We start from the raw sequence: 72,089 nt of genomic DNA, 5'->3' as shown, positions 1-72,089 counted from the left end.
CAAAAAAAATCCTAAAATAATTCTGATTTTAAAAAAAATCTCAATCTACCCCGTTTTTAAGAGGAGGCGCCAGACCAATTTGTGTCTCCTCTTAAACTTAGAGAGGAGGCACCAATTGCATTGGCTAGGACTCCTTGTGTTGTCAATCCAATTGGCGCTTATATGTTAAGCTTTAAGGGAGGCGCCAATTGGATTGACACCTCTATGTATTTTGTATTTTTTTTTAAACATTCTACATGATAGATAAAGTCGAAACTGGACCAATTCATATTAATATTAATACCCTTTTGCACAAAAAAGACTAATGTTGATGACCGAGATCACTTAATCGACCTCCGGTCCCACATCCCCTAGCTACCCGAACTCATGGCCCTAATCCACGTTGATGATTCACCCCAGATGTTTGAGTATCTGAGGGCTTAGGAACACCACCACCAACTGTAGGAGATTGCCTGAGATAGTCAGACAAATCAGCGTAGTCTTGTGTATGCATCGAAGGGGTACCGCCATAGCTGAGTTCATGACCCATGACAAAGTAGTTGGGTTGTGTTTTAGTTGCTGGAGGGCGACCGAGACGATTAAAGGGAGACATTTGTGTGAATGATGCGTCGAGGAAAAGTTGAAATGATTGTTGTGGTATTTGGTAGACATGTGGTTGTTGAAGGTTTTGGTTTTGAGATGTTTGGGCTTCTTGGCTATGGTAGGAGGAGGGACGGTTGGTGTTAAATGATCGTTGAGTGTTTTGGCTAAGGCGACTTTGGTAGGGTGATGTGTTGGGTGCATAGCGATGTTGGGTCTCTTGATGATGATCTAGTTGTTGGTGGTGGTACTGGGTGTGCTCTTGGTATTGCTGTTGGGTGTATGACATGTTAGGGTTATATGTTTATGTGTTTGTGGAACAGAAAGTTTGACGGATAGGGGGTTGTGAGTAGTAGGTCTGACAATGTTGTTAGGGGTTAGATGTTGAGCCTTCTGATGTGTAAGTTGCCTGGCGTGGGTTGTATGGGTACATATCCTCGGCGATAAACTGAAATCCAATTGATCTATACCAAGCCATATAATTACGACTTGGTTTTTCTTCAGTTGGCATCACAGCGTCAGTTAAGACATGGTCATGACATTGCTTCCATTTGCGACACTCAGATCTAGTAAAGCTTTGCCATGGGTTAAAGTTCCATTGGTCGTTAAATTTGCGTAGATTTCATTCTCCTAGGTTTGCTGGGGGATCTGGGATGTATTGAAGCATATCGAACTACAATTTAACACGATCACTATTGTGCATCTCCACAGTGGTGAATCTTATGATCGGTGTGCATGCAGTCCAAACGGTTGCGCCTTGTTCGTTGATTTCATGGTCATGATCCAAATTTAGATATGGACGTCAAATGAACTGAAATGTGAACATATGTTAGATTATAAATTTGGTAGAATAAATTAACAAATTATTACAAAATAATTAGGTTAATGGCCATACATCTGTCGGTCGAAGGTGATCCAAAAGATTGCAATATTGGGTAATACAGTGTCTAGGATATCTGTTATAACTCATACCACGTGCCGACCATCTGCACCATAAAGGTAAAAATATTATTTAGAGATAATAATCGGTATAGTAAGTAAATATAGTCCATTTTTAAGAACTTACTTTTGTGCATACGGGAATGTCAAAGGATTGTTGTTGACGGGCGCTATGGACGGTAGTCTGAACCAACCACATGCTTGGAGCAAAACAGCACATCTAGAAAAGGTATATGTGTCTTTGTGTGAATTTTTACACAAAGAGCTATAAAGATAAGCTAGAAAAGCGGATCCCTAACTGTAACTTCCTATTCTATGTACATGTCTTAGTAAAGGTAAATACATAACATGCATACTAGAACCACTACCTTCGGGAAATAAAAATGAACCAATTAAAAGCATAATGTAACACCTAGTTTTTATTATTCAAGCCTCTTTAGTAGAATTCTCATCTAACTGTAAGATGTTATAATATGCCTTAAGGCGTGAAAGGAATATACCTTGACCTCTCGAGTTACCATCTAACAAATCAGCATCCAAGAGGTCCATGCAAATTGAATTTGCATAGTTGGTTTTACCATTTACCGTCGTACCTTCGATAGGCAGTCCCAATAGCATGTAGACATCTTCTAATGTCATGGTACATTCACCGGTTGGAAACCAGAATGTGTGTATCTCGGAACGCCATATTTCACATAACGCAAGAATGAATTTATTATCCATCGACGAAGACATTATTTTGCTTATATATCCAAACCGGCGAGTTCGACATTCGGTTGAATCATCGGGTCCATGTGTACATATTCGTGGACCCGAGTTCGAAACCTTGAAACATCATATAAAAGAAACAACAAAATACATTACTTTATAAAATATAAATAACAAATTAAGCATCCTTATTAAAAGGTATTCTAGACAAATAATAGAAGAATTAAACGCTTACATAAGTTGTTATGTTAGCAGCTGTGCCTCTCTGCGATTCACCCATTGTGAGGAGAGACATCTTGTCGGAGTAAATATTGGAAAAGTGTTTGTTGCAGATGAAAGAGGTTATTGTAGATGAAAGAGTTTATATAGTTAAGGAAGATGTGAGTGTTAGTGTGGAAAACTGTGAGAGTTTCTTGGTTATTTATAAGGTGTGACATGCAAAAGTATGGATGCATGGAAATGGTGAATGCATGTGCAAGCCAAATGGTTTGGCGTCCATGTGCAATTGTCACATGCTAGCGCCAATCAAAGAGGCGTCTCCCCTAGGCTCATGCATGCTACATATTTACCTAGCCTGGCGCATGTATGGCTCTGCATGCTTGGTTACGAGGTTTGCATACAAGACATGGTGGCGCCAATTGAACTGGCGCCCATGTACAAGCATTACAAGCTAGCGCCAATTGGACTAGCGCTAGAGCTTACCTGATTGACACATGGCTTCCCTCTGGCTTGCATGTTTGACACATCGCTTATGTCTTGCTTGCATGTTTGACACATCACTTCTGACTTGCTTGCATGTTTGACACATCACTTCTAACTTGCTTACATGTTTGACACATCACTTCTGTCTAGCTTTGCATGTTTGACATACCACTTACCTACTTAAGTGCCTTACTATCTACATCCAACAATCAACATTGTTGGTTCTATGTGTTGGCAGCAATTTTGGTAAAATCTAGAATGTTCACAAGTTGTCACAAGTGTTGTCTTGACATAAGATAACATGTACCTGCAGGATGTTTAAAATGTAATTATGCAGGATTTTTACTGAGATGTCAGACCCAGTGTCATGACATTTGTATACAGAATATTCAGTCTGAATGTTATGTATTATGTGATTGCGTTTTTAATGCTAATCTATGTATGATTGATGAGATGATTGAATGCGCTATCAATCATTAATTACAACTAGATTGACTTATTTTCCAAGGAGATATAATCAGCTGTCATGAGAAGATATGAATGGAAAATAGTTTTAGGGTTTTATGATGTCCAAGCCCAACCAATTGCTTTTACATAAAGGACATGGAAAACCTAGTTTTAGACACAAGAAATAACGAACGAAATATTGAGAGAGAATAAGGGTTTGAGTCTTGCGTGGTCGTGTGTACTGTAAGCCATTCATTCATCCATAGATGATTGAATTGGACTGATTTTTGAGTTGTAATTTGTCCACTCTAAGCTTTAAAGCATGAGTGTGTGTTTACTTGATTGAAGCTTTTAAGCAAGATCAAGTATGTGTCTTTGAAAAGTGTCTTCTTTTCATTGTAATTCTTGTTTTATATCACTGTTGTGATTGAGGGGGAGTGAGTAGGATCTCATATCTAAGAGTTCTTAGGTAGAAGTCACACGGGTAGAGATTAGGTGAAAAGACTGTAACTTGAAGTTGTTTACTGAGAGTCTTTGAACTAATTCTGTTTAGTGGATTTCCTTCCTGGCTTGGTAGGCCCCAGACGTAGATGAGTTTGCACCGAACTGGGTTAACAATTGCTTGTGTCTCTTGCATTACTGTTCTTTATCTTTTATCCTGTTTGTATTGTTCAGATATTAGTGTCGTGACATTACCTTCGACATCTCATATCTGATACCAGAATTTCAAACACAAATTCATTTGCACCAAAAAATTAATTTTCGTCTGCACAAGAAATATTACAATGTCATATTCACCAAAATATACTATTAATGTTCACTATAATGGTGAGACATATGAGTATGGGTTATACGGGTTTTGTTTTCGAAACATCGATACTATCCGATATACGATCAAGAGAAATTCAAATTTCTTGCATTTGAAAAAATGAATTGAATCCTGCATAGGATCTGGTATTAGGTCAAAGATCACGTATCAAAATCCAATTTTTTTATAACTGTTAATGCAAATTTTTCCCGCTTAAGGTACAAGATGATGAAGATGTTGAATATATGTTTGTTAGTCACGGACATTCTGGTTGCAACTCTATTGAGTTGTATATTACTCTTCAACCAAGTATACCATCTCAGCAATCTCAAATAACTAATCAAGTTGAAATTGATGAATTTAATTCTGAAAATCAGATGACGCCGACCCAGAAGCAGAAGTCGATCATATGTTGAACAACAACATTGAAGATGATGATCAACCAGCGACATTACCTCCAAGTCATGTATACAATCCGCCTAAATATATGACAAACATGGATCTGCATGACTATGAAACATCCAACAGTGTTTTTTATAACCCGTATCCATGATCAGAGGGTGAGTTAAAAGTGGGAGACATGTTCCGCACTAAAGAAGAATGTGTGCGAGTTATCAAAAAAATTCACGTGAATAACTTTGCTGATTTCATTGTGAAACACATTAATTCAAGAAGGTATGTCATTGAATGTCGTAACATCCTTTGTAAGTTTCGGTTGGCTACGTATCACAAAAAGAGAAGCGAATCTTGAGAGATAGCTTCTATAGATCTACCTCACAGTTGCATTGAAACTAACGTTGAACAAGATCACCGTAAATTAAGTGTTGCATTGATATGTCAAGACATTTTGTCGTTGGTTAATAAAGACCCATAAGTGAAGGTGAGCATAATTATATCCCATATCAGAACAAGATATAATTATACTCCATCTTACAAGAAAGCCTGGATCGCGAGGATAAAGGTTATTGAACAGGTATTCGACAACTGGGAGGATTCATACAAAGAATTGTCATGACTTTTATGGGCCCTAAAAACATATGTACCAGGAACTATTGCAATTATGGAGACATTAACAGCAGTTATGCCAGACGGAATCTGTATTGCTAGAAATAGAATCTTTCACCGCCTCTTTTGGGCGTTTGAACCGTGCATCAAAGGTTTTGCCTTCTGCAAACCTATTATTCAAATTGATGGAACATGGTTATACGGCAAATACAAGGGTACTTTGCTTATGGTTGTTGCACAAGACTGCAACAACAATGTCTTTCCCATTGCCTTTGCTCTGGTTGAAGGTGAAACTGCTGGTGGTTGGGGTTTCTTTCTTTGACATTTGAGAACACGTGTCGCTCCACAAGTCAATAGACATGCCGCCATTGAGAGTGCTTATGACGCACCTCAAAAATGAGAATACGACTTAAGCGAAGCGCAATCGCACGCTCGCAATGATGGAGTAAATAGAGTCGCCATCGAACATATATTTATTCCTAAAAAGGAAAGGGGAAATATCGATAAAACCCAAGAAAGAACGACAATGATTATGGTCGTCGCAACCAATATCAGGGTTCGGGAGTCGATTACGCAAGGGGTAGGTATTAGCACCCCCCACGTCTGTTGTACTCAACCGGAAGCATTAGGCTAATTGTGCGCGTCAGTGTTAGCTTGGAATGTTTGACTTCTCAAGTTATTAGGTGTGAAAGAAAGAATGGAAGAGAGGAGAATGTTTTTGGATTTTTGACGAAGGACTAAACCTAAGTTTTTTATTAGTGGGCCTGACAAGATTTACAAATCCTGCTCCTACGTATCTCAATAGAGAATTCAAGGCTTACGTAGTTCTGGGTAGAAAATGTTTGTTTGTTGGTCGATTTTAGCGAAAGCTATATTATACTAATCGAAGAAAACATTATTTTACCCAAAACAGGTGAGGAGCGGACGTATACCACACATCAAATGGATTTACAAATCAACATTCGGAAAAACGTCACTTATCTCAACTCATCAATTATGGCCGAACCATTGCTTTGCATCATCTCAAGACAAGATGTCTTTCGTTTATGAAAAGGGTTTTCTGATCGATCGCACGACAGCGAAAAAAAGAGTTTGATTGGTTGAATGTATTTTTGGGCTCTTACAACTTGGGTCTAATACTCGGGACTACGTCTGGATATTTCACCCAGGTAATCTTTTTCTTCCAATTTTATTAAGAAAATGGTTTGAATATTTACAAGTGTTTTGGAGGGAAGACGAACACTTATGGCTTACAAGCTCTTACAACTTGGGCCTAGCATTCGGGATTACGATTTGATATTTCATCCAGGTAATCTTTTTCTTCATATTCACTTATGAAAATGATTTGAATATATTTAAGGGTAATTGAAATAAAGACAAGTAAATGCGAGCACGCAAAAAGAAAAGAGCTCATTGTAAGAATGCCCAAGAGTAAGTCATGTAAAGAAAATAAATAACACAATAAATTATATTTACAAAACACAAAAAAATTAAATCGGAAAAAAGTAAAATCAGGATTTGCACTTATGAAAATTGAGGGACACACAACCTAAATAATGTGCTCAAAGCCGGTTTGCACATATTGACAGTAATTGAAATATCGTATGTGATTAATCAAAACACGGCGAAATACTATCGATGTATCAATAAAAATAATCATGGATAAACAACATAGGAATTGCCCAAATCCATAGATTAAAAATCAATGTTTAAACAATAAAATAAATTAAGGACAAACATTAAAATCAACAAGTGTCGGAGAAGTGAGAATAAAAATATAAAAAAAAAAGCAACAGCAATACAAAGCTTATTTTTCTCACTACGACCACACAAAAAACGATTCAGTGTGCATCATATACTTTATCCACCCAACGACCCTTTCCGTCGATGCAAAGTGCAACCAAAGCACCCTCGGTTTCGGTTCACGCTTGATTTTTGCAGCAGGATCAGATCTACAACAAGAGCATTCAGAAATCAGTTTTGATAAACTCATAAACATTACCGGTTGAGCAGTAGCCCATGCACTTTAACAAACAGAACGAATCCAACTCGGTTCGGTAACATTTTTCTATCCTATAGCTTCACTTTTTTCTTACTCTTTGTTCTGAGTTTTATGAGTCATTTCATTTGTTGATGTATAACTTGTATGTTTGAGGATTTATGTCGGTTTTACGGTTTTTGATTGTGAAACATTTTGAGTTAATTGTTTTTGAACTAATGAGATTAAGTCGTATTCTCATTTTTGAGGTGCGACAGATGGCGACTCTGCTGGGGAATATTCCTCCCTAAGTGAGTCAAGCCTAGTTAGGTCGTTTGTGTGCCTTTGTTTGTTAACTTGTGTGGATTTTCTTTCTTGCTTTTGCTATCTTTATTGTCATATTGATATAAATCTGTTGTATTGGTTCCATTATGTTGTGGTACTTGGATACTCTGATTGCAAACCTTGTGGGAAAGACTTGTTACCCGAGTCTCGAGTAAAAACATAAGATAGGACGATGTTGAGTAGCGCGGGTCCGCGAGATGAATTTCTCGTTGGGTCAGTGCGAGAACCTTACTTAGAGTAGATTCTTGAGAGGATGTTGTTGCTCGGCAAGTAAGTTGCCGTAAGCTTCGATATTTTCTTTAGGATCCATGACTCTGAGAACCATTTGTAGAACCTTAATTCTTTGTCCATCTAGGAAAGATGGTTGCGTAGTATGGGTCTGCAAGTTGAATTTCTCGTTGGATCGATGCGGGAACCTCACTTAGAGTAGATTCTTTAGATGGAGTTGATGCCCGGCAAGTAAGTTGCCGCAGGTAGCAAACAGTCTAATGGATCCATGACTCTAGGAACTTTTTTTGAAACCCTAGATCTTACCCGATGAGAACCTATTCTTGGAAAACAATCAGATTCATTAGTACCTCAGACTTTTGAACCTGTGTATTGAGGAAAAAACAAATATGCATGGTTTGCATTGCATTCATTTGCATTCCATTGCATCTGCATCTCATCATAATGCATGTCATTTTCCAGACAAAATACAAAAAAAAACTCATCCATCCTTTGTCCATGATATTACAAAATGATTCCTGACACGCGTTTAGAACAAGGAACCATGTCTCAAGAGATGATGGACGAGCTAAGGAAAAGTCAAGAAGCATTAAAGGAGGAACTCAATATTTTGAAGAGCCAAATGGGATGGGTTGTGGAAACCCTACAAGTCTTATTGAGAAAAGAGGGTCATCCCATACCCATTGCTGCAACGGATGGAGCTACTGCTCCACATCCATCCGGTGTTACCCCAAGTCAGGGGCAATTCTATGTGAAAACTCCTCATATACCGGCATATGGCCCTCCCTCAGGATGTCATCATCAACATCCTCTGGATATTCCTCCTCAAAATCACCGAAGTCAGGTTCGAAACAAAAATCAGAATCAAAACAAGGGGAACAAAAGTCACAATGACCCGATTCCGGTGCCATATAGCAAGCTCTACCCGTAACTGATCCAAAATGATTTGGTGACCCCTCGAGCTCTCACACCTACGTCACCATACCTGCCATGGTACAATCCAAATGCAACATGTGAATTCCATAAAAGGGCAGTGGAACATGACCTAGATTCTTGCTTAGCGCTGAAAGCCTTGGTACGAGAACTGATTAACAAAAAAAGCTTAGCCTTTAAAGAAGATCACCCAAAGGTCAAGTGCGGATACCATACTAGAACAATGGGGAACTCCATAGAGGAATGCAAGAGTTTTAAGTTCAAGATGCAAAGATTGATTGACATAAGGCCACTAACACTCAAGGAGGAAATTTCATGTACATATATCTTAATTTCTGGGCCAACTGAGAAAGGAAAAAGAGCCCTGAAACCCCTCAAGTTTTTGTACCACAAGGAAGAGGTCAGTGATATGGCTAAGGAGATATCATCATTTCCTGGTAAGAGCATTGAGATATCGCCTTGGATTTCCAATGTCACGACCCATACCAACGAAAGAAAAAGAGAAATGAGTAGTAGTTCCAAGAGGGTTGCATTCAACGATGAGATTGAAGGAAAAGAATTTGAAGATCATCATGCCAATGTCAAAAAGCTTGTTAGTCCCAACCTTCAAGTGGCTGAAAATGAGCAGTTAGCAATGCCTAAAGTGCCATACCAGCAAACACTACCTTTTGGTCTTCATTATAAACAATCCTGATTTGCTCCTCATCCAAATCAACAAGCCCAAGGCCCGAGATATCGAAATCAACGTTAAAATCAACTTAGGCCCCAAACTAACTTGGAAAGAAGAAATGCCCCTCGTCATCCAAGTGTCATGACATATAGCCAACTTCTGCAGCCTCTGATTCAAAACTCGTTGGTGGTTCCCAAGTCTCTTAAGTCGGTTCCATAACCTTACCCACCCGGGTATGACCCAAATGTGCAATGTGGATATCATGCCGGATCATAAGGGCATTCAACCGAAGACTGCAACGCTTTCAAAGCCAAAGTACAACAATTGATTGACAACAGGTACATAGCCTTTCAAGAAGGAAGCTTGGTGGTAAACTTTAACCCATCGACCGGATAAGTGCGAAGATCTCAAGGGGTGTCCCCATAAGTTAATGAATCAAGTTTGAAGAAGTCATTCCCTAAAGCTGGCAATCATTTGGTTGTTTCAGCATTTCTTTTGTAGTTTCCTCGCATGTTGATTGTTAATTGCTTTTAAGCATTCTTTGAATTGGTAATATTAATGAAATGTTTATGCATCTTTTGAATTAATCCATTCGTATTCACTCGTTTTTCATTCATGTTAAAAACAAAAATACTCCTCTCATGCACTTTTGTTTATCAAACCGTTGTGTTAACAAAGATTGGAAGGAGGATGATGAAAACGAAACACCTGAAATTATTGTGGTATGCTTTTGAGTAAAACCTTGTCGATGATGTAAGGCATTGTTTCAAATCCCCAAACACTGAAGAGATAAGGAGTTAATCCCTAGTCAACCACTTTGAGCCTAGAAGTTAGTGTTTATTTCAGATCTAAAACCCTTAATCTTAACCTGGGGCAGGGTAGTTGTGTTCAGATAGTTTGACCGTGCATTTAATCTTTCAAAAAAATCGTCCATATGTACACCCTCCAATAAGGTTCAACCACATGTTATCCTTCGCGCACATGTTGAAGTGTCGAAGGAGTTAAGAAAAGCTAAAATTAGTGTTGGTTGATCCTCATCCACCAATAATGTGGCAGTCAACACGTTTAAAAAACAGAAAAAAGTCCGTTAAGTCAAACACCTCAAAAGATGGCTTAGGGCATCCCCATGGACCGAAAGCTTCAAAGAAGCAGTCCAGGCAAAATTAGGGATAAAATAAACAAATCAAAAAAGGTCATTAAATCCTCAACAAAAACAAAATAAGGTGACTGCTGTAACACCTCAAAATTTGCCCTCCTCTCTTGGGACTAGCTTAGCATATTGCATTTCATCTTGTAGGACATTAGTCATTGCATATTTGCATATCATGTGGAAACACTGAGCAAGTCATCCTCCTAAGTCTTTATCAGAAGATAGAAAGGTTAAAAGATTCAAGCTTAAGGGTTTCATGAATTGATCACTAATCATCTGAGGGTTTGTGCTTCAATTAGGGTTTCTTGGTTCCTCAAGGAGATTGATCATTATCTTGGTTGCAATGGTACATCACCATCATCATGGTCTTATCATCACCAAGAGGTTCATTATTCCTGATCATGTGCCTTGGGATTAGGGTTTTGACCTCTGGTCAGCCCTAATCAGTTGAATTATACCAATCAGGGTTTTTCAAGGAGATGAGGGTTTGCATTGATATGGGGACTATCATATGGTTTTATTGAGCTTGTATAAGCTACGGTTTCATTTTGGAGCCATTTCATCAGGAGATTGAGGCTCAAATTCATTTGTGCATGGCCAAAGTCACATATCAACTGAAAAAGTCAACCAAAAGTCAACTGATGGATTTGGAGGTGGGAGATGGTTAGAAATACTTCATTCATGTTCAAACAAGTCTCATTTGACATTTCAAACATCAACATTGAAGAAAATAAAGTCAGGACAAAACTTTCCAAAAATAGAAAGTGACTTATAATTCAAAATTGCCAAAAATGGAAAGGTTTTCTCCTTAAGATTACATCATCAAGAATGCTTAAAATGAAATTTTGTTGAACATGAAAGTTGAAGATCTTGTTCTCCCATTTCCAAAAAGTCCAAGAACATGAATTTCTCATGTATGGTTGAAGAGATATGGGTCAATCTTTGCCAAGCAAATTTGAACTTCACAAGTGCATAACTTTTGAACCATAAGGCCAAATGAAGTGGTTCTTTTTGCAACATTTCTCTCTTGACATGTACTATCCAATTCATGCATCATAAACCATGCATTTCCATTACAAAAAATTTGGACTTTTCATTTGAATTTTGGAGGGAAAGTGGTCATTTGAAAATTATGCATTGCATTCACCTTTTACCAATTACACTTGGCTCCAAACAGCATTTGAAATGATTCTAAGGGCAAATTCGTGTATTGTAGCATTGGCATGCATGCATAAGGGGTGAATTGCACATTTGCATAAAAACTTGGTTTTCACTAATCCACTTGCATTAGCCTAATTGTGATTAACATACATCATTAACAGACCATATATATAGCATAATCATAACAGAAATGGGATTAACACATCAAAATTCTCAGATATAGATCCATTTGCACAATTTTCTTCATTTGGTTCTCTCACTTTTTCATCAAATTTCTTCATAAACCTTGCCTTGTTCTTGATCAATCCTTGATCCACAAGCATAATTGGACATTTTGGAAGCAAGATCCATCAATTTTCGGGCTGATTTGGAACTGTTGAAGCTCACCTCCATCAATGGCAGTTGGAGATTCCGGCAATATCAAGCACGATTAGCATTCAAACTTTCCTCCATTCATTCACCCAAGAGCTGAGGAGCATCTGTTTGTGCCTTACCAAGCCTGAAAGCATCGACTCCACTTCTGCACTTCCATTAAGGTCAGAATTCGAATCTCATGATTCTTGAAATTGTGATATGCATGTTGTAGATCTTTCGTTGGTGATTATGCTGAGCTTTGTTTCATTAAATTTCATGGAGAAACGAGTGAGTTATGCTGGATCTAAGTTTGATGGATAAAACTTCTTTTGATCGAATCTTTTGATATAGTTTGAATTAGGTTAAAATAATCATTGATTGTTGATGTATGATGAAAGACGAGTCCATTGGTGTGCTCATTGTGAATTTCTGGACAAATGTGTTCTTGAGCTCAAGAAAACGTTGAAGATTGTATGAACACCCTAGGGTTTCTGTTCCAGAAATTGTTTGATCCATGTCCAGCGTGCTTTGCATGCGTTTTGGTGTTTAAGGCCATGCATTGGTCCAGCATAGTGTTCACGTGGCTAATCGATTGTTCCACACTATTTTGCCTTGCCACGTAATGTTAATGAAACGACGCGTTTCATTGTTAAGCGCCTTAATTCAAATTCCTCTTCGGTTCGACTCCAGCCTTAGGACATTTCCAAATGTGCATTTGCATTTTATTCCATCTTATGCCATGCTATTCATGCTATGCCTTGTTCATGTTTTTTTAATTTTTCATCCACTTAAAAAATTCATAACTCCATGAATAATCATCCAAATGGCATGAGATTTTTTGCACTTTGTTCCTCATGATGTCTACTATTTTATGAGTATTTTTCCAGAATTTGTGCTCGGTTGGAATTTAATTTTGCCTAGGGATTGTTCACATGTGTGCTATCTTGTACCTTGCTTGCCATTTGCTTTGTGAAATGGTGATATTTTATCCAATGCTCTTGAAACTTTGCATGCTTAAACTAGACACCCTAATGGACATTTTGGTGTTGAGTTTGCATTTTTAGCATTTCTGGTTGTTGAGTTATGATCTGGTTAATGTAGGTGTGACAATGTGTGTCACACCATTGCTTGCTCAACTTGTTGATTTTCTTTGCCATGCCAAATAAATGCCAAATGATGTGATTTTTTGCATGATGCTTCTTTTGGATGTTAGGATTGCTCATGAATTTTTGTGGATGTTTGGATTCATTTCTGTTTTGTTTGGTATTTTTCTTGCTGGATGACCATTTATGGACTTTTGGATAGTCATGAACTTCAATGATTTGTGAAATGATGGTTGTTTATCATATGGATTTGAAATTTTGCACATTGCTTCTAGACACATTGAAGTTTATGGTGGCTTTGGTTTGAGGTATTTATCATTTGTCAATTCTGTTTTAGGCTTGTGTTAAGTTGATGTAGCATTTTGTGCCCTATTTGAGCTTGTTTGTGCTTGCTTTGCCTTATGGAATTTATTTGCCATGCTTAGACTTGTCCAAATGCCTTGATTTTTGGTGTGTTGATCATGTAGTGTGTGCTGTTTAGCCATGATTTTTCTTGAGATTTCTTGATTCATTTTTGAATTGATGTGGATTTGTTCATTCTGTTGCCACAATGTGGTTCCAACTTGCATGCCTTGCCATGATTGCTTTGTGAAATGAATTTGGTTGATGCTATTGACATGAGACCTTTTGGATTGTGTTCTTAATTTATTGAGCTTGATTCATGTCAATTTTCATGTTCTGTTTTGAATTATTTCTCCCTCTTTGACCCTAGGCCTTGTCCTAGTGGTTGGTGCTTATGTTTGAGCTTTGTTTTCAGGATAAGAAGCATATGGCCATGAGGATTGATTCACATTGCTTGAGTTGGATTATTTGAGCTTTGTTGACTAATCTTGACTTGTTTTGTAGGTTGCTTTAGCTCATTTGAGTTGAGCTTGTGCTTTGCACATTGTTGCCTTGCTTGTTTGACTGTGTACAGTTAACTGTTGAATAATAACTGTCTGTTTGACTTTTTGAGTTATGTACTGATTAAGTTAGATTGTTTTCAGGTACATTAGTTGCTTAAGTTCTTTGAACTTGCTTTTGCTGTTGCTTGGTTGCTTAACCATTTGAGGTATAACTCACTGACTTCATGTAGTCTGGAAGACCTGTCCTGTTACTTGGGCAGGCACCTGTCTGAAGTCCTCCTTAAGAGGCAACGCTTGTGTTTGTTTATGTTTGTGCCAAGCAGGGAAAGACCTCTATGAGGCAATTGGCAGATAAAAGAGATGTGCAATCCATCTCCTGCTATTCAGTTGAGTCATCCCTTTGCTCACACACCTTGCGTTGATGCATTATGGATATTAACCCAAGATCTATGTTGAGTCAGTCATATGTGGAGAAGAGTTCCAACTTTCTGAACTCCCACACCTTCTATTTGAGTCAAGCTCTCCCAGGCCAGGGATAAGAGTTGTGAGGCACACCCCTCACTTCCCATTTCATCTGCTTCACCCTAACTCTCAATGTTAGGGTTAAGAGCTAACTACATCCGGTTCCAGTTGGCTTGTGTTTCACAGCCTAACCTTGTGTGAGCCCACTTTGTTTGTATATAGTGTGTGCTAATTGTGTGTATGTTTGCTTTGCTTGTCCTGTTTAGGATAGCTTGTTGCCTGTGCAAGTTAGATAGAAAACTCAACCTAGGACCATTGTGGAATACATGCTAACTATTAGGCTCGAGTCAGTCTCCCTTCCAGTTTGTCATTTCCCAGTCTCTGGTTAGGAGAAAGTTTCTCCCCTATTAAGGGGAACTACGTTGCCCTGATCCTCATACCAGATGAGGTACGTAGGCAGGAGATCGTACGAGATCTCTCCGGGCACCCTTTTTCTTTTTTGTGTGTGTTTGCTTGGCAGTTACTAGGCTCGAGTGCCAGACTCCTTAGTAACTCGTTTGTGTGTTAACCTTCTTGTGTGTGTTAGGAGATGGATATAAGACCAGCGATTGGCATTCCGTATCCTATTGGTGTTTGTGGTGTGTGGAGTCTGATGTAAGTCCAGCGATTGGCAGTTGGTTTCCTGTGGGTGTTTGTTGGTTCGGAGTCTGATGTAAGTCCAGCGATTGGCATTCGATTTCCATGTTTGCGTGTGTTTTGTTTCGGCGTGCGTGAGCCGAACTATGGTAGCTCTGATTCTCATTCTAGATGAGATACGTAGGCATAGGATGCGATATCCTAGCGAGCCCGTTCCTCTCTTTCCCCACCTGTGTTATTTCTTGTGTGTGATGTTTGTTTTGAGCAGTTTTAGCAACCTTATTCTTTCCTTTTGAGCGTGGATCCCGTCGAGTACGACGGATGCGTAGGGGTGTTAATACCTTCCCTTCGCATAACCGACTCCCGATCCCATCTCTCTTTGGTCGCGAGACCATGTCTTTTCCAGGTTTACTTCGAGCGTTTCCTTTCCCTCTTTGGGATAAATAACGCACGGTGGCGGCTCTGTTTGTTTTGTTTTAGCCCGCCGGTTGTTTTTCGCGGATGCGATAACTGCCATTTCAAGAAAATCTCATCTTGAATCCTCATTTTCACTTTCGCACCTTCGAAGTCAAATGCGTGTATTGAATTAACTGAACATAGGAACTGGAGATCATCAAGAAGAAGGGGTGGGTAAAAAAAATTAGCCTTATATCCTTTTGTTTCAAAAAACCGTGAACCAGACCACGTTACAATCCTTAAAAGACCTAATTGAGGCAGAGTCTATTTTGAAAGCATATAACAACAAAGTTGCGTTAACTTAACTCCAAACGGTCTTTGTTAATCATTTGATCACATCATCTTGCACATTGTGAGTGATTAGATCATCATTGTGTTCTTATCATTGACCCGCTCACTATATTTCACCCATTCATATCAATAAATTTTGATTTCAAATTTTTGCATAAGAACTACATTAAAATTACCATTTTTTGAATGAACAATCTTATTTGCAAGTCAGCACTTAACATCAAAGAAATTCCAACAATATACAGTTGAGGAAATTGATAAAGTGAAATAAATCCAGTCAGGGGAAATCACTTTGAGTATCAGTCGATCCGAGCCAATCACCCAAAGGGTCATTTAGTTAAGAGTAATTTGCTTCAAGACTCAGACTGGGGCAAGCCACCTCAGAAGCTCATTGAGTCCAACTATCTAAGGACATAAAATCAGAAGTCTACCATTACAGGTCTTGGTTAGTTAGGGTTAGATCATTGCGGTATTCAAACATTGGGGCAAGCCATCTCGAGATCGTCTTATATTAAGTTGCTTTAAACTCACTTTCAAGGTGAACATTTTTAAAGACCCAACAGACTGGGGCAAGATGAGCCACAAAGGATAAGACCCCCTTCATGCTTTCAAACTACTCAAACAAATTCGGCCATACGTTAACAACTATTAGGTCTAAGACGGGTTACTGAAAATTATGCTAGCACGATTCATTAATCCTCCAAAAGGATCCCATTGGCTAAGTTGTCGCTGTCAAACTTGATACAATTCTCCTTTGACAACATCTATCACAAACGATTTGGTTGAGTTATCGGTGTTAAGGAATCATGACCTCCATAAAAGCCTTTACAAACTCCGAGTTCACTCAAGTGTCAGCATTTTCATATTATGATCATTCATATATCATGCATAAAAACAAATTTAAATCATGCATAACCGAAATGTACTTCGGGCTCATTTTGCATTGACCCAGGTCTTGTTGTTGATCCTATATCCTTTGACCTCTAATTCCAGTTTGTCATTGGTGCCCTTAAACCATCGTCCGATTTTCGTAGTCATTTTCAAGTCCAACTCAGTTGGCAATTTTGTCCATGAGGCTCATTTCCTTTTGGGGATTATTCGATGAATTTCCGGATTACTCCTTTGATTATTGATGTATTTCCATAACTTATCTGATGTATTTCCAAATATTTCCTCATATATCTGATGTATTCTCGATTATGTCTGTCTTGTATTCTGATGCATTTCCAGAATTTCCTTGATGTATTACCAGATGTGTCTGTATTCTGCTATATTTCCGGAATATCACTTGTAATTCTGATGCATTTCCTGAATTTGTTTCTTTTACTCTCCGATGAATTCTCGAACATGTCATTTTTGTTCTGACGCACTTCTAGAACCCCTATACCACTCCCTAGAATTATTTAAAGACTCATTGGTGTCTCCTAAAATTCAGGTGTTACTAGGCATTATTCCAAGCTCAGTGGTCACTAGAACTCATTTTAAACCCAATTTTTGTTGGCATCACTATCACTCCACTTGTAAATGCAATCGTGATTGGTATCTAGAGTTTGGTCGTTGCCAACATCATTTAAAGTCCAGTTGTTGCTGGCAAACTCCGTTGTAGCCAGTAATTATTTTACTATTACCCTCGATCAAGTCCAATTGTTGTTGGCAAAATCTGTTAAAAGCTGGTTGTAATCCATTGCTTACGGTCAAAAGTCCAATTGTTGTTGGCAAAATCCGTTAAAAGTTGGTTGTAATCCATTGCTTACAGTCAAAAGTCCAATTGTCATTAGCAAAATTCGTTAAAAGCTGGTTGTAATCCATTGCTTACGGTCAAAGTCCAATTGTTATTGGCACATACAGATAGTTTGATTACCCTGTCTTTCCTGATGGTTCCGTGAAAGTCATGTATGACTCATCATCTTGAGGAATTCCCAGAAGCTTGGAGGTTTTTTTTTCGTGTTAGAAAACTCCAATGATGTTGGTTTTGTTTGATTTCTTTGTAAAGAATCATTGTAGCCTTTTGCGTGGATGATCTACTTTTAAGAAGACTCCTGCTTATCTTTGTTTTGCATAAATTCCCTATTAGAAATCTCCAAAATCTTTGATCAGATGAATTTCTTGTGAGAAATCTCCAAAACTGTCAGATGTATTTTAAAGTGTCAGGTCATGTATGAATCTATTGATGAAACTTGCTTTGTATGTTTTCCAATATTCTCAGGTCATGTATGAACTTGTTGTTGAAGTTTTCTTTGGGTTTTCTGGTGTTGTCAGGTCACGTATGAACCTATGGTTAAAATATCTTTGAAACCTCTAAAATTGTCAGGTCATGCATGAACCTATGGATATACTTTCTTTGAATTTCCCAGTGTCGTCAGGTCATGTATGAACTTGTTGATAAAACTCCCTTTTATTTTTCCCAAGTGTTGTCAGGTCATGTATGAACCTATGGGTGAAAATTTCTTTGAATATCCAAACGTTGAGGTCACGTATGAATCTATTGATTAAAATTTCCTTGATTTTCTAGTATTGTCAGGTCATGTATGAACCTGCTGTTTAAACGCTTTGAATTTTCCAAGTATTGACAGGTCATGTCAGAACCTGTTGTTATAATGCTTTGTATATTCCAACGATGTCAGGTCATATATGAGCCTCCTGATGGAACTTTCTCTGTATGTTTTCCAGTATTGTTAGGTCATGTTTGAACCTGTTGATGGAACCTTTTGATATTCCACAACATTGCCAGGTCATGTTTGAACCTGTTATTGAAACCTTTTAAATATTCCAATGGTCAAGTCATGTATAAACCTATTGATGGAATTCTTTGATTTTTTTCGGTGTTGTCAGATCATGTATGAATCTGTTGACTAAAATTTCCTTGATATTCAGGTTGTCATTAGGTCAATGTCTGAACCTGTTGCTCAAACCTTTTTTGTATGTTCCATAATACTATCAAGTAATGCATGAGCCTGTTGATTGAGCACTCTTTGAATATTCAAGTGTTGTCAGGTCATGTTTGAATCCGTTGTTGAAAATTCTTTGAATAATCTGGTGTTGTCAGGTCACGTATGAACCTATTGTCAAATTCTCTTTGCATATTCCCAGTTGCCTTTCCTCCAGCAGGATTGTTATCCCCAATAAATTTTACCCTTATTTTTTGGTTTTTTGTTTTTTGTGGGTCACCTTTACCATGTGTCTCCACCATTCCCCACAGATCTGTGTTTCATTCTGCATTCATCATAAAACATCATACTATGGTTTATCTTATGTCTGATCACATATCCCTAGCAAATCAAAAACAAAAAAATGGTCATTCATACATTCATAACATCTCATATCATTTGCATTTCAGGAACAAAATTCGGGTCTTCTTAGTATTTAACTATCTCCCACTATAATCATATGAAGAGTGTACTGCTTCATATTCTCAAGTTGAAGATACTTAAATAGGGACAACTGTCACACCCTAATTTTGACCTTGAATCATCGTGTCAATACATCCATCATAGTTGTTTCATCTTTGCATAGCATAACATGCATTCCATGTCGCATAATGCCTAGAGTGTCAGCCAGAATAAGTTTTCGGATCTACAGGCAGACCGGTTGAATTAATTGTCAAATGTGTGCCAAAACAGCAGGCGAAAAATTTCAAGATCAAGCTTGCAGACATCAATTTTATTAATCTACATTTCGTGTAGTTTAACCTGGTGTGCTCGATTTATTTTTCGGCTAATTTTTCGGTCACGTTTTGGTCCGTCTGAGCATTTTAACCGGGCGTTTTCCATTTCAAAATTGGCTCAAACGCTGTATATTTTCGAGAGGTTTATTTTGCACTGATCATTTTTGTGCATTCATTTTATAATTTCAAACAATTTTACGTCTGATTTTTATTCATTTTGGAATCATTTTTTTTTGTATTTTATCAATATGTTCATAAAAAAAATATGATTAGTTATGTTTTCATTTCAATTTTATTATGTTGATTTAATTAATTTATTTTTAATTTATTTGTTTTGAATAATTTAAACTCTTTTTAATTCACAAAAAATATTCACAAGGACATTTATGATATTTGCATTGCATGAGTAACCCTAAGTTTTGGTATAAATAAGATTGTGGAAGAGGCTAATAGGAGGAGGGAGCGGCGCCCCTATCCAATTGCTACAACTCTATCTCATATTTCAATTTGAAATCCCAAAAAGAGAAAAGAAAGATTGAGATAAGTTGGTCAGTTGGTGAGAAAAGAAGAATCTTCCTTCTCCATGTAACATTTTGTCTCGTGACACACCATAGCCATGCTATACAACAAAACACCTTTGAGACAACACTTGATCTTCCTTCCTTATCATAAAATGAGATACTACAATAGCTACCACGACAAAAGATCCTTGAAAAAAAAACGAGGCTCTTCACTATCACCCTGAATAACCTTAGCCATTCTACAAATACCACTGACCACTGAAGCTTTATGGAGGAAATAGCTTGAAAACATGAGTTTAATGAACAACATTTTTGAAGCCCTGTAATAATCTCTTTTACACACTGTAACACATGGATTGTCCACACTTCTCTTTCAAAACCTCTCAAGCTACATACTTCTTCATTTTTCAAGTCAAGACCTTGGACTCACTTCACCTTCTTTCTCAAAACAACCATAACATTTATATCCATAACCTTCAAAACTCACACCATAAGCCTCTATCGATATCTCCACCTTTGACACATATACACCGCCAACATACGTACACCTTGCATCCTTAACACAACATAAATCCATACTCCTCCACCACACCTCACAGTGACACATCAAAGTTGGCATGCGACAACCTCTGTTACGAGTTTCTGCTGCTGTTTCAATCAAGTTGGTATGCAACAACAACATCACTTACATCTCAGCAATTACCACCGTGCCAAAGTTGTTAGAAAGTGTGCTACCTCCGTGTTTCCTGTCCGTTTGTGTCTCCATCGCCTACAACAAACGACATCACTACACCAAACTCCACCACGGTAACACAACTCAGGTCTTCTCACTGCGAAACACAACAACAAGTTCCAGCGAAACTCATTTCCATATGAACCGCATTGTACCATAACTCTCCAACAATCCAACAACTCGCACTACACAGCCACAACCATGAAAACATCGGAGAATCGATCCAATCAATACGCCGCATATGGACCTTCCTCTGAAACTTTCTAAACCGTGCAACGCAGTACCGCTGCATCAGTTTTAACCAGTCTTATAAAAGGTTTCTTCCCAAGAGACGTTATAAGATACATTTGGTATAGTAAGATATTTTGAAGCTTACTTGTGGGATGGTGTGAAAATGGATAGATCAGATACATCAGGCTTTGTAAGCGGCTGATGCTTTATGCTTAAATTTCTTTTTCTAGTCTGGTAGATATGTGGATCTTGTAGTAGTATGTGGTGAACTGTTCTGCTACTTCAACCTCCTGTAGCTGTAGTGCACAACATCTGGATAATGGATTTGAACGAGAAAGTTGTATTGTTTCCTCATGATGCTGAGCTTAGGATCGGTAATACTACTTTGAGCTTGAACGGTATTGGCTTTGGAGAAACCAATAATACTAATTATGGATGTACTGAGAGCAGTCTTGGGATGAAGTTTTCCGTTGTTGTTGATGATGGCTGCAACCGGAAAAATAAAAGAGAAGAAACAAGGGAATCCACCGTTTTTTCGTCGTTGGAAGGTGTGCCTCCGATCACATAGTTTCCACACCAGAACTCCTGTACCTCACCGGCGAGGAACCGAAAACACCCACAAACCACTGATTCAAACCATACTACCTGCCACTGCTGCAACCTTCTGAAATAGAACTTAAACATACACGTCGGTGACACGATTTCCGACGATAGTTCGCGTCCTCTGCCTCGCAAGCCACGCTGCCTCCTGGAACACCCAAAGCCCTGCCGTTTTCCGCCATTGCAATAGCTTCCATGAAACCCCAATTGGTAGCTTCTTCTTTCTCTTTGCTTTCCGATTCTTTTAATTGATGTTTTTTTTAGAGAAGGTTTGGGATTAAGAAGTCATGAAAGGGTAATTTAAGAGAGAGGGTTTTTGTTCAAAGAGAAAGGATCTTGGTTCAGAGAGAAAGAGAAAGGATCTTGGTTCAGAGAGAAAGTGATTGGGTCTTGTCCCAAAGAGAGAGAATGGGTTTTGTGTCAAAAAGAGGAGATTTTGGTTCATAGAAAGCAAATTTTGGTTCAAAGAGAGAGAGAAAGCGCAGTAGGAGTAAGGGAAAGGTTATGTTCAGATTACTGGACACGTGTCAACCTTAGATAGGGAAAATTTAATTTTTGAAAAAAAGAATTGTTCCCTCCTTGTCCAAATTCCCAGCGCTTCTTCTATCCCTTTTTATATACACTTTCTTTTTATTTTTTTATTTATCTGTTTATTTATTTATTTATTATTTTGATAGTTTTTTTTGAATGGGCAATGGGCTTTTATTATGTATTTTTTTATACACCCTACGTGTTGCATATACCTCCTTGTGATAATTTGTTTTTTTTTCCACCTTATTCATTGTTATTTATTTTATCATTAGCTTAATGACTTAACTTAGTATATGTTCAATTGATTAATTATTTTAGTTTGTTTAGATCTAAATTAATTAATTATTTGTCCTGTTACTAGGTAGATCTCTATCCATGCTCTTATTCGTTGTACATATAAATAATAGTTTCTTACACGTAAATACTCATGCTCAACATCTTACTAATATTTTAACTTCGCTAACACTCCAAATCAATTCCAACTTTTCATCACTTCAAGCTATTTTCGGTGTAGATATTCAAGCGTATTTTTTTTCTCGATAAGATCTGAAGAAAAAGATTACCTGGATGAAATATCCAATCGTACTCCCGAATGCTAGACCCAAGTTGTAAGACCTTGTAAGCCATAAGTGTTCGTCTTCCCTCCAAAATATTTATAAATATTTAAACCATTTTCTTAATAAAACCTGAAGAAAAAGATTACCCTGGATGAGATATCCAGTCGTAATCCCGAATATTAGGCACAAGTTGTAAGCGCCTGCAAGCCATGAGTGTTCGTCTTCCCTCCAAAACATTCGTAAATATCCGAACCATTTCCTTAAGTAAATTTGGAAGAAAAAGATTACCTGGGTGAAATATCCAGACGTAGTCCCGAGTATTAGACCCAAGCTGTAAGAGCTTGCAAGTCATAAGTACTCGTCTTTCAAACTCCAAAATACTTAATTCCTATCCTAACCCCTTTCAATAAAGATGGAAATGGAACATGGTGGTTACCGTGCACTCCTGAGATTAAGATTCGAGGTGGATGCCTCGCCTATCTTGACTCTCGCTGTCATGGTCAATGTAGTTTCTTCAAACCCCTTTCTCAATCAAATTCAAAACACTTAATCTTATTAAACACTTTTGCCAATAAGATGGAATTGGAACGTGGTGGATACCACGCACTCCTGAGACTAGGATTCGAGATGGATATCTCGCTCATCCAAGTTCTCGCCATCACTCAAAAATACATCCAACCAATCAAACTCTTTTCTTCGTCGTCGTACGATTGATCAGAAAAACCTTTTCAAAATGAACGACATCTTGTTTTAAGGTGACGTAAAGCAATGTTTCGGCCACAATTGTTGAGTTAAGATAAGTGACGTTTTTCCGAATGTTGATTTGTAAATCCATTTGATGTGTGGTATACGTCCACTCCTCATCTGTTTTGGGTAAAATAATGTTTTCTTCGATTAATACAATATAGCTTTCGCTAAAATCGACCAACAAACAAACATTTTCTACCCAGAACTACGTAAGCCTTGAGTTCTCTATTGAAATACATAGGAGCAGGATTGCGAAATCTTGTCAAGCCCATTAATAAAAAACTTAGGTTTAGTCCCCTTTGTTGCAAAATCCAAAACATTCTTCTCTCTTATGTTCTTTCTTTCCCACCTAATAACTTGATAAGCCTAACATTTCTAAGCTAACACTAACGCACACAACTAACATAATGGTTCCCGTTGAGTACAACGGACGTGAGGGGTGCTAATACCTTCCCCTTGCGTAATCGACTCCCGAACCCTGATATTGGTTGCGACGACCATAATCATTGTCGTTCTTTCTTGGGTTTTATCGATATTTCCCCTTTCCTTTTTAGGAATAAATAAAGTTTGGTGGCGACTCTGTTCAGTCCATCATTGCGAGCGTGCAATTGCGCCTCGCTTAGTCGTGTTCTCATTTTTCGAGGTGCGACAGCTTACAATAACCATGATAACAAATGCAATCAAAGATAAGAACCTTCGCAAAAAAAAGTGGTGAATGTTGGGTATGCCCTAACTCAGTCGTCATTTCAATATTACCGTGATGAAATTAGATTGTCTAATGCAGATGCTGGAAAATGGGTGGATAACATACCAGTAGAGCAGTGGATAAGGGCATTTGACGGAGGTTGTCGATGGGGCCACATGACAACAAACCTTGTGGAATGCATGAACGGCGTATCCAAAGGCATTAGAAATCTACCAATAACCGTTTTGGTCAGAACAACCTATTATAGGTTGGCTTCTACCTTCGCAATAAGAGGTGAAAGATGGAGTGCAGTGTTAATGTAGGGTCAAATATTCATTGAATATTGTATGAAAGTGATGAAAGAGGAAAGTATCAAAGTTATCACACACGCGGTTACAGTCTTTGACCGTCATAGGAAAAACTTCAGCGTACAGGAAACAATGGACCACAATGAGGGGAAGCCAAATTTATCATATGCTGTCATACTAAACAGAAGTTGGTGTGACTATGGAAAGTTCCAGTCTTCCCGTATTCCTTGCTCCCATGTCATTGCGCCATGCGCACATACTCGCCAAGACGCTTACAACCATCTATATGATGTTTACAAGACCATTACCGTCATGAATGTGTATAACAAAAGCTTCTCATTGCTACCAATGGAGGAATATTTGTCTCTATATGAAGGTGACATAGTTTGGAACAACAATGAGATGCGAAGAAAGAAAAAAGGATGACAAAGCAACACGCGTATTAGAATAGAAATGGATATGACTGATAAAATGATAAGACTATGTAGTATATATCATCAACCAGGACACAATAAGAACAACTGTCTGAATCAAGGAGCAACATCTGCATTATAAGATAGTATCTCCTTTTAATTTTTGTAATCTTGGATTTTTATATATCATTATCTTTTTTTTACAACAAGGTTCACAACAAACATCACTACAACATAAGCAAATTTAAAACAGAACATTTCTAACTTATTACAACAATCAAACTTATGTCATCTCGTCTAAACATCATTTCCCTAGCATCCTTATCAGTTTTAACTCGCACTCAACCAAATATACTATTGAGTCTCTCAATACTTCTAATTTTTCCCCTTCTGATATTTTTCCATCTAACCAACGAACCAGCTCCCTCTTCAGTTGATCGAAACTACTGATGTTCCAGAAGAGCATCAACATCGGAGGTTTATCTCTCGAATAAACCATTTTTCTATAGCGGCGACGAACACCAAACATGTTTGCAATATGATGAAATGAGATGTGGAAAAATGATTCATACAACACTTCTATTTATAACACAATAAATTGCACATTACACTAAGGCGTCAGACCAATTGGCGCCTCCTCTACAAAATAACATATGGGCACCAATTGGATTGGCAGTACCATGTGATGTAGTCAATCCAATTGACGCATCCTCTCTAACTTTAGGAGTTACACCAATTGGTTTGGCGCCTCCTCTAAAAATGGGGTAAAAGTGGGGTGGATTGAGATTTTTTTTGAAATCAAGGTTATTTTGAGATTTTTTTTTAAAATCAGGGGTATTTAGGTTAAAAAATCCCCTCTAACTAGTAATTTTAATGTATTATTTTCTAACTTTGTATTAGTGTTAATTCGAATACACTAATAAAAAAATAGTTTAATAAAATTATATTTTTTTTCTTCCATTTATTATATTTTTTTAATTTGTGTCAAAGTACCAAGTATTACCCTTATTTTAGAATGGATGGAATAATATTAGTAATTGATTTGTATATCTTTTAAATGATAACATAAGAAATAGTTGAGGATAAGAAAGTGTAAATATATTATACATATGATTATCATAAATTTTAATTTTAACATTTAAGTTAATATTTACGGGCTCCCTCTATGCAGACATTATGGATAATAAACAGACATGCCCGTCTTTTTTAGATATGCCTCGTATAAGTCCGTAAAAATTGATGGGACAAGACGAATATAGTTAAGTGCCAATTTAAAATCCATCGTAAAAAGTATTGGGTCATTAAGATGGAGTGTTAGGAATAATAAGTCAAGTGTGAGTTAGAGTTTCACATTGGTTCTAAATGTAGAGACTTGAGTATTTATAAGTGGGAGAACCCACACACCTATCAAATGATATCATGAGCCTTTGGTTGAATAAAATGACTGATTTACTTATAACGAAATATCCAGGAAGAGATGTCTCATTGAAATCGAAATGCCCAATAAGAGGTGTATCAAAATGCACAAGAAGAGGTGTCAACAACGATACAAGTGTATGTTGACAAAAGAGTTTCCACTTGAGGGGGAGTATTGTGGACTTACACATGAGGGGGTGTTAAGAATAATAAGTCAAGTGTGAGTTGAAGTCTCACATTGGTTCTAAATATGGAGACTTGATTATTTATAAGTGGGAGAATTCACACACCTATCAAATGGTATAATGAGTCTTTGATTCAAATAAAGGAACCAAACTTTGATACCATTTGTTGGGTCACGAGAAAGAGCATCAACATTGGGCTAAGAGCAACACACAAGTGAGAGAGAGAGAGACCATATATTCACCCAAAATCTTAATATCTTTGGTGAATATGTGGTGTCTCTTTCACTTATGTATTGCTCTAAGCCTAATGTTGATGCTCTTCCACTTGATCCAACACACCTATCAGAGTCTGGTTCGGCTTGGTGAGAAAGTTGGAGTTGGATCCGATGTTAGATCCTATTATAGGATATAGAGGACTCACATTTGTAGGGAAGAATATTGAGTGTAAGTGTGAGTGCTTAAAATCTAAAATTGTCTATGAATGAGTGAAATATTGAATTTATAAGAGAGAGAGAGAGAGAGAGAGAGAGAGAGAGAGAGAGAGAGAGAGAGAGAGATAACACATTTACCTAACACCTTAAGATTTTGAGTTGAGATGTGGCGTCTTCCTCTCTTGTGTCTTGGAGCATTGGTCTCATTTGCGCTCTCGACTCTCCTGGATTTCCCAACACAAGATAGTGACATATATTTTAAACAATGTTTTCTCTATACTAAAAATGACATATTTTATCCATCAGATATGATATTCTTACACCATCCCATACACATACAATGTATTTACTGTTCAAAAATACGTTGAATAATGACATGAACAATTACGTGAACAGTGCGTGAATAATGACATAAATGTGAACAGTGGCGTGAACAATGTTTTTTAGTAGTAAAATAAAGTTGATTAATGAAACATAAAAAACTGGTTAATGAAATAATGAAGTTGATTAATAAATGCATAGATATTAAAAATAATTTTTAGTAGTAAACAAAATTGATTAATAAAATATAAAAGGTTATTTAATAAAGTGGTGAAGTTGGTTAATAAATGCTCAAATATTAAAAATAACTTTTAGTTAAACAAAATTGATTAATAAAATATAAAATATTGATTAATGAAGTGATGAAGTTGGTTAATCACGCAATTATATATTAGTATTTTTTATTCTAAAAAGAAAAATATATATTTCTTTTTTAAAAATTATTTATTATTGAAATATTTCACTTGATATGTTTTAGTGTAAAATATCATTTATCTTCATTAATTCTTTAAAAGATATTAAAGGTAGTGTACTGTCAATATAAATTAGTTTTACACTATCATCTAATAGAATTATAGCATTATATCATATCATATCAATATTTTAAAATTAAACTTGTGACTATGTGTTCTTAATTGATTCAGAATGTAAAATATATGTGCATATTTTTTTTTCTCCCCCCAAAATATTTTACTTAGATACCACAAATTCAGTTTTTAATAAAGTTTCCCTTTGACATAAGTTGCAAGAGATAATGATACTATGCTCCAAAATAAATATTAGAATATCTATGCAATAAAATAGCTTTTGTTGGGTCAAAAGAATTGAAAATATAGCTTTTGAAATGTTCAAATTGGTACGTAACACAAATTACACATGGAAGGACTTTTATGGCAAATGATGCATATAATGTTTTTTAATCCTATCACATCTACTAAGGGGTGAAAATGTAGGATATGATATCATCAATATCTCGATATAAGTACTAATATAAGTACGAATGAAAATTGAAGTCATTCTCATTAAATATTTTTTTGTAAGGTTATATTAATTTTTATTATCCTTTTTATTTATTTAAAAAAACCTCTTTTTTCAATCAATTTTTGTGTTGTCCAATCTACTAAAAAACAAAAAAAAAAATAGTAAGCAAAATCCAGGTGATGACTACATGCTTAAAAAGACCTTAGGTATTTGTTAATTGTGCCACGATATGTTACTTATCAATTATATATTTATTTTATCAACTATTCAACTTGTTAGGGTTGAAAGGCTATTCAACTTGTTAGCATTCTCATATTTAGTACAAATTTATAAAAATTGTTTTCAACTATTTCATACTCAAATAAAATTTACATAACTCAACTTTTTTATTTCCATGTCAGAAAGTGGAAATATATTTCCCAAAAATGAAACCCAACTACCAATAACAATCGATTTTCTCCTATTAATTTTTATTATTTTTTATTTTTATTTTAATTTTTAAAAAATAATTAATTTATAAATATCAACAACTTTTCCAGATTAATACATAAATATAAATAAATATAACCAACAGAACCAGACCAGAGAGTTAAATCCTAAACCAACGATTTATAACCATTTAACTCAGTTGAAGTATGTCACCCACCCTTATTTTAAATCTTATAAAAATATTTAAAAAATTACCAAACAAATTTGTGAAAGTAATAAAAAATAAAAAAATTTAAAAAATATAGCAATATAGACTTAATTACAATTTTAATTCCCTATTTTGTATTTTCTTAGATTTTGATCCATTTTAAAAACCACAATTTTGGTTCCTTTTTAAAATTTTGTGTTGGATTTTGGTTCCATTTTTAGACTAAAATCCAACATAAATTTGAAAGAATAAAAAAGACCAAAACTATTGTTTGGTTTTTGAAATGGAGAATCAAAATTCAAAAATAAATAAAATTGGAGGATGAAAGTTGCAATTATGCCGGTAAAATATAATATATAATATTCAACTATGTCTATAAAAAGCCGGCAGCATTTGAAGGAAGCGCACACACAACCATATTACTCCACCATCACAAATCAGAAAGACTATTATCCAAAGAAAACAAAGATGGGTTCCTATTCCAATGAGAAAGAGAGCAATATAGTGGAAACTGTCACTCCACAAACAGAAACAGATGATAGTGATACCCTCTTAGCCATGGTTCTAGGTGCCAATTTGGTGTTTCCTGCTGTTCTTAATGCTGCCATTCAACTCAATCTGTTTGAAATCATTGGTAATGAATTCATGTCAGCTATTGAAATTGCTTCAAAGTTACCAGCTCAACACTCTGACTTACCAAATCGGCTCGAACGTATGTTGTATCTGCTTGCTAGCTACTCTCTTCTTTCTGTTTCCAGTTGCACCAACGACGACGGTAGCAAAGTGAGAGTTTATGGGGTCACACGTTCTGGCAAATACTTTGTTAATGATGAAAATGATGGTGGTTATTTGGGTTCATTCACATCATTTATGTGGCACCGTGCTTTGTTAGGAGTGTGGTAAGTACATTTATATTATTCTGTCAAGCATCAGATTTGATGCTATCATCACATAATACAACATATATTTACGGTTATTGGTAACGTTGTAGGTTGAATTTTAAGGAAGCAATCATTGATCCAGAGATTGATCTATTCAAGAAAGTTAATGGAATATCTAACTATGAGTACTTTGGGATAGATCCACAAATAAATCAATTATTTAACAGATCAATGACAGATGCATGCAATGTTCACGTTAAAAGAATCCTTGACATATACAAAGGATTTGAAGGGGTATCAACTTTGGTTGATGTAGGAGGTGGCAATGGACAAAGTCTCAAATTGATTATTGCCAAATATCCATCAATAAAGGCAATCAATTTTGACCTTCCACAAGTGATTGACAATGCACCACCCTTTACAGGTAAGCTAGACACAACACTAACACGGACACCGGATACGACACTAACACGTCTAACACTAGTAATAATTTGAAAAAATTAATGAATTAAACATAATCACAAGTGTCAGTGTTGATATTTGACACTCATAGGAACACAACCTTTTTTCAGAGGTGTTAGTGCTCCAGAAGTAATAAGATACCCTAAGGAGGTTAGTTCATTTGATCACATCTCATAAAGAATATTTGTTGAAATATTCAATTTTTATTTAGGTATTGAACATGTTGGAGGGAGTATGTTTGAGAGTATTCCACAAGGAGATGCCATAATACTTAAGGTTGGTATATGATAAACAAAACTACTCTATAAGATATACAATGCTTATCAGAATATTCTCTTAACTCTAGATTTCATTCTTGTAGGCTGTATGCCATAACTGGTCAGATGAACAATGCATAGAAATTTTAAGTAACTGTCACAAAGCTCTACCTCCAAATGGAAAGGTGATTATCATAGAGCTTGCACAACTAGAAGATCCAGAACCAACAGATGCATCTAGGATGATTGCAATTATTGATAACATCATGTTTATCACAGCTGGTGGAAGGGAAAGAACTCCAAAAGAATATGAGAGTTTGGGTAAACAATCTGGATTTTCTAAGCTTCAAGTTGTTTGTCGCGCTTTCTCCATAGTCGGAGTCATGGAACTTTACAAATAACCAAGTCACACATTGAATCTTAAGAGTATGATGAACTTTCTTATGTTCCTCTAATTTTGTGTGTCCTGGTTTTGAAAGTTGCTTTCTCTTTTTCTTTTTCACTGTTGATTTTTCCTTTCTTTTCATGTATTATGTTTTTCATTTATTTTCATGCATTATGTTTTTCATTTCTGTTCATGTATCATGTTTTCTTGTAATATTTCAATCATTTGGGAGACTGTTCCTATTGTTTCAGCTTGAAATTGTTATTAACTTTTTGTTATCTTTTAGTGAGATTTTTTTTTTTGCTGTTTCCCTTCATTGAAAAGGATAGTTAGATATGAGCATCTTCACAAACACAAACAAATGTAAATCAACCAATTAAAAAAAATTGATGATTCACATGCTGAATTAAAAAATGCAACCACAAATAATAGACGTATACAATATTAAATTAACAAAATAACTTGCAAAAGACAAATAACTTCCTATGAGTCCAAAATATCATTAATGGCACTTAATTAATAATAATTCCCCCTTCCAAAAATAATATTAGAAAAAACAGACATGAAGTTTTTCTCTATATTGTTGTCTAATTCTGTGATGTGACCAGTATATTTAATTTCACTCCTTATTAAAGTGTAAAGATAGAAACTTACAAGCTCAAGAAGAAATAGTACTTTTTGAGATGACATCAAAGGATTTCCATTTTGTTGAAGTTTCTGTTGGAGATCAGTAGGACCAAATACGATTCCAGGAGGGTAAACACCTCCTTTAAGTAGGTTTTTGCGCTGGCTGAGAAGAATGAGAGCACACTGAACAAGAACTATTGGGGTCGCTACATATCCAACTTCAGGTCCTGTTACTCTTGTTACAATTTCCATATCAGGTTTTGTGTTTTCCTGTGAAGCAAGACTCTCGTTACTAAAACCGCGTCCGACAAACCACATCTTGAAAGATGCGCTTTCAACTTCCTCTTCAGAAGGGCCATTCTTCCTGAACCAACCAAGGCTAAATCAAGAAGGAAATTTCAAAAGAAGCCACCGTCCAAAACCAGTGCTTCCGAAAAGGCCAATACAAATTCCAACCATGATGATTCTTAATACGCCAAACAAAGACTTTGAGCCTATTTTCACACCAAAATGAGCTGGCTTCACCGATGACCAGAAAGCCTCTCATTTTTGAACCGTCTCAGAACTTTCGTTCAACCCGCGAAGACCATTGGGCTTTTCCGTTAGTGTTGAAAGTGTCCTTCGAACAACGCTAGCATCTGCTGAAGGAAGCACTACTGCCCAAAGCCAATTTTCTTCTGGTGTTCTATAGTCTGTCCTTTCGAAGGAGACGGCCCAGGAATCTACAGCCATGAAAACAGAAATCAATAAAAATAGAACAGTATTATTAATATTAAAAAAGTACATGGATAAAAGGCAATACAAGTTCAATCGACACACCACACAAATTTGAAATCAATAGACAAATTGACAAATAACAAGGCTTAAAATCAATTGACGTCCCTATCTCACAGGTCCAACCAATTGATGGTGCACCAGATCGAAGAACTAGTGTAAGATTTAACACTAAAAGCAGAAAGTGTTTAAGCTTTTACAATGGATAAACAATAGTCTCACCTCCTCCCCCTATGACCGCACTGCATTGCCTAATCAACTTGTCAACTCAAGTATGTAACTAATTCTCTCCTGCAATGTCTTTCTTCCTCATATTGAAGGTGTGTCTGATTCCAGACAGCAATACAACACCAACATATGTGATTACATTAAATACATATATTTTCTCAAATTATTACTATATTCGACATGTCTGAGCGAGTGTCATGTCCGAGTTTGTATCTATTTCGGTGCTTTATAGATCCTAGGAAACTAGGCCTACTATTGTTAAAGTCCAATAGCTAGTCCATGCTTTGTTTTATCTCACTGCTCACATCATATTCATTTTCTTGTTCTATATCTGGGATGCCTCAAACACCTATTTTTAATGTTTTACCCACCAATTTCAACATGCATGTTATGTGAGTGCATGTGCACATGTTCAGACACTCAAAAAAATCATCTGCCAAGAAGAAAATCTATCTTGCTTTTCAAGGTACTTTACATACAAAGTACAAACAGAACTAAATTTCTCATTACAGCATCTAGCCATTACTGAGGTAGTTGTCAACGCTGGAATGTCAACAATTAAGAGTGTCATCCAATAATTTGTTAAACTTCAACATACACCTACTCTATCACAAACCATAAAATTCTAAATTGCCAACTTGGTAAAAACCACTACACTCTTCAAGTTGATTTCTACTCCAAGAAAACTAAGTAATTAACCAACGGTTGCATGCACAATAACCAATGATGGAAACTAGACTCTGAAAATGCAATAATAATTTTGTTTGACCCTTTATGAATGCAATAAATTCTATTGCCTATTTACCTCCAATCCACCCTCCTAGTTCCTAAAGAATTACTTCCTCAAAAATGAATATTCATTTTAGAGAGTTAAGTAATGAAAATTGTATGGAAAAATTTATGGTTAATATTCCAAAGCATCCTTGGTCTAACATCAACAGTTGGTTTTCTCGTCAATAGACGAGATTATTTAATCTATCCTCTAGAGTGAATTGTCCATTCTATAGAGCCAAATCCAATCCCAAACAAACACTTATACAAACAAGAAGAAGAAGAAGAAGAAGAAGAAGAAGAAGAAGAAGAATTTGTATGGTTTTCATCATTCAAGGAAAACATATCTATGGTTGAGGGACTAACTTGATTTAGAATAGTTTGTGCACTATTTATTATATTTCTATAGCTAGACTAATTTGATCGAAAAATACTTCATGGACTATTTATTACACTTATATAGTTTAGAGGTCAAATAAGACTAAGATTGTGATATAATTTAGAACAAAATTGAAGGTTTGTTGTGGTATGTTTAAATTGACTTATAATTTATCAGCTAACATAATCACTTATAAGAATATCTAAGAGTGCTTATGAAAACAACTTTGGCATGTTCATATGCTCATTTCCAAATACCTTATATAAAAACATCTTTTAATCATACTACATGATAAGCCTTTACGAGGACAGTTTAAGCATATAACTTATGGCTATGTTTGGATATCATAAATTGATCGGAGTGGAATGGAATGAAGCGAATGAAGATTCCATTCAATAGTTTGGAAATTTTAGGACATAACAAGCCAAGTTCTTCATTCCGCTCAAATCGGATGGGAAGAAATATAGCGGCCATACCACTTCATTCCACTCCGCTCCATCCGATTTTAAATGATCCAAACAATGGAACACCACTTCATTCCATCTCATACCGCTCCGCTCCATCCGATTTCATCCATCCAAACAAAACCTATATGAAATTACTTATACCTTTTACATGAAAAACAGTTTAAACTAAGCACAAATGATAACAGATTAATCTCCCAAACAAATGAAGTTCAAAATTGAGTTACCTGAGGCCCAGGTCTTCTTCTTGGTCTAGACCTCCTAAACGCCTGCAAATCTTTCGCATTCGCCACACCAAGAACCGCAGATTCATACGTAGCAAAGTTCCCAACAACCCTCTTCCTAGACTCCAAGCTAACATAGGCCTCAACCCGGTTTAGCACAGCTGGACCCACCCACTGCAACGAATTAAACAACAACCCAAGCTCAGCCGGAACAGAATCAAAACCACAAGCCGAAACCACAAGAGAACCAGTTTCACCCGCTCGATCATGGTAATCACTCTCCATTCTCTCCATAAACTCCGGCTCGCCGCAAACATCGAGATAATCGCAGCCGGAATCGACGCAAGCGGATACGACGGATTCGCCGTGGAGACGACATGGACCGACGCAGTTGAGGATGATGCGGGTTTGGGAGCAGAGGGAACGGAGGGAGGATGGATCGGATGTATCGGCGGGGAGAATTTAGTTAAGAAATTTAGACTTGGATTAAGTATAATAAGGTTTTTAGATTTAGTTAGGGTTTTGGAATTTTATTAGGATATTGAATTTTTAGATTTAGAATTAAAACATTTGATTTTGTATGGTTGACACATCATTTCGGACTAGTTTGTATTTGAGACAAATCACTCACCTATTTAAGTGTCTTACTATCAACATCCAAGACTCAACCCACATTTATCTGCAGCAAGAAAATAGTTTTCATCTGCACAATGTCATCTTCACCGAAATATAGTGTCAACGTTCACTGCAATGGTGAAACATACGAGTCTGAGTTATACGGTTTTTATTTTCGAAACACTGATACCATTCGACTTACGATCAAGAGAAATGCAACATTCTTGCATTTGAAAAAAAGAATACAATCCTATATAGAATCAGGTATTGTGTCAAAGATCACGTATCAAAATCCAATATTTTTTTAGAACAGTCAATACAAGTTTTTCCCGCTTAAGGTACAGGATAATGAAGATGTTGAATAAATGTTTGTTAGTCATGAACATTCAGGCTGCAATTGTATTGAGTTGTATATTACTCTTCAACCATGTATACCATCTCAGCAATCTCAAATAACCAGTTAGGATGAATCTGGTGAATTTGATCCACGATGCTCAGATGACATCAACCCAGAAGCAGAAGCAGAAGTGAACGTCGTTGATGAAGAAGAAGAGGAGACTGAGATACAGGTCGATCACATGTTGAACAACGATATTGAAGATGATGATCAACCACCGCCAATACCTCTTAGTCATGTCTACAATTCGCCTCAACGTATGACAAATATGCATCTGCATGACGATGAAACATCCAACAGTGTTTTCTATAACCCGTATCCACAAAATCAAAAGGAGAATTAAAGGTGTGAGACATGTTTCGTACCAAAGAAGAATGTGTGTGAGCTATCAAAAAAATCCACATGAACAACTCTGTTGATTTTACAGTGAAACGCACTGATTCGAGAAGATATGTCATCGAATGTCGTAACATCCTTTGTAAGTTTCAGTTGGCTGCGTCTTACAAAAAGAAAAACGACTCTTGGGAGATAACTTCAATAAACCCACCTCACAGTTGCATTGCAACTAACGTTGAACAATATCACCGTAAATTAAGCGCTGCATTAATATGTCAAGACATTCTGTCGTTGGTTAATAAAGACCCATAAGTGAAGGTGAGTATAATTATATCTCATATCAGCACAAGATATAATTATACTCCATCTTACAAGAAAGCCTGGATTGCGAGGACAAAGGCTGTTGAACAGGTATTCGGCAACTGGGAGGATTCATACAAAGAATTGTCATGGTTTTTATGGGCACTAAAAACATATGTCCCAAGAATTGTGGCAATTATGGAGACATTGTCATTAATGATGCCAGACGGAACCTGTGTTACAGGTAATAGAATCTTTCACCGTCTCTTTTGGGCGTTTGACCCATGTATCAAAGGTTTCGCATTCTGCAAACCTATTATTCAAATTGATGGCACTTGGTTATACGACGAATACAAGGATACTTTGCTTATGGCGGTTGCACAAGACGGCAACAACAATGTCTTTCCCGTTGCCTTTGCTCTGGTTGAAGGTGAAACGGCGGGTGGATGAGGTTTCTTACTTCGACATCTAAGAACGCATGTGGCTCCACAAGCCAATCTATGTTTGATTTCTGATAGACATGCTGCCATTGAGAGTGCCTACAACAACCATGACAACGGATGACATGATCCTCCTTCTACCCATGTCTATTGCATTAGACATATTGCACAAAACTTCATGCGTGGAATAAAAGATAAGAATCTTCGCAAGAAGGTGGTGAATGATGGGTATGCTCTAACTCAGCCTTCATTTCAATATTATCGTGATGAAATTAGAATGTCTAATGAAGACGCGGGGAGATGGCTGAATAACATACCAATAGAGCAGTGGACAGGGGCATTTGACGAAGGTCGTCGATGAGGCCAAATGACAACAAACCTCGTGGAATGCATGAACGGGGTATTCAAAGGAATTAGAAATCTGCCAATAACCGCCTTGGTAAGATCGACCTATTATATGTTAGCTTCTATGTTTACAACCAGAGGTGAAAGATGGAGTGTGGTGTTAATGTTTGGGCAAGTATTTAGTGATTGTTGCATGAAAGTCATGAAAGAGGAGAGCATCAAAGCTAGCACACACGTTGTAACAGTCTTTGACCGTCATGGGCAAAATTCCAGCGTCCAGGAAACAATTGACCACAACGAGGGGAGTCCAAATTTAGCCTATGTTGTTAGACTAAACAAAAGTTGGCGCGACTGTGGAAAATTCTTTTCTCCCATGTCATTGCAGCATGCGCATATACTCGTCAAGACGCTTACAACCATTTATCTGATGTCTACAAGACCGTCACCGTCATTAATGTATATAATAAAAGCTTCTCGGTGTTATCAATGGAGGAATACTGGCCTCTATACGAAGGTGATATAGTTCGGCATAATGACGAGATGCGTAGAAAGAAAAAAGGAAGACCAAATAACACACGTATCAGGACATAAATGGATTCGACAGATAAAATGATAAGATTATATAGTATTTATCGTCAACCAAGACACAACAAGAACAACCGTCCCAATCAAGGAGCATCATCTAGGTCATACGTTTTTTTGTAACATTGTATTTCTGTAACCTTCAATCATTATATATCATAAAGTTTTTGTTACAACGAGGTTCACAACAAACATCAGTACAAAATAAGTTAACTGAAAACAGAAATATTTCTAACTGATTACAACAATCAAATTGATGTCATCTCGACCGAACATCATTTCCCTAGCATTTTTATCAGTTTTCATTCGCACCCAACCAAAGATAATGTCGAGTCTCTCAATACTTCTAATTTTTCCCCTTTTGGTATTTTCCCATCTAACCAACGAACCAACTCCCTCTTCAGTTGATCAAACGTAGTGATGTTCCAGAACAGCATCAACATCTGAGATTTGTCTCTCGCATAAATCACCTTTCTGTATCGGCGAAGAACATCAAACATGATTGTCAAATGATGAAATGAGACGTGGAAAAATGATTCACTAACACATCTATTTATATAAAAAAATTGCATTTTACACTGAGGTGTCAGTCCAATTGGCTCCTCCTTTGTAAAAATACACATGGGCGCCAATTGGATTGGCTGCACCATGTGCCCTATCCAATCCAATTAACGTCTCCGTTCAATTTTTAAGAGGAGTCGCCAATTGGATTGACGTTTCCTCCTAAAAGTGGGGTACTTTGGGATTTTTTTTTAAACCAGAGTTATTTTGAGATTTTTCTTGAAAAATGGGGTTATTTTGGTAAAAAAAATCAGAATTAATTAGATGGAAAGATTATATTTTAATTAGAATACTTAAAATTTTAGGTTAATTAGGCTTCTAATTAGATTGTTAGAATTTGATTAGAAACTTTATTTTTAATTAGAATACTTAGAATTTTAGGTTAATTGGGCTTTTAATTAGATTTGTTAGATTTTGATTAGAAACTTTAGTTTTAATTAGAATACATAGAATTTTAGGTTATTTAGACTTCTAATTAGGTTTGAATCGATTAACCTTTAAATTAGTTTATACATTACTAACCTTTAATCCAAATCCTTTTATTTAAGTTGATTAAAAGAAATTTTGACTAACTAAATCCTTTGATTTGTGTATAATCCAACAGTCTGTTCAAATGATCAAAAGTCCCTTAATCACTTGATAAGACTAATTCCTATATTGTTGTGGATCTCAAGGCCTCAAGTTCAGACTTTCAATCAAGGCATCCCAGATAAATCAAGCAGTGGATTATACAAAGCATATCAAAGGTGTTTCTTCAAGAGCTTGTCAATCAATATTCAAATTGAGTGACACGGGCCTTAAGAAATAGAGAATGAATGAGACTGGAGAATTCCATTAACTCATTCTGAATATCTTTGGGTACGAAATAAATGATCCAATTGCTCATTGTATTCACCTTTATTCATAGGCTTTAGCACAATTCAAATCACATGATTGTCAAGTCTCTCCTCACAAGCAACAATGTAACAATCAAGAGTCTCCATCAGCAACTTATCAGTCATGATTCAAGTTGTATGTCATGAACCTTAAGTAACAAAAAATAATGAGAATGAAGCATTTTTATCCTTGTTTAGGGTATCCTTAAGTACGAGACGAATGACCTAGTTGCTCAAGGTATTCGTCTTTGTTCATAGACTTTAGTGCAATTTGAATTAAATGATTGATAAAGTCTTCATTATCACAAAGAGCGAGAATGATTCTTCCTCAACAAATTGAAAGTTATGATAAGAATCACATGCCACGAGCCTTAAGTAGTAAAGAATGAATGAGAGTGGAGAATTTCATTAACTCATTCTGAATATCTTTGGGTACAGGATGAATGACCCAGTTGTTAATTGTATTCACCTTTACTCGTAGACTTTAGTATGGTTTATATCAAATGACTGTTAAGTATCCTTCATATTTCATTATCATATATCATTCCTCTTGGCCTATCTGACTTTCTCATTGCACAGTGAGAATACGTAGGCACGAGGATTCAGATTCTTCGCGAGCTACCCTATTTATTAATCTTACCCTATTTATAACTCTCTATCAATATCATCTTTTTGAACCCAAATACTTTCTCCCTTTGAATTTCATGCATATCCTTTTATGGCAATTCCAATGTTCATCTTGCGAACCAAGAGATGTTTGCCTTGATGCCAAACACCTAATTCATTTGTTTTTGGTTATGAAAATATAGTGGTATGATGCATATGGCCTCCCACATCTTATTTTGTACCTCATTTACTTTTCGGTTCAAAGTTTACTTTCTTCATGAATTCAATATATCATTCTTTGGTTTCAAATTGCTTGTCCTCTCTACAAATGATATAATGTTCCTTGTACCAAGTATCATTCTCTTTTGGATCTCATACATACCCTTTTAGGACATTTGTCCATCTTGTGAATCAAGAGATGTTTGTCTTGATGCTAAACACCCAAGTCCTTTGTTTTTGGTTATGACAATATAGTGGTATGATGCCTATGACCCTCCACATCTTAGTCTGTACCTCTTTTACTCTTTGTTTCAAAGTTAATTTGCCTTTTTGGTTCCTCATGCTACCATTCTTTTGGTGCAAGTTATACTTTTCATCACTTACAACATCTATTCTCTTCGTTGTCGTGGTTCCACAAACTATGGAGCTCTGACTTTCTCATTGCACGATGAGAATACGTAGGCATAAGGATTTGAACCCTTGGTGAGCACAATCATAATTATTCTTTCTTCTGCCTTAGGGCATCATCCACATCTTTCATGATCCATCATTTATCTTCGATCATAACCATTCACCTCAGTGACATACTTCCTTCTTTGGAACCAGATACATTTTTCTTTAGAATTCCATATATACCCTTTTAGGACAATTGTACGCCTTTGTGTCAAGAGATGTTTGCCTTGATGCCAAACACTTAATTCCTTTGTTTTTGGTCATGACAATACAGTGATATGATGCCTTTGGTCCCCCACATCTTAGTATGTACCACCTTACCTTTTAGGTTGCAAATGCCATACGTTTTAGTCACTTTCACCAAATCCTTTAATTCTTTGACTTTGGTTACTTTTCTCTATCTCTTCATTCATCTCCATGGACCATTAATCTCTACATACATTCAATATCTTATACCTTCATTCGTTCTCTATGATATATTCTTATTGTTGAGCCAAATACACTATCTCTTTGAGCTCTATCTTGTATCTGCTTGTGAATCGATAGATGTTTGCTTTGGAACCAAACACTTGACTCTATTTGTTTTTGGCCGTACCGTAAAGTGGCGAATGATTCGGCTACCCACATATTGGTTAATGCCAGTTTTACTCTTGGGTTCAGATTTCATTCCTTTTTGGAGTCAAACATTACAATTCTTTGGTTCATACCATATTTGTTATCAATTTTGTTTCACCCCACCATTAGTACTATGAACTACAGAGCTCTGAATTCCTTATTGCAGTATAAAGATACGTAGGCATGAGGACCATAATCCTCACCGAGACCGAACACTTTATCTATTCTTTTTTCTTTCCCCTTATTTTTTTACGAGTAATCCTTAGATATTCAAGCAAAGAACAATCAAATCGGTTCCTGTTGAGTACAACAGATGTTAGGGGTGCTAATACCTTCCCATTGCATAACCGACCTCCTTACCCAATTTTCTCTTTCCCCTGAGTTTTATCGATGTTTTCCTTTTCTTTCGGGAATAAATAAAGTTCGATGGTGACTCTGTCGTATGTTCGAGCGTGCGATGCGTTCGGGTATATTTCCACTAGCTTCAACTGACGACTATGTTAGCGAAATTCCTCGTTGCGGGGGAGTCCTTGCTTAGGTAGGTATTAGTCGAGCCTAGTTTTGTTTGCTTCTTAGCTTTGTTTGGATATTTATCTTTATGATTTATTCGTTTTATTATTATATTCATATTCATTATGTACAAGATATTTGTTATACTCTCTGTTGGGTTAGGGATATGCTACATGAGAGAAGCTTTATACCTAAGCTGAGTACATACACATGATAAATCCGTGGATAGTCGTATTCACCTGCGTTTTGCGCGTTGGATTGTCACGAGAACCACACTCATACTAGATTCACTTGAAAGTACTTTTATCCTACGAGAATTCGCTACGACAGAGTATTTTCATTTTGAGTCGATGACTCTGGGAGACCTCTTAGGGACCACCTTTGGAGCATAATACATACCTATGAGGGGGATGTGTTTTTTTGTGTGCAGGAAACCATAGACTATACATACCTTTATTCTCATGGATACACCGAACCTTTGATCCTACATCAGATAGTATACGCAGATTATCCAGAATTGTGTCGTGCTGTTAACATACATTATTGCATTGTTGTATATGTGCCAGAATTTTAAACCCGAGTTATTACACCATCAAGACTTTGAATTTATGGGTGTTGCATAATCATTTGCATTTCATCCCAAACATACGCACTCGTTCATTTACATCACATGCTCGTCAATCAGAAAAAGCTCACCTTGTCCTTTTTCTTAGCCAGAAACGACGACGACTCGTCACATATATTATACCAGAGCTAACAAATCCAGACTCATTACTGACTTTGAATATGATAATGATGTTGTCAAGGAAACTCTGGCCCAATTCCAGAGAAAAATGGACCTTTTTCAAGGCAACATGGAAACCATAATGAAGTACCTTCAGGCTCAAAAGGCTACTACATCTATCACCTTTGCCAATCCTCATACTATTGCGGTTACTAATGTCATTGTTGCTGTCACTACTTATGTTGACGTTGTTGTTGATACTGTGATCCAACCTGTGGTAAACCAATCGATTTGTTAGCCGGGTCTTAGTAGGCATGTTGCTGCCTATCCGTGGGGGTTGTCTCCAAACTTTATTCCCCAAGTTGCCAATGAAAATGCTTTTAAAATAGAAAAAAGAAAATGACGAGAACTAAAAAATGAGAAATGAATGAAGTAAAAAAAATGTAGTTTTTATTTTTTTAATATTAATTAATTATAATGTACCCTTTTGGTAGTATAATTTTTTTAAAAGAAAAGAATATATTATAAGGTTGGTGCAATTTTATTTTAGTAGAACGGGAGAATATTTTATATATTTTTTAATTTAATTTAACTCAATACAATTAAACATATCTTCTTAATAAAGAGTAACCTAAATTTTACAAAGGATTATTGCAAGAGACTTCAAAAAGATAGAGAAGTTTCAAAAAAGATAACCAAGTTGTTTCTCTCAAGCAAAGTTCAAAACTTCACAAAACCCTATTTCAAACCATTCTCAATCCTATGAAAACTTGTCTCTAACCAACAACAACACACATGAGAACAATGCCAGTAACATCAGGAGTTCGAGTCTTCACATGGTTCTCTCTTCGTAGACACCTAGAAGACAACATCACCGACCTTCACAAATGCACAAACCTCAATTTCATCAAACAAATCCACGCACAGCTCATCAAATGTCATCTTCACCAAGACCGTTACATCGCTCCCAAACTCATTGCTTCTTATTCACTCACCAATCATATCTCTTCTGCTGTTAACGTCTTTAACCAAGTCCCTGACCCTAATGTTCATCTTTATAATTATCTTATCAGAGCACATGCTCTCACAAACAATGAATCAAACAGCTTGCTTGCGTTTGCTGCTTTTGAGAAGATGCAGTTGAGTGGTGTTTTGGCGGATAATTTTACTTACCCTTTTCTTTTGAAAGGTTGTAATGGTGGTTCTTGGTTGAATTTGGTGAAAATGGTTCATGCCCATGTTGAAAAATTGGGTTTTTATGGGGATATTTTTGTGCCGAATTCCTTGATTGATTGTTATTGTAGGTGTGGGGGTGTTGAGATGGGGGTGAAGTTGTTTGAGGGGATGGAGGAAAGGGATGTTGTGAGTTGGAATACTATGGTTGGTGGGTTGGTTAAATGTGGTGATTTTGATGGTGCTTTGAAGGTGTTTGATGAAATGCCGGAGAGAGATAGGGTTAGTTGGAATACGATGTTGGATGCATTTGTGAAAGCGGGTGAAATGGAGAAGGCTTTTGAATTGTTTGGGAGAATGGGTGAGAGGGATGTTGTTTCTTGGTCTACGATGGTTTGTGGTTATAGTAAAAGTGGTGATATGGAAATGGCGAGGATGTTGTTTGATAGGTGTCCTATGAAGAATTTGGTGTTGTGGACGACGATAATATCTGGGTATGCTGAGAAGGGGCGGGTGAGGGAGGCGACAAAGTTGTATGATGAAATGGAGGAGGCTGGATTGAGGCCCGATGATGGGTTTTTGATAAGTATTTTATCTGCGTGTGCCGAGTCTGGTATGCTTGGGTTGGGGAAGAAAATTCATGATTCGGTTCTGAGGTGTAGGTTTAGATGTAACACTAAGGTTTTGAATTCCTTCATTGATATGTATGTTAAGTGTGGTTGTTTGGATGACGCCTTTGGTGTCTTTAGTGGAATGAAGGAGAAGAAAGATTTGGTGTCTTGGAATTCCATGATACATGGGTTTGGCATACATGGACATGGTGACAAAGCAATTGAGCTTTTCTCTGCGATGCTACACGAAGGTTTTGAGCCCGATAGATATACATTCATTGGCCTTTTATGTGCTTGCACCCACGCAGGCCTTGTTAATGAAGGGCGTAGTTACTTTTATTCAATGGAGAGAGTATACAGGATTGTTCCCCAAATTGAGCATTACGGTTGCATGATTGACCTTCTCAGCCGAGGTGGACATCTAAGAGAAGCTTTTAGGTTTCTGCGCAGCATGCCTGTGGAACCGAATGCCATTATATTGGGTACTCTTTTAGGCGCTTGTCGGATGCATAATGATATTGAACTTGCAAGAGCTGTATGTGAACATTTGTTTAAATTGGTGCCATCAGATCCTGGGAATTTCTCGCTTCTGTCAAATATTTATGCTCAAGCCGGTGATTGGATTAATGTTGCCAACGTGAGGTTGCAGATGAAGATGAAAGGAGGTGAAAAGCCTTCCGGGGTTAGTTCCATTGAGGTAGAAGAAGAAGTACATGAATTTACTGTACTTGATCAGTCACACCCTAAATCAGGGGATATCTATAATATGATTGATAGATTGGTAGAGGACCTAAGGCAAGTTGGATATGTTCCTGGGATATCATAGATGAATATGATTTGATTACATCACTACATACAGCTGAAATGATACCTACAGTTCGAGAAGCGAATACCATAATATAGTTATACACAATGCTGGTTTACTAAACGTTAAGAAATCGGTTTAGCAAAACAAATGTGGTATTCAGGGGCCTTGGGGAAATACCAGAAATTTATGCTACCAATACAAGCATCCTGCAATCCTTGTGATGCTGGTAGGAGCACGTTTGTAAAGTCAATGAAAGGGGATATTTTGCGATAAGAGAATTCTCAAAGATGATTATTGTCTGCCATTTGTTCTAAAATGAAGCACTGCTGTAAATATGCATACTGGTGAATGTTGGCGATCAAGTCAGCGTATTTTTTAAACTCAGACATTTACTTGAGAATAGGGCTATTTCTACAACTACTTGTCAGGGGCTTGCCCCTACTGTGTTTTGGTAAAATTTTATACATACGCATTACTGCATTTTTTTCCTTCTCTTTTTTAGTTGTTGTTTGAAGGTTATTTTACTCATACTAAGAAAACCAATCAATTTTGTTACTTTTGAAGAAATTGTTTGTCTTTTCATATGATATTCTTTATTTATTATTTATGTTCACTTATTTTTCTCTCCGCCATTAATAGTTGGGATAACTTTGAGATCAAAAGTAGAAAATCAACAAAATTTTAAAAAAACGACACTTAAAAAAGAACACATGGAGTAGTTAGGAACAGTCAATGAAACTATCATATGAAAACTGTGTGGTTAACAAATAAGGGAACGGTGCGAATCTATTTTTGCTATCGATTTTTATTCTTCTTAATTTCTTGCTAAGTTGCGGAGAATTGTTAACAACTCATTTACTCATTCATGACTTGTCATTCCCTAATGAATATGATACTATGTTACAAATTATTGTTTGCTTAAGCATAAAAGCACTGAGAACTTGAGTTTTAATTTTCATTATATTTCGCCCCGTTCATTAAGTACTGGCTTCGCTCCTGCTAGTTATGTCTAATCTGCATTTTTTCATTCTACATTTGACAAGTATGTTTCTCTGATTTTTAACTTCATTAAGCCTCAACTTTGTGTTTATTTTGTTAATTTTTCTTTTCATAGCTGGGAGATGTTCAGGGTTATAAACTTATAATGATTATTTTTACAAATTGAGATTTGAGACTCTGGGAGCCTTCATTTCAGATTACATTGTTGTAGAGGTGGAAAGATGTTGATGGAAAAAGAGATTTGATCAGAGACGGAGTAGGTGGGCGACGATGAGTTTGGAGTGATGTAGAGGCCTTGGTGGAGGTCAGGGAGGCTATCTTCCAAGTGTCTTCTATGAAAGAACTATGTGAAGATTCACTCTCAAGATGACACTTGCTTCCTTCTCATGCCTCACTGAACCAAACACTGCCTTCCACAATCCACACCCCTTTTTCAAGTTAGTTTTTTTTGAAATTCTTAGTTTATAACTAATAATGATCGTTACATAGTTTGATATATTAGATTTGTAAATTTTTCTAGACATAGCTGTTTAGGGTCCTACATCGGATGAGCGATGACATGAAAAGTAGCAAGAAAATGTTGAACATTTTTGAAGTGCTTCTCCATTTCATTCTTATTTTGGGGGGCATTGGCTTTTGACGCTCCTTTTGCATTTTTGTTATACATATGTATGGTACAGTTACATTGTCTGATTTTTTATTATTTATATGTGTGAAAATTAGTATTGTGATTAGATGATTGTTATAGATCTTGATATTTGAAACGAACACGAGCTCCTTCCATTTATTTATCTTTTTAGGGCCATACACTGTTTGCTTATATAGGTTCTGTGTGCTTTTTACTTGAAGTGAAGGATGACAGAATTTTTCTCATCTTACAGCAACAACTTCAACTTGTGATATCCTTGCAGTGCCTTCACAATCATCACCCGCATCACTTCTTCCACTGAGAGCGATCCTGCTGAGACGCTGAAACATTCTAGGTATTTCTTCAGGATTGATTATTGTCTTCCTTGGGACTTCCATAACTAATTGTTTGATCTGGAATCAACTTTTTTGACACTGCTACCAAATTTCCTCTTGATTTTTACCAATTATATCACCCGAGTCCATAACTAATTCGACCATATTATTTCCAATTTAAGTGTTCTTACACATTTTACCTTTCCATTTTTCCATCAATGAAGGTCTCCTGAAATTTGAAGCTAGTTACTCACAAAGAAATGACATTGTATCTGACTAGACTTTGAATCTTTCATGAACAAAACAGACTGATGGATTTTTGTGCCTTGGTGGAATCTCAATGCTTTAATACACTTGTATAAAAGTAGTTCTGATTTGGCCACGACAGAATCTCGACTAAGTAGCGGAGAAATTGATGGAATTCTGAAACATCCCCAACTTGTTCTGCGATTTTCATAGTCACCTGCTGGTTTTTTATGAAAACGGCGTAACCGGTCAATCTTCGAGGAAGCATTGACTAGACTTTGGGAACCTGTTTATCATATCAACCATTTGGCTAGGGAAGTGTTGCAGAATCAACAATGAAATGAACTGAATGTGCTATTGTATTTATGAGGTTAGTGAAAATAAAAAAGTGAATTTATTTAAAAGTTATTGAGGTAAAAAAAAGTTGTTTTATGTTGACAAAAATTAAGATTAAAATTTGTGTTTAGTAAATCATTACCTTAATCTAAGAAGGTATGATCTATTCAACACGCATATAAAGTTCCGTGTAGCACTTGTCTTATTTGCCATGTGTCAAAGCATATCCATTAGCCCATACTATTTTCAAACACACTCAACTTTGGATAAAATGAAGATATAGTACAAAACACTTGTCTGTGGTGCATATTAAACCACCTTTTCAATTTATACAATATACATATTCCACCTAACTCACTCTCATCTAAACAAGAAAATAGTACTCAAATAACATGGATGCTTGTTTTCTCTCCCAAGCTTCCTTCACCAAAATCAGAGCTGGATCTCTAACATACTTCAAAAGATCTTCTCAACAATTCAATTCAAGAAAAGTTGCAAGTCCATTTCATGTATCATGTAAGTTCTTCTCTTCTCTCTATCTCTCCTAGTTTCACTAAGATCAAAGTTTTAACAGGAAAAATCAGATCATAATCTATCTTTGATACTGTAAGAAGTTGTAGTTAGATATAGCTGCAATTAGGGGTGGAAAAATGGCCCTGGTCCACCGGATGCCCGTTTTGGTCCACCTCGCTTTTTCGTGGGACGGACCAATGTTTTAGGCCTATACCCTCTAGTATGTCCGTCTGCCCTGTTTTTTACGGGCGAAGACATTAACATAAATTTTTACACTTTTTAGATTTTAAAGGTGCAGTGCTCACGGACATGCACCCTCAACAAATATGTCTGCACCGCCCAGTGCTGTTTTATTTCCGAGCTTTCGCAGGCGAGTCAAAACAGGGCGACATGCTCGCTTGCCTGCTATGATGTCAATCATGATCTTTGATATTGTAAGATATTGTATTGTAGTCAAATATACCATTCACTGTGATTTGTAGATAATATAGAATTTGTATACCAAAGTTAATCTCATGTTCTAATTATGAAAACTTGTGATCAAATCACAGGTTGCCACATGTCATCATCATCATCATCATCGCCGTTAGACGATGACAAACCAACTGTTAATACCGATTGGCGAACTTTCCGGGCAAAATTGGTGGCCGGAGAACAATTACTAAACCCGGAGTTACTTTCATCAGTGACTAATCCGGACACCGTTATGGATCAACCATCACTAATCACAATTGGTGACAAATGGGCCCATATAATCCATGAGCCCGAAAGAGGCTGTTTGTTAATCGCAACAGAAAAGCTCGATGGGGTCCACATTTTCGAACGGACGGTGATCCTTCTTTTATCAAACGGTCCAATAGGCCCATCCGGGATCATACTCAATAGACCATCATTGATGTCTATTAAAGAAACAAGATCAACAGCATTTGATGTAAAGGGTACATTTTCTAATAGTCCTTTGTATTTTGGAGGACCTTTAGAAGAAGGGTTGTTTTTGGTGAGTCCTAAAGATGATGGTGTGGTGAGAATAAGTGGTGTTTTTGATGAAGTAATGAAGGGTTTGTATTATGGTACAAAGGAAAGTGTAGGATGTGGTTCTGAAATGGTGAAGAGGAATGTGGTTGAGGTTGGTGATTTTAGATTCTTTGATGGGTATTGTGGGTGGGAGAAAGAACAATTGAAAGATGAAATTATGGCTGGTTATTGGACTGTGGCTGCTTGTAGTCCAAGTGTTGTTGATTTGGGGAATGTTGGAATTGTTGGGCTTTGGGATGAAGTTCTTGGGCTTATGGGCAAAAGGAAGGTCAAGTGACTAGACTTAATTCAAATTAGAGAGTTTTTTTTCTTCCGCACGGTTTCTTAAAAATCGATCTTGTTGTAACGTATTGGTCTGATAGGTAAAAACACGGGTTTTTCTACATCCGGATGAGTGGACATAGAGAAAAACGCATTTTCCCCTTTCAGAACAATACGTTAAAACAAGATCGACTTTTAAGAAACCGTACGGACATTCAAACATTTCTTTTTAAATTGAAGGTATTCAAGAATGCATGTATTGTCGCCCTTGTTCTTGTTTACTTTTGGACAATATTTGAGTATAATCTACTACCCAAAGTTGAAACACTTTAAAATATTTTTTTTGAGCTTACAAGACTCTATATGACAACCTAAAAAGTAGATTTTACTTGACAATTCTTAGGATGTCCATGAAGAGATGAAAGAAGAAAAGGAAATGATAGTAAGCAAAAACTATTGACAAAGTTTAAAAGTGTATCACTATTAAAAATAAAACCAGTGTACTTAAGTTGGAATTTCTCTTTGAATTGTTAAATATCTTGCTAGAACAAGGGCACTTAAAGTGTAAATCCTCTCTTATGCAATGGACTAAGATTAACAACTAACTTTGGATTTCTATAACTTTTATAACTTTCTTTCTATCTCTCTCTAACCACCATTCTCTCTAACCACCATTCAAAATGCACTAAAGTTATGAAAGTCACTTAAGTAAAGTTATGGAATCTTTTCCCCTTAGTTGATAGTTAAAAATCTTGTAAATCAAACAAATACATAAATTTACTTTTGGTGAGAATTATAATTTAGATTGGATTATGATTATTCATTGTAAATCATTGATTTTGAGACAAATAATTCTAAGATTTTGTATTATGTCCATGACAGTCACTTTTTAATCAACCCATAAAAGATAATTTTTCTAGAGCAAAATAATACTCACATCCCTTAATAAGGTTGCCATGTCATAACAACTATACGAATTTGAATGAGTATTTTTAAAAAATCTTAATGTTTTGAAAATTTATGTGCGGTAGATATTGGAGATATTTAACTTATTGATGCCTTGAATATTAGAGGCAAATAAGATAATGAACTTTTATTTATGGTTGAAACATTAAGAACTTTATAACAAATAGAACATGGTTTATAGAAAATAATACAAAGAAAATCAATTTTGTTTGTTGATGGTATTTTAAGAAAGTTGAGTACGGTGTATTGGTTGTTTCCTTTATTTGAAGGGGAAGGACTTTGGGGTTTCGTACTTTTTCTTCTTGACGGAAAAACGTGTATCTTCTTGGGTTCGAATAAGATTGTCATTACTGAGAAACTTATCGTGAAATTTATTGGACATGATGGGTCTGGTATAAGATGAGAACAGATGGCGGAAAAAGAGTCTAATTTGACTGAGATTTCAAAAGTGATTTTTGTTTCTAGAAAACACTCTATCAAGATCAGGGGTCTTCACCCTTATCTAGGATTTGGGTCAAAATTCTTATGGAATGTGTTCATCACAAAAAAAAAAATCCCCTAACTACATCAACGGTGACCAACAATATGTCTTGTACTACATTGCTACTGAAAAGAAGATAAATCTTCATGCACTTCTCTTTTAACACTTAAGGGATGCTGTGAAGGAAACCATAGAGGATAGCAAGAAGATGAGGAACTGGATTCCTCTTGGTAGATTGATTTTATATATTTTGATGGAGAGTAAGCTGATAGACTCTCTAACAGAAGCTCAAATCACCAAAGGGTTGGAACCTCTGATCGGGAAGATGTTTAATGCAAAAATTCTGAAGAATATGAGCATTATACCTGAACTAATAAGCCCTTCTGCTGAAATTTCCAAGGAAGATATCTATAATAGAATGATCCCTTAAGAAAACTTTCCTATATTTTCAAAGTCAAATCCTCTTGATATTGTGATAGGGTTTCTTGAGAGCTGTCATGCAAGTGCTATTCTCGTAGTCTCTGAAACTACTTCTAAGAAGAAAAGGAAGATAACTAAGACGCATTCTGAGAGAATGACTAAGAATTTTAAGACGACTAGGGAGACTCTGGACACTTCTGCTAAAGACACAAAGCTGCTGACGCTACTCCTTCTGCTGGAACTACTCCTTGTAAGTTTATTTCTTCTGAAGCTCACACGCCTTATGTTAATAACAATTCATCCATTCCTTCCACCACTTTCATATCACCTACCCCCATCCCACATATTTATGAACAAGTTCACTTCCAACCCTCGCATATTTCTAAACCAGTTCACTCTGAACCTATACATATTTCTGAACAAGTTTACTTCCATACTATTTCTGCTCCCCAAACTTCTAATCCAAATGTTACCCTTCCACCACCCACACCATTGCATTATGAAATCCTAAGTTCCATTCTCATATGAACACCTTAACCACTTTTTCCACTTTCCCTTCTATCCCAACTCACTCAACCAGAAAACCCTCATTCGCCAACTTCTTATGAAAACTATCAACCAATATTCACCACTCACTTTAAACCTCATGATTCTAATACTGAGTCAGATGTTGAGCTCATTACCTTCCCAGACAAAACACCTTAACTCTATTCTGACCAAACACCCTTTCAAACCAACATTATCCTTACACCTCTCACTAAATTATTTCTACATTTTGAAAGTAAGGTTGTTGCCAAATTGGACACTCTCATTGAAGTTTGCACTTCTATTACAAACCTATATGAAGTGTGTACTCTGAGTAACAACTTCAGAAGATGGATTGATGTCAGCTCTTAAGAGTTGGAATTTCTTAGCCTGAAGGAAGCTCAAAGGAACTCCCATGTCAGATTCTTTGGTATCATTGAACCTTTGTTTCAGAAGGTTCCTCCACCGTTTCTTCTTCCTGCACCAGAAGTGATCCCCTTTCCTCAACCAGAACATATGACTTTGGCTACTTCTGAGAAGACTCTTGAAGTAGGAAATGGTTATGGAGTTAAGAAGATTTTTGAGGAAATCATTCTTAAGACTTTGGAAGATCTAAAGGCTGAGAATTCTGCGGTTGGACAAACAGGATGAAATGTTCAAGTCTCAAGTTGAAACAACCATGAAGATTGAAAGGATGATGGGAGCCATCTTATCAAGACTGCCACCTCTTTCTTAAACCCTAGTGTTTTCTCAGTTTCATTCTTTATCATTTATGTACTTCATGATCAATTTTTTAATGAAATAAAAATTTTGTTCGTTTTACTTTGTATTTATTCTTTCTTTTTTATTGATGAAAAATGGGGAGAAGAATGATTTATTTTGATATACCTAATTCTAACTCTGAAACCCAAACATGTCTTTAATGTTCTATATGACATTTGTAACTTTTCTGGGAACTTTAAATAAGTTCATCATGTTTTTAAGTTAACCAAGCATTTCAGGTTTTAAGGAATTAACCAAGCTGATTTGAGTTCAAGTGAACCAGACATATGTTTTGAAAAGTTAACCAGGAAGTTGACCTGGCATATACATGTTGTGAACTCAGTTCAAGTGAACCAGACGTATACAAGTTCTGAACAAGGCGAAGTTCTGAACTAGGCGTATACAAGCTTTGATAACAACTAGGCAAATAACCAGGCATTGAAATCTCTCACAAATCATGCTCTGATACAAGGCTGATAACCAGAATTTCTGAATGAAATACTTATGTACTTATGCTTCTACATTCTGGGAAGTTACTGCATTCATAGTAACCAAACTTGTGTCTTATGAGAAGGTTTTTATTTCATGCTGATTGAGATATTTTATATGTGTTAAGATTATTTTAAGTATTAAATTCAGGGGGAGCTTGCAAACCTAACTCTAAAATTCTAACCTGAAAAATAATTTTAATAGTATAAAATTCAGGGGGAGCTTACAAACCTCACTCTGATGTTTTTATGTGATTAAACCAAGTAAAAATGGTTCATCAAAATACATGGTTTTGTCATCATCAAAAAGGGGGAGATTGTAAGAGCAAGATTTAGTTCTGCATTTGGCGTTTAGCTTTGATGAAAACAATACATTATTTCTTAGAGAACAATTTTGTACCCTAATGGTTTTGTCTAGTGTGTAGGTTTTGCTAACAAGTTTTGACTCTGAAAAATCGATGTGTGACGTCATCATATTCTGGATTCAACACACTCTGACTTTGAAGAGATACAAAGTGATTTACAAGATGATGTTAAGTCTAGAACACTCTTAGACAACAGTTATGATGAACATTTATGCTAAAGCTTCTGACTGTGACTCTGATAGATGAGACTTTGAAGGTGTGTCAAGCCTTCAAGATTTTGCGCTCTCAAGTTCTGAAGACTCTAAAGAACAAGATTTGAAGACTCTAAAGAACAAGATCTGAAGACTCTAAAGACCATGTTCTAAGGAACTGTGTCAAGACTCTGAAGACAAAGGTTCTGAATATTCTCTTAGCCAGTATCTCGATCCTTCTAAACATGCTTCAACATCATTTATTCAGAAGCTTCTGAAGATTATAAGATAAGATTAAAAAGTTTTGCATAAGGAAAATAGTACACAGTACAAGATCAACATTCCTTTTACTACGTTGATTTTGTGGGTTAAGGATTGTACTATTATACCATTTTGCCTCCTATTATGCAAGCCGTTATACAAGGAGACAATATCATTTTGATATTCCAATTCTACTCTCCAACGAATCTTTTCATTGCCTATATAAAGAAGAGTTGAAAGATTGGACAAGTTGCTAATTCACACTGTTATTTTACGTATACACACAACACTTTTGTTGAACTTGATATTATTGTGTATATATAATAGAAATACACATATAGTTTTTGTTCGTTATTGTGTAAGAAGTTCATTGTACTAAACTTGTGTTATTCTTCTTTCTTGGAAGCAATCTTGTAACACATATTGTAATCTCATTTGTTTGAGTTGTATTCCTTGAGTGACTAGGGTTTTAGTCCGATAGACTCAAGAAAACAAATGTGAGTAGTCTTTACGTGTCTATAATCAGTTTCAGTTATAGTGGATTAAGTCTTTGTTGAGAAGGAAAAATCACCTTGGCGGATGGACTGGAGGTAACTTAGTTAAGAGCGCACCAGTATAAAAATAATTGTGTTTAGTTTTCTTCTTCGTGTTTACTGTTTAATTGTGTTGGTTTCAAAAAGCTTTAATTTTCAGAAAGGATTAGGTATTTACTTTTTGACCGAACCTCTGTAATTTCGGGTGTTATCTCTCTATCACTTCAATCTTTATTTTATGCATTTTATTTTCTACATTATTAGTTTCCGCTGCTAATTTCTAAAACAATCTTAAAATTATTTTAAACTGAAAATATTTATTAATATTTTTCAAACTCAAGTTTTTCTGAAACCAATAACTCACCCCCTCTTGTGTGTGGAGTCATATGTCTAACAAGTGACATCATAGCATATCTCATGTTTAAGGACTAATCGTATCAGGAGGAAGATGACTTCCAACACATTTTTAAATAAGAGCTCTTTCCTAAAAAAGCCCCCACCGTTTAATGGTGTTAGGTTTGAAATATGGAAATCTAGATTTAGAATCTTTATTCAAAGTATTAACAGTGAATTGTAGGAAACTATAATCCACTATTTGTTTATCCTGATTCTTTTTAGACCATAGATGGAAAGATAAATTTTGAAATACATTTCAAATCCAAGAAATTTATAGTAATCCCTTTAGATGATAGTAAACTTCGTTATATCTATAATTGTAAAACCACCCAGAAAATAAGAAATACTCTTGTAATGATATATGAAGTTTCTTTAAGTGTCAAACAAGAGGAGATGAACACACGAGGCAAATAAAATGAATATATTATTCATCAATGTTTTTCAAAGTTTAGAATTTCTAAATAGTATATTGGAACTTTAGTCAATAATCAATATCTAAGAATTAAGAACTGAAAACACTATTAAATCCTTAAATCAAAAGATGAGAATGTTTGTTAATTTCAGAAAAAAATCAAAGGAGAGAATAATTGAAATATTGAATGAACTAGTTCAATTACTTAAAGATGAATATACAAGCTCAAACACATAAGAATCATCAACATTGAATGAAAGGAGCCTCATTCGTAAGAGGTTATAAAGAAGAAGTATCTTCCAGTGGAATATTTGAAAGAATAAGAGAAGACGAAGCACTCAGAAATAAAGAAGATTAAAACTAAGGGAGAACTATAAAAGAATCATCTTCAAACGAAGAAGATGAAGTTGCTTAAAGACATCCTATAAGGAAGATGATTATATGGTAACTAAACCATCCTATAAGCAATTGTTTAAAATTAATGCTAAGTTGGTTGAAGAAAATGATAGGATTAAAAAATGCAACTTAAATCTTAAGGAGTATTTAGGGTTTATTGAAGAAAGAAATAAACCACTTAAATTAGAAATAACCAATATTAGAAACTCAACAGAAGTTTGTGAGATTTGTGTCTCGTTGAAAAGGAAATAACAAATTTACATGAAATCCTATGTAAATTTACCAAGGGGAAATATATCCTTGATTTTATTCTATGAAATTAAAGGCTTTTTTTAAAATAAAATTGGACTATGATTTAAAAACAAATAGAACACGTAGTAAAAGTTTGAATTATAAGAAAAAGAATAATCCAGTTTATAAATGCACATACTCCAAAAGATTTGGCTATTTAGAGTTATTCTTCTTTGATAAATTGAATGGTCTAAAGGTAATAACCCTAGACCTTTTGGAAGAACTAACGCACCTACACCTAAGAAAATCTGGGTAGCAAAGGTGAAACCTTAGTATATTTTGCAGGTATGTTTTGCAACTCAATTTCTTGGCTAATATTAAATGAAGTTGTGCAAAGAAAAATGTATACTCTTAAGTATACAATAGTTTAAGTCTCTGATACAAGAATGAATGATGATAGTGAATATCATCAACAATGATCAAAACAAAGTCTTTAGTTGAGGGTGATCTCAACATTTATGATCCCTAGTGACCAGTTAACCTCGTAGTAGGTTAAATGGATATTTCTGTGATGAACTTATATATCTTGTTGTTCAAACCAACTATTGCATCCAATGATACATAGAGAAAGATGCACCACAATATGTTGGCATTCCCTTTAAAGAAAGTTATATGAATGCCTCTTGATAATTGAGGTAATACACTAATTTAAAGATGAAATGATTGAAAAACTCTGATTAATTCTTTAAAATAGTGGACTTAATTTTGCTCATCAAATAAAATTATTTTACTAATCAAATAGATGGGTTTCCAAGTATTTTATAGAAAGGAGGTGCAAATAAAGCTAAACAGGGGTGCAGAAAAGAATAGCCAAAAGAAAATCCAATACAAGACCCAAAAAGCACCAAGAAGGTTGACTGATGTAAGCCCAAACGATTGGCACATTGAGGCAATCGTTTGGATAAGCTAAACACACATATTTTCATATCAAATCCAATTTAAATGCAGTCTCCAAGGAAATCATATATTATCATTGATGATAAATTCTCATCTTAAAAGATCTGATTATCCAATCAATTGGAGCAAGATGTCAATCGATTGACCCATCATTTTTGGAATGATTTTGATATGATTTTGATATGATTTTCAATTTTCACAATCACCATTGATTAATTGAAATAAGTACACACTTAAATAATCCTAAATCATGCTATAAATAGGTACTTATTCTCCACTCTACTCACATCTCAAACATTATTCTCTTTTAGAATTCTTCTTGTGTGAGTTTTCTCTCTAGCCGTAAGTATCATCATGGCCTCATCAATCCATAAGTTTAGAGGTGACCAAAAGAGATATGTCTTCACCGATGGTATAATAAATAGAAATCAATAAGTGAAGGTGGCGATCCTTAGAAATAAGGTGATCCAACCATGGTTCATGGAGCCAAGCTTCATGAGAAGTCACAAATCGCACTCTCAAATTTGTCAAGCCTCTCTAAAAGAATTCTTCACAAAGATACCCGATATAACCTTTCCAAAATCTGTAAGAAAATTCTATTCAAACTTGCAAATTATATGAACATCCCTGATATCATTAGTTAGAGGGTGGATATCCACAAGGATAATTCTGGTAGAGTTTTGAGCTTCTTATTGAAGGAACATCTTACACCAAACTTTTAACAACCTTTAACATTGATACCATGGAAGAACCTACAAACTTAACAAACCATAGGATAAACTACATAACCCTCATATAGATGAAGGTCAACATCAAACATGGAGAACTGAGGGATGACCAAGTGGTCAATGAAGAAGACCTGGAAGAAACATAAAATGTATCGATAAAAAAATTCTATGAAATCTGCCAAAGCATAGCCAAATATGTGGAAGAACTCAAAAGGATCATCAAAAGAAACGATGCTGCTTATGGAAAATAACAATCTCACTTAGGTGTCTTAACTTATTTGCTTTCTTGTTTTTTGCACTACTTTTGAATTTTTCTTTAAATTTAGCAATTTTTTGCTTTTTGTACCTTGAATTTCAGCTATTTGAATTAATAAAAGTGTGACACTTTTTCCTTTCCTAAATGTTTATTTGGCAATATGTTTTCATATTTACATTTTTGTAAATGCATCTTTTACCAGCCTTTTTGACTGTGACAAATAGGAAGAAGTATACTCTCTAGTAGAGTAGAGTATACTCTCTATCTAATTGAGGGGGAGTTTAATTACTCTAAATATAATTGTTTATTTATTTTTCCACCTCCATGAGAGATGCGTTGTCATCATAAAAAATGGGGGATAATATGGAACCATGGTTTACAGGTTTAGGAATCAAAGAAACTCTAGACAAAATGCTCCAAAGAATGAATATGCTTTTGATGATGACAACTAGAGTACAAATATAACAAACAGTTAAATATGCAAGAAAACTAAACTATAATTTGATGATCATTTCAAAAGGTTCCCTGATGATGGCACTCAACGAGAATAAATCTCAAGCCTCATTTTCAAGAAGAACTAAAGTAAGTGCATGTATGACTAAATTATCTAACAAGTCTTGAAACTTCAAAATGTGAAAGCTAGCCCTATCGCGTATGAGTGAGCAATATGTTGTAAAAACATAAACACACGAACACACACGCACACACACACACACAAACATAAGTTTTAAAACTTACTTTTGTTAAGAAATATTTCTAAAAATGTTTTGAAGTCAGGCAAGTTGAATTGGGAGCTTTCAAAAAAGTTTCAGACAATTTTCTGTATTGGATAATCGATTGACACTTATACCCAATTGATTGGTTTAATGCAAAAATGTGCCTTAAATGTTTAGGAAAATGTCTTAATCAACAACAACAACTCTATATATTTTATTTCCTTTTAATACCTTCTAAATGTTTATTTTAAGACCAACCCATTGATTGACTCATTGAATTTGCCCGAAAATATTTCTTTTTTTATACCAACCTCTAACCTATAAATAAATGTCCATTCCTTCATATTTTAACATCCCGAATCATGAGCTTTCATATCTAACTCCTCTCTCTCTCTCTCTCTCTCTCTCTCTCTCTCTATTTTCTTCACTTTGTCTCACTAAAATTTAGTCGAGATGCTTTTCAAGAAAGGTCTTTTTGTTTAGTGAGGAATCTTGTAATTTTGGAAGGGTAATATTGTAAACTCTCCAAAGAATATTTTTACCTTGGTAGAATAATTTATTTATAAGGGATCGTTTGATTTGATTTCAAATCTAAACCTGTTTAAAAGCTTAGTTTTGGGGATTTAGATTTTAAGTGCTAAGTTCGAAAGCTCAAACCGTTCAAAAGCTTTCTACGGTTCAAGGCAAATCCAACTTAAAATCTCAAACTGGTTCGCGGTCATCCTGGTTAAAACCCTGGTTCGATTCGTAAGCTCAACCAGGTTAAAAGTTTACTTAGGTTCAAGATAAGTCCGATATAAAATCTCAGTGGTTCATGATTAGCTTGTTCAAACCCTGGTTTTGGACCGTGAGTTTATACCAATTTAAAAGCTCACCTTGGTTCGAGATAAGTCTGTGTAAAATCTCGGTTTAACTGGTGGACTAACTGTTTCAAGTTGCTATTTATAAAGAAGACTAACCACTTCAATCAGTTGTTCGTTGTTTGATTGAAAGTTAGTAAGAAAACTAATTTTCATTGTATAAGGGGGTTCAAGAGTTCAACATTCTAAAATTTCTTAAGATTTATTGAATATTCTAAAGAAAATATCTCGGGGAGAAAGAATTAGGTCTTTTCTTTTTGAGCGAACTTCTATAATTTTTTAGCATTGGGGGTCCTTGTCAAGATCATTATGGATATTATCAACATTGCCTTGGATATTAGCCTACTTAGGTAAACTAATTCTATCACTCTTGTTTTTTTTATAGATTCAATAGCTAAAATATTAGATTCATATAGTCAAAATATATTGATTATCTAATTTATTTTACAAAATAATTTTTTTATAATAATAAAAAATAAAGTGAATATGATATAAGAGTCGTTGAGTTATAAATTAATTTCTCAATTATTTTTTAAAATTATTAAAAATCACACATAATCGTAAAGATAGAATATCATATTTTACTTGTATTTTATAACATATATTTATCAATAAATATTATTATTTAATATTTTTATTTATTCTATTTTTCTAATTTTTTAAAATTATGTTTGTGATACACTTAATTTCATTTAAGGAGCTATGTGCAAGAAACAAAAAAAAGTTACTAGAAGAAGAAAGATTTTGATGACAAGTTGAAAGAAGAAAGATTGAGTGGATTTTATAGAATTGAGATTGAGCGGTTCTCCATTTATTAGCTTTAATTGCCGGTCTTTCTCAACTGCTCTCTCTTTCTAATTGGTTCAAGTCAATATGCAACTTGCAAAAACAAACTATTTCAAATTGTCATTTAATAAATAAATAAATAAGTAATAATTATTTCAAGAAAAATTGATGTAAGACAAAAGTCATTTCCTCAAGGAAAAAAACAGTCAAGTCTTTTCAAAATCTGATTATTAAAAAGATGAATAATATCTTTGTAATAACAGTTGGGGAATGAAAACTGGAAACTGTCAAACATTAAACGACAACAAAAGGTTTTGTTTTATTTTTTCGGTTTTTTTAAATAATTTTTTTAATTAAGTAGTTTAATGGCTTATTAAAAATAAATAAATGTAATAAATAAGACCGAAAAGATTAGTTATTTATAATAAATGTTACTATTTCTATTTTAGTTACACAGAACTATAAAATATAAGATATTAATATGGCTTTTATTCTTCCTTTAATTTTAAATAAATAAATAAAGTGAAATACTAATGAGTGCGATTAATAGATTAAAGATAAATTAAATATTTTTTAAGAAATTAAAAGGAAAAGCTTTTTTTTAAATTTATATATATTAAATGTAATAAAAATAAAAATAAATAACTTTTTTCAAGAATACTGTATATATTTAATGTCCTAATTTATAAAACATTTTCTTTATTTAAAATTCTTAATCAATATTCCGATAAATATTGTATTAATTTTTATGTTTTATTTTAATAAAGCTTTATTTACATATTTTTAATATTTTTATGATTAAAATATTCATTTAAGATAAATCAAAATCAAAATGTTTCTAATGTAATATATTCTAGACTAAATTACATAGTTTTCATCATTGATTTACGATTTTTTTTTTAAAATTTAAATTTATATTTTTTATATTTTTTTAAAGAAAATCAACTCTATACTATAAAATTGTAGAGTACAATAAATTTATATACTAGAAATATAATTATAATTAATTTTAAATATAAAAATATGAAAGATAATAAAACTGATAAAATTTAAAATCGAAAAATCAATTTCGTATATCATATAAAATAGAGAAATAAGAACTGTAAATAACTCAATATTTATTTTTGTTTATTCATTTTCACCTTATTTAATTATATTACTAACTAAGCCAATAAGGATAATAATTTTAATAAATTATACCAATTTTAGTATTAAAATAAATTTAATTCATCAATTTAAATATAGTATTATTTATTTATAGATAATTTGTACAATTATTACAAAGAAGCTAAGAAGTGGACTTTGTGTACTGATTACACAAACACACACGAAACTAAAAATCTCATCATTTCTATTTTTCTTCTCATTTTCTTCTATTTTTCTTTTTCTCTTTATTTTTTTCACCAACCAACAACCGCCGCTAAATATGTCCACCGCCAATCCCTCCGACACCGACACGGCGTCTCCGCCATCTCGTCCGACCATCACGCTCCCGCCTCGTCCTTCCGTCGAAGCATTCTTCGCCGGTGCCGCTAGTCCTGGACCGATGACACTGGTTTCAAGCTTCTTCGCTACTGAATCCGCTACTTTCTCTCAGCTTCTCGCCGGAGCTATGGCTTCTCCGCTTGCGTACTCCTCCGCCGCGGCGGAGAATTACTTCGTTAAAGAAGATGATGTGGTGAACAGGAATTCGGGGTTTAAACAGAGTCGACCGATGAACTTGATTGTTGCGCGGTCACCGGTTTTTACTATTCCGCCGGGTTTGAGTCCGTCAGGGTTTCTTAACTCGCCTGGGTTCTTTTCTCCACAGGTAATTGACCTAATTGATCAATTTTTGAAAAGGGATTTTGTTTTTTTGGATTGTTTTGGAAAAGTGAGATTTGATTTTTTTTTTGTTTTTTTGGTGTCATTGAAATGGGAAATTGGAGTCTGAAAAGGGTGAAATATGTCTTTGTTTTTGTATGAAGTTAGTTTAATACTCAATCATTGAAATTTGATCTAAATTTTGTTATGTCTCTGTGTTTTAGATTTAGTATAATTGTATTTTGTTGTGTTGTTTATAAGGAGATTGATGCTCTTGTTCTCTCTTAGTTTGGTGTTTTTTAAGGGATTGATGAAGCTTGAGTATTTGGCTCTGAAAAAAAAGTGTGTCAATGTCGGTGTCCGTGCATAATTAGTGACGTGTCATTATCAGTGTCGTGTTCCGGTGTTCGTGCTTCATATAATTACTGGTGTCGACGTCTGTGCTTCATAGGTGTTTGGATCTCATATTTATAAAATTTGTGTGATTGTTATATATGCTTTAGAGTTAAGTGAAATGTGTTTTGTTTGCTTTATAGTGATTTTCTTTTGTGGTAATTTTGATGGGGTGGTTTAGTAACAATGAAAAATGAAGATAAAATTTGTAGCTGAAATTTGTCTTTTTTAAGGGATTGAAATTTGTAGCTGAAATTTGTGTTTTGTAAGGGATTGATGAAGCTAAAATGTTTGGCTTTGTAGCCCCGACACCTCTGAAAAAAGGTGTATCATGGTCGGTGTCTGAAACCGATACTGGTGCTTGTGGTTGCGTTTAATTTATTCATTTTTTCAATTAGTTACTGGCGTTGACATGTTAGTGTCGGTGTTGTGTTTCTGGTGTCTGTACTTCATAGGTGTTTGGATCTCATTTTTACAAAATTTGTCTGATTGTTTGTTATATATGATTTAGAGTGAAGTGAAATGTGTTTTGGTTGCTTTATGGTGATTTTTCTTTGTGGTAATTTTGATGGGGGTGGTTTAGTAACAATGAAAAATGAAGATACATTTTTTAGCTGAAATTTGTATTTAGAATACAAGTCTTTTGCAATTGCAAGACACTCCATAGTGAAGAGCTTTTATGAGCTTACATTATTTACTAAGAATCTCAAAGGCTGCGTTTACTTGTCTTCTAAGAATGGTTGATTTTGCCTTAGCGTTCTACTTGTTTGTGAGTCATGACGCCGTTTTGATTTTATAAATACTACGTGTTTGGGTATTATGCTCACGTTGAGTAGCATGAGATGCTCGATGAAGTATTTAAGTGGCTTGAGCGAGCTTTCCCCAATTGCTTGAATACTTATTATATACTTGTGCGAGGTTTTCACTAGCTCTTCAATTTATTGTATACAGAGCCCCTTTGGGATGTCACACCAACAGGCCTTAGCACAGGTTACAGCTCAAGCTGTCCTAGCACAATCTCATAATATGCACATGCAACCTGAATATCAGCTGGTCTCATTAGAACCTCCCACCGAACGACTGATAGAGCAGCCGTCTTTTACTCGAAATGAAGCTTCAGAGCAGCAAGTGGCAGCGCCTGTATCAGAATCTAGAAATGCTCAAATGGAAACGTCGGAAGTTACTCATTCTGATAAAAAATATCAACCACCTTCCCTACCGATTGACAAACCTGCAGATGATGGCTACAACTGGCGCAAGTATGGACAGAAGCAGGTTAAGGGGAGTGAGTATCCGCGGAGCTACTACAAATGCACGCATCTGAATTGTCCCGTCAAGAAAAAAGTTGAGCGTGCCCCTGACGGTCACATAACTGAAATTATCTATAAAGGCCAGCATAATCATGAGAAGCCTCAGGTAAATAGGCGCGTCAAAGAAAATAGTGATGTGAATGGAAATGCAAACGTTCAAACTAACTCAAACTCACAAGGTTGGTTTGGAAATTCAAACAAAACTAGTGAAAGTATACGTGATTGTTCAGTGCCTGAAAGTGACCTGATCTCCAATCAAGGGGCTTCTAGGCCACTACCGGGATCAAGTGAAATTGTGGAAGTGGATGATGCAGACAATAAGGAAGAGGGAGGCGACTCTGGGCCAAACCCAAAGAGAAGGCAAGTTTTTCTATGTTAATTCTTCGCCATTCAGTTACACTTATTTAATTTTTGATCCTCGGTAGACGCCCCATGGCTTAGGCTCTTCTCGAGTAATCTGTGGATTGGCAGAGAGACATCCGTTTTGTTTCACATGGGGTTGGACTGCGTTGCAAATGGGCGACTCAAGGAATCATACTCAGTTACGCTTATTTATAATTCTTCACGATATATGCCAAATCTGTCTTTCAGGAGCATTGAGCCTGTGGTTGCTGAAGCACCTGCGTCTCAGAAGACTGTCACAGAACCCAAAATCATTGTGCAAACAAGAAGTGAAGTTGATCTTTTAGATGATGGCTACAGGTGGAGAAAGTACGGTCAGAAAGTGGTGAAGGGAAATCCTCATCCAAGGTGATTGCTCTAATTATTCTTCTATGTTTCTTATTAAAAGCCGTAAAAAAAAAGTTTCTTAGGTTCACATTTCTCTAAAATTCAAATTGTCTGAACTTTGAATCTTACTATAATTAGGTCCAAAGTTCTAACAATGTGAATGTTAGGACTCACCAATTGCAAATAAAAATTGGAAGAAATTCATCATTTTAACCTGATAACCTCACCACCCTTTCTTTACATGCTTTCTACATGAAACTTTTCTTAACAATTTATTTTGGGGTTAAATTTGTTTTTTGTCCTTACAAAATTACGAGCTTTTATAAAATGTTTTTTTTAAATTGAGACTATTCCTACAAACTGCAATCATGAAGCACTAAAGTTTCAACTAAATTTGATAGGACTAAACTTGGAAGTCAGTGATTTTGTAGGGACTGAATATATTTTACACTTTTTTTACATATGGTAGTTGTGAATTACTTTGTATAATCTTTTCCCACTAGTTGGAATTGGTGACATGGATAAAATAATTTCATATTTTCTATAATGAATTATGTTTAATGATATCTTATACCTTAATAAATTTGAATTTCTTTCGTAGAACTATAAAAAGAAAAAGAAAAAAAAGAGTTCCCTTTATTCCACACTGGATGCTCCTTTTAGTTTGAAATGTTTTGTACTCTATAATTATTCTTATCCAGGATAATCTTCTGTGTGCCTCTGCGTACATATAATTCTGAACTTTTGCTGCTGATTCTGGTCACATCAGTCAACATTTCAGATTGGCATAGTCGTCATTTATGTACAAACTTCACTTTGGGGTCTGAACATGTTTAAATCGCGTTGTCCGAGCTTATTTATTGGTATTAGCACTTGCGAGACTGTTTGAGAAAGTTTAAAGAAACAACTTATGGCAAATTCATATAAGTTTATAAAAACTTGTGAAAACAACTTATAGCTTATGAAAATAGTTTTTAGATAAGCACTTATATGTTAAGAGCTTATTCTACAAGCCCTTGTATGTGTGTACTTTGTTTTCAAGTTTTTTGAATTAGTCTAATGCTGAATTTCTAAACAGGAGTTATTACAAGTGCACTAGTGCAGGGTGCAACGTGCGCAAACACGTTGAGAGAGCATCAACGGACCCAAAAGCTGTCATAACTACGTACGAGGGAAAACATAATCACGATGTCCCTGCTGCTAGAAACAGCAGTCACAATACAGCTAATAGCAATTCAATGTCATCAAAGCCACAGGCTAGGGTGCCAGAGAAACATCCTTTGCTTAAAGATATGGAATTCGGAAACAACGATCAGAGACCTGTACATTTACGCTTAAAAGAAGAGCAAATCATAGTATAAAAGCCTCGTGCAAGAATCAGCGGCGCCAGGATCAGAAATACAATACACCTGGTATATAGACTGAAGCTGTGTAGAAGATGAATTGGTTGTAAGAACATGTTTAATGTTTTCTAGCTTCTTTTGTATGTATAACACCTTTTTTTGTATATTGAAATTGTGGAATTGCTTCTGTATAAGATATTGTTCAAATGTATGAAGATCATTTCAACTGATCTATGGACATTATATTATAAATTCATAAACCATGATGCTCTTGGTACTGTCTAATAAAATTGAAAAGTTGGTATCACACTGTTGAACTTTATTGTATGTTATAGAAGTTGAATGAATTGTTTTGCCATAATGTTCTTATTTTGTATGGATTTATTGTGTAGCTACTTCTACTTTTGATGGAACAAGATTTAGGCTCCACTGTTTTATTTGTATTGTAACATTGAATTGTTAAAATTTGATTCTATTAACGAAATGTTGATTGATGAGTTATGTTTGCTTAAGAAATTTATTTGGTATAACAGAGAGATTAAAATTTTAATTGAGTATTTTTAAAAAAAAAATTCAATTCATCCATTACAGTTAAACTTAAATTATTTTTAAAACTTATCGTAATTATTTGATTAAAAAAATTATGGCATTGGTTTGAAGTGGAGTCATCACCAACTTTCATACATACGGCTCACAATCCCACACGCATGCTGCAGTTGTTACAAAAACGCATACTTCTAATTTATAGGAAGGCTCCGGTTGTAACTTTTAATAGTTGAAATCTGGGCAGGAAATATTGAATTATATTCATAAAATTCTTTTCTCCACCGTTTTTAGTGCTTTTGAAATTTCTGAAATACTTTTGTTTAAATTTTTAGACTTTATGACATGATATACTCCAAGTTAGGTAGTTATTTGATGTTAATAAATTAGTTAGTTTGATATGCGAGTTATTTGGGTTACAAGTAAGCTATTAATATAAATGCGTGTGTTATGTAATTCAATTTTAACAATTCAATATAATTATATTTTACACTCTCTCTTTTCTTCTTCCTTCCTCACTTAAGTGTATATGCACTAACAAATTGGTATCTAGAGTTTCTGGTTCGCTTTCTTGATTGTACATTCACGAACTGCACTTTGGTGGTTGTATTTTCGGGGATCGTGAATTGTGTTTACTACAAAGATGAATGGTAGCAATGATATTTCCAATTCTCTTCCAATATTTGATGGCAAAAATTGGATTCGACGGAGAAAATAGTCGCGGTCATTGTTTGGTTTTCAAGAAACCCTAGAAATGGTTACTAATGGTGTCCACGAGCTTGTTCAAAATGCAAACGATGTTCAAAGAGTTATTCACAAGAATGCGAAGAAGAAAGGTTGCAAGGTTGCGTTATGTATTCAATCTGCAATAGATACGACGAATTTTGACTGAATTTCTCATGTTGAATCGACGAATGAGGCATGTGATATTCTTGTCAAGTATTATGAAGGTGGTGAGAAGGTTAAAGTTGTCAAATTGCAGACATTGCGAAGACAATATGAATTACTGCAAATAGGAAAGGATGCAAAGATTGCAGGCTATGTCTTTAAAATGCATAATCATGTTCATCTCATGAAAGGTTGTGGCAAAATCCTAACTGATAATATGATAGTTAAGAAGATAACGCATACATTGACCTCTCACTTTGATCATGTTATCGTAGCCATTCAAGAATCCACCAATATTGAAACCTTGAAATTTGAAGATTTGGTTGGTTCATTAGAGGCACATGAGTTAAGGATTATCGAGAGAAAAAAGGGTTTAAGATTCGATACAAGCACTGCAGGCTCAGACATAAAAGAAGCATGGTGGTTCCAACAAGTTCAAAGGCAAAGGAGATGAGACTCAAAGCAAGAAGTCTTGGGTTAATCCTTAAAAGCATAAGGTTGATTGATGATAGGGCTTCTGAATCCTCGAAAAGAGGAGAAGGAACCTCATATCAGAAAGACAAACATGAGAAGAAAAGTGTGCAATGCTATTGTCGTGCCGCAAAAAATACCTGAATGCATCACACGCTTGAAGATACAACAGAGTCGCCACCGAACTTTATTTATTCACGAAGGAAAGGGAAAATATCGATAAAATCCAAGGTAAAGATAAAAAGGGTAAGGAAGTCGGTTATGCAAGGGGAATGTATTAGCATCCCTCACACCCGTTGTACTCAACAGGAACCATTTTGATTGTTCTTTGCGTGAATGAGCGTTATGATCTAAAGGTTACTTGAAACTGATAAAGGGAAAAAATAAGTTTATTAATTAGTGTGCTCGCCAAGGATTCTAACCCTCGTGCCTACGTATTCTCATAGTGCAATGAGAAAATCAGAGCTTTATAGTTAGTGGTAGAAAATACGGGATGCGTTGGTTGATTTTGGGGAACAATTATAATCGTATCCTAGAAGTGTGTAGACGTTATCCGATTCTGATCTTTGTTCGGATGCTCTAAGCTTTACTGCTAAGGAACAAATTATAATAGTTCTTTTATGAAAGGAAAGAAAATAGTTTTGAAAATGAGATGTGTGATAAAAGGAAAAGAAAGAATTGTCAAAATTGAATACAAAAGAGAAAAAGTTGTTTGTATTGTAAAAGATGAGTTGTGAAATGAGGTAGTTATGGAAGTATTGTTTGAACCAAATGATGTGTTGTTTGTACGCATATGTAGGTGTGTCTGAACCAAAGTGTGCGGCGTTAACCAGTAGATGGTATGGCCAATCCAAAATTGTAGGATTTTCCCTATATTTGAGAGATCAAGACCTGCAAAAGGGTTTGCCTAAGCACAAAACTTATAGAGCGGAATGAGGTTTCCTAAGCACGAAACTTATAGGTCATGAATGATTTGCCTAAGCACAGAGCTCATGGGCATGCATGAGTTGCCAGAACACGAAGCTCCATAGGGAAAAAAAGGGTTTGCTCGAGCCCGGAGCTCGCAGGGAAACACATGAGGGTTTCCAGAGCATAAAGCTCTATAGGGAAATGCATGAAAGTTTCTATATCACGAATACTCTGAATAGCTAGGGCCTACGTCCCAAACTCAAAGATACTTAAAACAAGGATATGAAGAATTCCTCACATTCTTCTTTGTTGCTTAAGTCTCGTGGCGCGCAATTCACATCATAACTGACAACTGTCTGAAAGAATAATTTTGTTATGCTTGAAGGATGCTCAATAGTGATCCAATCTTGATGTCCAGAGTCTTCAAAGCCTTGTATGTATGGAGTCTTGACTTGAGAGATCTAGTGCAGTGCAAGTACATAGGTCTAATCCAAGCAAGTTATCAAGGGACTTTTGATCACTTTTTTAGATATGGGAAGAATGCAATGATATATACAAGTGATTAATTGGTCAAATATGACTTTGGTCAACCAATCAAAGGGTGGTGATCACGCTAAATATATTTTAACCACATGGATTTGATTAAGGACTAAATCATAAAGAAATTGGAATTATCATGAAAACCTAACTTTTAATGAATTAATTTGAAAATTAAATGAACTAATATAAAATTAATTCTAACATACTATGAAATGACATTTAAAGTAACAATTAGTAATTAAACTCTAAAATCAAGAATTTATCCTAATTAAATTCTACCCTAAGACACTACCATTTTACTAACATGCATATTTTTTTAGTATTTACCAAGTATTAAAATGTATATTAAAAGGTGACAAAAAGAATTAAAAAAACAAATGATATTAACTAACAATAACTCCCTACAGGGGTGTACATGCCCAAGGGAGGTGTGGAGGATATCTGACTCTGGGCCACCTCAGAAGGCCCAATTCTTGTGTGTATCCTGGTTCAGGGGGAGGATGTCATGCAAGCCAGGGGTGCAGTGTAGCAAAACCTATGGGCCTAGACCAAGAAGCCCAATACGAAATGCAAAGGCTGAGGGAGATTGAGCTTTCAGTATATCTCATTTCACGTTCAACATGTTTTAGCTACCCCCTCTTTCTCTCAAGTAAAACTTCTCACCGGAGAAATGCCCCACTGCGTCGAAAATCGCATCTGGCGACGGAGCTTTCAGGATAAATTGGTGTTGCTTTGTGTTATTTTTGTTGTTGTTGTTATTGTGTGTGAGATTGAGAGTGATTGATGATGAAGGAAGTTGCAGAGTGATTGAGAGTGGTTTCTGAAATGTGTTTCATGATCCCCCATTGAAGAGTGTGGTGAAGGTTATATAGAGTGATTGTGTAACTGCTTTGGGCAATGAATTGGGCAATGGTTGTTACAGTTAAGGAAGTTGTTAAACGTTAGGGATCCAATAAATACATTTGGTTAAGAGTTTGTTAACACTGTTAAATTCTTCTGTTAGTACCAGTTAGTTCAATTAGTTATTTGGATGAAGGTTAGTTATAGTGAGGATTAGGGAGTTAGAAAATTTGAACTTGACTTAATGTGATTGTTAGGATTTGAAAAGTAACTTGAAGGTTTAGTTATACTGTTAGTGAATCTTTGAATTTTTTTTTGGATAGTGAAATAAGAGTTATTGAAGTTTGTTGTGAAAAAAACTTAAGAACGTATGTTAGTTTGAATTAGGTTATTTAAGTTAGTTAGTGTTTGGTGTGTAGCTTACTGTTAAGGTGAAAAAATGTTGCAATGTGATGGATTAAAAACTGAAATGTTAATGAATATGTTAGATGGGATTTTCGACAAGAAGAAAATCCCCGGCAAGCAAGGGCAAAGATGAAAAATCTTGGTTCGACCATAATTTGAACTTAGTGAAATATTCAGATTTTACAAGAGACATTTCAACTATGTGATAGTATCGACTACGTGGGACTTAACGGTAGTAGCAACTCATTCGACTAGGAGGTTATTTGGGCGCAAAATGCTATGCTCAAATATCAATAACTGTATGTGGGTTTCCTTCTAAAGAGACACGTGGAAATGCACAAAGACATGCTGCATGCAAAACTTTACATGGCGAACTCTTAAGATAGAAACGTTAGGGGTAGTTATTACATACTTGTATATATATGAGTTCATTATGTTAAATTCTGGGTGTTCATTGTATTACAAAAATCTCACTGAAAAACCCAAATTATCAGCAGACAGAGAAACGAGCGAATGACTAAGAGAATGTAAGAACTGATGAATCACCAACTTTTTACTTTCAATGCAAAGTTTCTAGTCTTATTGTTTTACTTTGCTTTAATTCATTTACTTTAAGTACTATTCAAGTAATTTCACTCAATATTTCTAGTCTTTACCCTTTCTCTTATATACTTTTGAAGTAGTCGAAGTCAACGTCTTTTGTTCTTACGGTCGTTTAAGACTTTATTGTTTCGACCAAGTAAAAAACAATAATTTTAATACAAGAGAATCGAAAACAAAGTGGTTATCTTGCATTATGTCCTATGATTCACTGGTTGATCCTACAAGTAATCCTTAATTTGGAGACCATCGACTGTTTACCATTTTTCAGCATAAACAAATTGGTACGCCGAGTGGGACATGTGCTAAGTTTCCTATTTGTTTACAGATTTTCTTGTTTTCTTTATTTTTGAATAGTTTTCTATTTTTTTTAAAAGTCATTTCTGGGTATTTTGCATGCAATTAAGGAGTTGTAAGACTTTGTTTAGAATGTCTCGTCCTCCTGTAGATAGTGTCAATCCCCAAAATAATCCCCATAATATAGTGCAATGATCAGCCATGTTGGTGGTTGAGGAGCCAGTTCTCTTGACACCAGTTAGAACAACCTCTCCGGTGGCATAAATGACGCCAGTTACAATGATGTCATCGCAAGGGGCCACGCCCCCACCGCAGTCGGGGAATTCTCTGAATAATCCTGAGATTGCAAGACCTTTGTTTGGGATCTCGATGCCACCTCCTGGTGTCTTACCCTCAAATTTACCCTACCTTCATACACCTTTCATAACCCTAATTCATGAGCATACATCCCTCATACATAATTTCATGTGAATCTACAACCATAACAAGCTCAAACTTAAGGCATGAGGTTAATCTATGAAGCTTCAAGATCCCCTGATCATGTTGAGATGTGCCAATGCCACCTTAGACCTAATCTTCATCCTCAAGCATCCCAAAACCTTGGAGGATAATTCAAGAAATCTCACTCACTCTCCAAAATCCTAATTGGACGGTGAGCCCTCATTGAAGACATGTGAAGATTCATTTGGTCACCCAAGGACCTCAACCATAGTTCTTGATCCTCAATGGATTGTACAACTTCCCATTCACTTTGTGCCTTGGCCATACTTTTTAGAACCCCTAATATCCAAACTTTGTTCATACCACAACCTTGTGAATCACCTCAATACACCTCTTGCACCCCAAAACCCTAATTTTTTTGACTTTGACCTTTAATGAAACTTGTGAGCCAAGACACCCTAATTTGTGCATTCATTTTCTTCTATTCCATGCCTCTCTTGATCATCCCATCATTCAAAACTTTATTCACCTTCAATTCAAGTCATTTTCAATCACATTTGATCAAGCAAACATCCATTTCATCCATGGTATAAGTCCTTGTTTTGATCTTGAACTTTTGAACTTTCAATGCATTGATTTGACCCATGGAATTAACATGAAATCATCCCACCAAGCACCAAACCTCATTTTCCATCAAGATATGATCATATGAGCTTCAAAAATCCATCATGGTGCCTTAAAAATCAAGAAATCTCAAAATGGCATTTCTAGGTCATGTTGGTTTGTCACATTTTGGCAAGATTGACATGCCATTTGGTCCAAACCCCATAAGATTTTCACCTTTCAAGCTTTTCAAGATCTTCTTTGAGCTAAATGTCCTAATTGAATCCCTCTTCAACATTGTTTCAAGGTCCACGACCTAATTCATTGAGCAATGACCTCAATTTTTGGATCGGCCAAGCTGGTCGAGATGCCTAGCCAGACCTAGAATCATGCCCATGACCCCCCCTTTACCTCATTGCCATTTCCAAATCACACTCCTCTTGACATGGTTCTTTTTTATAAATGATCAAGGGCATGACAAAGAACAATTGGCACAAGTTTCATGCAA

General features: G+C 35.5%; 4 protein-coding genes, 1 long non-coding RNA gene and 1 pseudogene across 16 annotated transcripts; 4 read left to right on the top strand and 2 right to left on the bottom strand.

The window, feature by feature from the left end:
- Positions 1-19,871: 19,871 nt before the first annotated feature.
- LOC127128602 (uncharacterized) lies at positions 19,872-22,118 on the bottom strand. Its single transcript, XR_007805976.1, has 2 exons — positions 21,095-22,118; positions 19,872-21,004 (listed from the first exon to the last, which is right to left on the bottom strand). It is a non-coding gene; the product is annotated as an uncharacterized LOC127128602 (long non-coding RNA).
- A 4,892-nt stretch (positions 22,119-27,010) lies between these two features.
- Positions 27,011-34,675, bottom strand: LOC127128601 (probable mitochondrial saccharopine dehydrogenase-like oxidoreductase At5g39410; annotated as a pseudogene).
- On the top strand, positions 29,172-30,998 carry LOC127128598 (isoliquiritigenin 2'-O-methyltransferase). The gene is made up of 4 exons (XM_051057969.1): positions 29,172-29,660; positions 29,753-30,066; positions 30,316-30,380; positions 30,466-30,998. The coding sequence occupies exons 1-4, from the start codon at positions 29,230-29,232 to the stop codon at positions 30,760-30,762; spliced, it is 1,107 nt and encodes a 368-aa protein (XP_050913926.1). The 5' UTR covers positions 29,172-29,229; the 3' UTR covers positions 30,763-30,998.
- A 7,765-nt stretch (positions 34,676-42,440) lies between the features above and the next one.
- Positions 42,441-47,093, top strand: LOC127128593 (pentatricopeptide repeat-containing protein At3g29230). Of its 11 annotated transcripts, none has more exons than XM_051057959.1 (4): positions 42,441-44,834; positions 45,579-45,819; positions 46,294-46,365; positions 46,653-47,093. In XM_051057959.1, exon 1 carries the CDS (start codon positions 42,587-42,589, stop codon positions 44,399-44,401), a length of 1,815 nt encoding a protein of 604 aa, XP_050913916.1. In that variant the 5' UTR covers positions 42,441-42,586; the 3' UTR covers positions 44,402-44,834; positions 45,579-45,819; positions 46,294-46,365; positions 46,653-47,093. The 11 variants fall into 11 exon arrangements, with proteins under 11 accessions (XP_050913916.1, XP_050913915.1, XP_050913909.1 ...); XM_051057958.1 differs by having other exon boundaries at positions 46,570-47,093; XM_051057952.1 differs by having other exon boundaries at positions 46,264-46,365.
- A 108-nt stretch (positions 47,094-47,201) lies between these two features.
- Positions 47,202-49,063, top strand: LOC127128594 (uncharacterized). 2 transcript variants are annotated; one of them, XM_051057965.1, is made up of 3 exons: positions 47,279-47,443; positions 47,724-47,874; positions 47,992-49,063. In XM_051057965.1, the coding sequence occupies exon 3, from the start codon at positions 48,000-48,002 to the stop codon at positions 48,750-48,752; it is 753 nt and encodes a 250-aa protein (XP_050913922.1). In that variant the 5' UTR covers positions 47,279-47,443; positions 47,724-47,874; positions 47,992-47,999; the 3' UTR covers positions 48,753-49,063. The 2 variants fall into 2 exon arrangements, with proteins under 2 accessions (XP_050913920.1, XP_050913922.1); XM_051057963.1 differs by lacking the exon at positions 47,724-47,874 and having other exon boundaries at positions 47,202-47,443.
- An 11,709-nt stretch (positions 49,064-60,772) lies between these two features.
- Positions 60,773-65,351, top strand: LOC127128592 (probable WRKY transcription factor 4). The gene is made up of 4 exons (XM_051057951.1): positions 60,773-61,276; positions 62,614-63,332; positions 63,564-63,722; positions 64,780-65,351. Exons 1-4 carry the CDS (start codon positions 60,893-60,895, stop codon positions 65,060-65,062), a joined length of 1,545 nt encoding a protein of 514 aa, XP_050913908.1. The 5' UTR covers positions 60,773-60,892; the 3' UTR covers positions 65,063-65,351.
- Positions 65,352-72,089: the final 6,738 nt, after the last annotated feature.

This window comes from Lathyrus oleraceus, chromosome 3 (assembly GCF_024323335.1).
Source record: "Lathyrus oleraceus cultivar Zhongwan6 chromosome 3, CAAS_Psat_ZW6_1.0, whole genome shotgun sequence".
In the NCBI taxonomy this organism is placed as follows: domain Eukaryota; kingdom Viridiplantae; phylum Streptophyta; class Magnoliopsida; order Fabales; family Fabaceae; genus Lathyrus; species Lathyrus oleraceus.
This window is presented reverse-complemented; position numbering and strand designations above follow the sequence as displayed.

Excerpts from the sequence above, each read along its gene's own strand:
- LOC127128592 (XM_051057951.1), top strand. The coding sequence starts at position 60,893 with ATGTCCACCGCCAATCCCTCCGACACCGACACGGCGTCTCCGCCATCT. Across the intron at positions 63,333-63,563 it reads GGGCCAAACCCAAAGAGAAG|GAGCATTGAGCCTGTGGTTG; the intron begins GCAAGTTTTTCT and ends TCTGTCTTTCAG. Across the intron at positions 63,723-64,779 it reads AAGGGAAATCCTCATCCAAG|GAGTTATTACAAGTGCACTA; the intron begins GTGATTGCTCTA and ends ATTTCTAAACAG.
- LOC127128598 (XM_051057969.1), top strand. The coding sequence starts at position 29,230 with ATGGGTTCCTATTCCAATGAGAAAGAGAGCAATATAGTGGAAACTGTC. Across the intron at positions 29,661-29,752 it reads CGTGCTTTGTTAGGAGTGTG|GTTGAATTTTAAGGAAGCAA; the intron begins GTAAGTACATTT and ends GTAACGTTGTAG. Across the intron at positions 30,067-30,315 it reads CAATGCACCACCCTTTACAG|GTATTGAACATGTTGGAGGG; the intron begins GTAAGCTAGACA and ends ATTTTTATTTAG.
- LOC127128594 (XM_051057963.1), top strand. The coding sequence starts at position 47,320 with ATGGATGCTTGTTTTCTCTCCCAAGCTTCCTTCACCAAAATCAGAGCT. Across the intron at positions 47,444-47,991 it reads AAGTCCATTTCATGTATCAT|GTTGCCACATGTCATCATCA; the intron begins GTAAGTTCTTCT and ends ATCAAATCACAG.
- LOC127128593 (XM_051057962.1), top strand. The coding sequence starts at position 42,587 with ATGAGAACAATGCCAGTAACATCAGGAGTTCGAGTCTTCACATGGTTC.